Genomic DNA, 72,089 nt, shown 5'->3' with positions numbered 1-72,089 from the left:
GGGAGGCGAACTTTGCAAACCTACAGGTCAAATTTGCAGCCACAAAATAATTAATAGCTGTGCAAACATAGTCCCACCACATGGCCAATGACATAACACATGTATGAGGTGAATCTGGGATCGACAACTACAAGCATTCTTTTTTTATATGGGAAATTGTTGTGACAATTCAGGACTGTGGAGCACATGAAGGCAATGGAGGAGAGGGAAGGTCAGGGTAGGCAAAGAAGAGGGTGCAGGAGATGATCACCAGCAGCGTGACATACAGCAATGACACCTGCACCGTGATCGAGTCATCTGACACCAGCACCGTGATAGAGAGCACTGACATCAGCAGCGTGACATACAGCAATGACACCAGCACCGTGATATACAGCACTGACAGCAGCACCGTAATAGAGAGTACTGACATCAGCAGCGTGACATACAGCAATGACACCTGCACTGTGATAGAGTCATCTGACACCAGCACCGTGATAGAGAGCACTGACATCAGCAGCGTGACATAAAGCACTAACACCAGCACCGTGATATACAGCACTGACAGCAGCACCGTGATAGAAAGCACTGACATCAGCAGCGTCACATACAGCAATGACACCTGCACCGTGATAGAGTGATCTGACAACAGCACCGTGATAGAGAGCACTGACATCAGCAGCGTGACATAAAGCACTAACACCAGCACCGTGATATACAGCACTGATAGCAGCACCGTCATAGAGAGCACTGGCATCAGCAGCGTGACATACAGCAATGACACCTGCACCGTGATAGAGTGATCTGACAACAGCACCGTGATAGAGAGCACTGACATCAGCAGTGTGACATAAAGCACTAACACCAGCACCGTGATATACAGCACTGACAGCAGCAACGTAATAGAGAGCACTGACATCAGCAGCGTGACATACAGCAATGACACCTGCACCGTGATAGAGTGATCTGACACCAGCACCGTGATAGAGAGCACTGACATCAGCAGCGTGACATAAAGCACTAACACCAGCACCGTGATATACAGCACTGACAGCAGCACCATGATATACAGCACTGACAGCAGCACCGTGATAGAGAGCACTGACATCAGCAGCGTGACATACAGCAATGATACCAGCACCGTGATAGAGAGCACTGACATGAGCAGCATTACATAAAGCACTAACACCAGCACCGTGATATACAGCACTGACAGCAGCACCGTGATAGAGAGCACTGACATCAGTAGCGTGACATACAGCAATGACACCTGCACCGTGATAGAGTGATCTGACACCAGCACCGTGATAGAGAGCACTGACACCTGCACCGTGACATTAAGCACTGACACCAGCACCGTGATATACAGCACTGACAGCAGCACCGTGATAGAGAGCACTGACATCAGCAGCGTGACATACAGCAATGACACCAGCACTGTGATAGAGAGCACTGACACCTGCACCGTAAGCAGCCCCAGGAGGAAGTCAGCATAGCACAGGGATGGTGGGAGCCCCTCATAATGAGCATAGCACAGGGATGGTGGGAGCCCCTCATAATGAGCATAGCACAGGGATGGTGGGAGCCCCTCATAATATGCACAGCAGAGGTACAGCCCCAGGAGGAAGTCAGCACAGCACAGGGATGGTGGTAGCCCCTCATAATAAGCAGCACCAGGAGGAAGTCAGCACAGCACAGGGATGGTGGGAGCCCCTCATAATAAGCAGCCCGAGTAGAAATATGACACCGCTCAACCTCTTCAAACAGGAGGGTACGGGCATATAGTACGGTGTGCTTTTTTTGGACAAGGAAGTGAGCCAAATGAAGAAAGAAGGTCTGTGTGCTTGATTGTGTCGCCGCTGAATGTCAGCAAGGCGAGCCATGTCCGTGTAAGGTCTTCTGAAATAGGCCGAGATTTTCCTTGCCTGCCGCAAGATGTCCTGGACCCCAGGGTATTTGACAACGAATCGCTGCACGACCAAGTTTAAGACATGTGCCATGCATGGCACGTGCGTGATTTTGCCCTGTTTCAATGCGCTAAACAGATTGGCACCGTTGTCACACACCACTTTACCAACTGTCAAATTGAGCGGTGTTAGCCACTGATCTGCCTGTGAACGCAAAGCTGAAAGGAGTGCCGGGCCAGTGTGGCTCTTGGCTTCCAGGCACAACAGACGCAGAACGGCATGGCAACGTCTCACCTGGCATGTCGAATAGGTTCTGGGGAGCTTAGGTGGCGCAGCAGAAGAGACGCTAGCAGCGGAAAAGGAGGAGTCAGCAGAGGAGGAGAGGGAGGAGGATGGAGTAGAAGGAGAAGAAGAGTCAGGCCTGCATGCAATCCGTGGCGGTAAAACCAAATCTACACAGGTGCCACGGGTTACATGCTTGACGGCCGTCAGAAGGTTCGCCCAGTGGGCAGTAAAAGTGATATACCTTCCCTGCCCGTGTTTGCTAGACCACGTGTCTGTGGTCAGATGTATCTTGGCACCGACACTGTGTGCCAGAGATACATTCACTTGCCACTGAACATGGCCATATAGCTCTGGGATGCCCTTCTGTGAGAAATACTTCCTTCCTGGGACCTTCCATTGTGGTGTTCCAATGGCCACAAATTTGCGAAAGGCCTCCGAGTCCACCAGTTTATATGGCAGTAGTTGGCGGGCTATGAGTTCTGACAAGCCAGCCGTCAACCGTTGGGCAAGAGGGTTATCCGGCGTCATCATTTTTTTACGCTCGAACATTAGGCCCACAGAAGCCTGCCTTTTTGCAGAAAAACGTGAGCTTGGCGTGAGGGAAGGTGGAGTGGAGGACAATTGTGAGGAGAGAGGAGAAGGAGAAGTAGAAGACGAGGCTGGACGGTGAGAGCCTGGAGTGTGGCTTTTTGTGTTCCGTTGCTCCCACTGGGCTCGGTGATGGCTGCTCATGTGCCTTCTTAAGGCGGTCGTCCCTAGGTGAGTGTTGGGCTTACCGCGACTAATGCGTTGACTGCAAAGATTGCAGATGGCAACGCTATTGTCAGCAGCGGACACGTTAAAAAAAAGCCCACACTGCGGAGCCATGTGCCGGTGTCTTGGGAGCGCCAGATGTGACCGTACATGGTCGATGACTCGCTCCTGATACATTTGCAGTCTGCTTTGTCCCTCCTGTGCAATGTAAGTTATTCCTGCTTCTCCTCCCTATCTGCTGGTCCATATCTCCCTCTGAACTCCCCTCCTCTTCCTCTCTTGTGGGCACCCACGTGACATCACTAGACACGTCATAATCGACGTCACCTTCCCCACCGCTATAAGTAGAGATCTCGGAGTAGGCAGCAACACCAGGGACCAACCTCCACCTTGGGCTGATCTGGGTACTGTCGTCAGACTGCTGAGTAGCGGTTGTTGCTACCTCCTCTTCCTGATCCAATACCAAGAGTGGCTGCGCATCAGAAATGTCTTGATATGTATTGGAAAATAATTCCTGTGACTCAAGAGCAAGGTATATGGTGGTAGTGGTGTTGTTGTTGGTAGTGTCTTTGGGGGTGCACATAGCAGAGAGTGAAGAAGAGGGTGCAGATCAAGAGGATGAGGAGGGTGCAGAAGAGTAAGGCTGAGTGAGCCACTCAACCAAGTCTGGTGCGTCCTTTAAATTAATTGAACGCACCTTCTGCAACTTCCCACTTTTGCTCAAGCCTGTTGCTCCTGCCCTTCCCCTACCACCCCTGCCGAAGGGCCTGCCTCTTCCTCTGCCTGTCATTTTTTAAATGACCCTGTGACAAAACTCTCAGTCCCTATACTGATGAAGGACTGCTGCAGTATAGGGCAGTGGTCAGCAGTAGTGCACCTCAACCCTATGTATTGTGGACCTATACCAGTCCTTATAGAATGGCAGACTGTACCTCACTCAACCCTATGTACTGTAGCACCCTACACCAGGTTACCAGTCCTTATAAGGACCTTTGTGGAACAAGTAGGTTGTGTGTGACTGATTAGCAGACTGTACGTCAGTCCTTATAGAATAGCAGACTGTACCTCACTCAACCCTATGTACTGTAGCACCCTAGACAGACCAAGTTACCAGTCCTTATAAGGACCTTTGTGGAACAAGTAGGTTGTGACTGATTAGCAGACTGCAGCAGAAGGGCAGCAGTCAAGTATAATATTCTTTCTATATTTGGAAGAAAGAATATTATACGTGTACAAGCCTATTACCATACCACTGATACCAGTTCTGAAAAAAACCTTTGTGGACCTAATATAGTAACAGCTACTGATTAAACTAACCCTCACTGCCTCACACACAGCTTCCTGCCTGTCCCTATATAAACTGACAAAACAGAGGCTGCTGGAACAATAACTGGAATAGCACTTTTGTGGACCTGATAGTAACAGCTAATGATTAAACTGACTGTCCCTGCAGCACACACCGTCCTGTCCCTTTCTCTACACTGACAAAAGACACTCAGGCTGCTGCAACAATCACTAGCACAGCACTGCCTCAAACCTATATCCTGAACTACACCTAACACCTATACCAGTCCTGAAAAGTCACTGCAATCTCTCCCTGCTCCACACAGCAAATACACCGGATCGGGTGTATTTATAAGTTAGGGGAATGTCCAAGTGTCCATGTGCTGTAATGTCTCAATTGGCTGTCCTGTACCCCATGATGGATGTGTCATCATAGGTCAAAGTTCTTTTACACAGTAAACACGGAAGTCCGCCGGGCGAACGGCGGCAATAGTCCGCCGATCGGGCGGACCGCGAACAGCCGAAATTCGCTGCGAAAACGACCGCCGGGCGAACCGTTCGGCCATCACTAGTCTGGACAGCCTCAGATGACTGGTACTGATGAGTGCTGGAGAAAGGAAGGTGTTGTGCTATTGGAAAAGACAACAACACTGGCACAGGAGGGGGTCATGCCCAATGGATGCCAGGGTAGTGTCCCAACTGGTCCTAAACCAAGTTAAAAATAATCGAGACCTGAGACAAGGCTATTGGTGCTGGTATCGAACGTCCAGTGATGCCCTATATTTTGCATATGGGTTAAACTGTTCTCAGCATGGTACACTACCTAGGGGAGTCTATTGCACATCTTCCCCTGTCCTGGTAATATAGCAGGGACACAATGGCGGACCCCTATTACCCCAGAGAAACCTAACATCCCCTATTGAAACTTCCATTGGGATTCAGGAGGAGTTAAAGGTTGGGTAGTTGGGTAGTTTGGGCAACAGAATTTAGATTTAGTGCCAACAGTCTGTGCAGGGCATAAATAGAATGGCCCTGCTCAAGGGGTTTTTGATCTAAGGAGAGGAGGGTGGTACAAAAATAATAGCGGCTGGGAATATGGAGCTGGCTGAGGCAACATTTTAGGTGGAGGCAGGTAGGCTTCCCGGAATAAAAGTTTTTTTTAAGGATCATATAGTGGTTGTCAGGGCAGGAGCTGGCTGGACATATGGGGGTGGGGGAGTTCCAGAGGTTCTGGATCGATCCTGATGTTGAGCATGGGAGGAGGTAACAAGAGAGCTGGAAATCAGGATGTCTTAGGAGGAGTGAAGTGGACGCTTTGGGTGAGCTCACTGTCAGGTCACCTTGAGGCGAGGTGACAGATGCACACTGTAGGGATCAGGAGTGCACCGCAAGGTTGTGGACCCTACGGCTGACTGCTGCAGATGGGGGACAGATCCCACTGGGGTTAGAGCGTAAGATTCCCTGGGGCGCAGAGTCTAAGAGCCAGTAGGTGTTCACCAGCGCCTCTAGTGGTGAGGATGGACTTGGCTGCAACTGGCTCCAGGTCGCGACCCCCAGGGTCCCCCAGCTCACACCCACAGTAGGCAACAGGGGGATAGGCATGGTGAGGGACAAAGCCAAGGTCGGGGCTACAAGCAGACAGGAATAGTCAGGGACACGCCAAAGGGTCAGGATCACAGGCAAACAGGGATATTCAAGGACACGCCAAACTCGGTAACGGGAAACAACAGAATAGCACATGGCAGGTAACAGGAAGCTAACACACAAAGGTTGATCAGCAGCGTTGGCCTTCAGTGCACAGGTTAATATAGAGCTCCCTGATAGGAGCTGGGGTGGAGCCATGCCAGAGGATGGATTACAAAAGCAGACAGGTGAGGGTCAGCTGGTCTCTAGATGAACACATGGGAACAGGTAAGCAGACAAACTATTGTATAACCATGACAGTACCCTCCCTCTTACAAGGCCTCCCCCTCCCCCGCCTGGGTCCACGCTTAAAGGGAAACTCCAGATGGAACCTCCTCAACAGACTAGGAGCAAAGACCTCAGATGCAGTGATCCAAGACCTCTCCTCAGGGCCAAACCCTTTCAAATGTACGAGGTACTGAAGAATGCCTTTACGGAGCCAGGAATCCAAAACTTGACTAACCTCGTATTTTAGATTATCCTCAGAGACTGGAACCGAGGTAGGGAGAGGACGAGAGGACTTGAGGACTAAAGGCTTCTTAGAAATGGGTAAGGGCATGAGAAGATTAGGAGCCTGAGCAGGGTCCCCCAGACCCTTAAAGATGAGCTGGGCATCCATAATAGGACCACCAGACTGGGCAGAGGTCAGTGGATCCCTGAGGTCAGGTTGGTTAGAAGGTGACATGTCACAAGAGTCAAGCTGGATAGCTGAAAGACAAACAGAATGCAGAGAGCCCTCAGAAAATGATTGAAAATCCCTCCTGGCCGAATGAGGTATTCTATCCAAAGGATGGATTGAGCCTCTTAAACGAGTTTGAACGGACATAGTAGCAGTAGGGTGAGGCCAGGTCACAGAAGGTTCTGAACAAGAAGCAGGAAGCTCATTGGGCATGGGCTGGACTGGCATAACTGGTGCAGAGGCCGGCTGAATAGTATTGTCAGGTGTAGCAACCATCTCAATCGCATCACAGGGCATAGCGACTGTGGAACTTGCAGACAAGTTAGCCTGGCTATGCGTCCAAGGGAGATTAGGGACAGGCAAAGGTAAATGGTTATGCGAACTGGAGTGAATGATCGACTCAGGTTCATAGGTGGGCCCCTCATCCAGAGTACCACATGACCTAGAGAGTGCATCAGTCCAACTATTGCAGGACGCATCCCAGAGATCGCTATATACAGCGGGAAGAGCAGAAGATACTGGGATGGTGGTAACAGGAAGTTTCTCCTTTGGGGTACCCTTGAGTAGGCAGGAAGAGGAACAGGAGGAACCCCAAGTCAGGATCTGTCCAGCAGACCAGTCAATGTGTGGAGAATGGAGCCGTAACCAAGTAAGACCTAATATGATAGGAGATGAAGCCTTAGGTAAGACAAGGAAGGATATCCACTCCTGGTGGAGTTTCCCTACTGACATCTCAACAGGAAGAGTCTGGAAGCGGATAGGGCCCCCTGGGAGAACCGTGTCATCAATCGCCAAGACCACCAATGGAGTTGTAAGGGGCCAAAGGGTAAGTCTCATGGAGGATGCAGTTTCCCAATCCATGAAATTGGCAGCGGCTCTGGAATCCAGATGTGCTGAGACCGAACGAGAGGAAGCACCGACATGAAGCAACACAGAAAGGAGAAGACGAGAAGGTGAAGGTGATATTTCACGGTCTAATACTCCACCTTCCAGATGTATTAGCCCTGAGCATTTTTCTGGACGAAGAGAACAAGTGTCACGGAAATGACCTTTGGCCCCACAATAGAGGCATAGGCCCAGAGTTCTGCGCCTAGCGCGTTCTTCGGGAGATAACTTAGTCCAGCCCAACTGCATAGGTTCCTCGGTAGGCAGGGGGTGCTCCTCGGATCGAAGAGAAGGGACTGGGGTCTCAGGCTGCCTAAAGAACGGGGAGTGCTGGCATCTTTTTTCCAGGGCCCTCTCCTGAAAGCGAATATCGATCTGGTTACACAAGGTGATGACACTGTCCAGATCAGCATGAAGGGAACTTCCTGCTAATTCATCCTTCACTCTATCAGAGAGGCCATGTAAAAAAGGTTGCAACTAGGGCGTCATTATTCCAGCTCAATTCAGCTGTGAGAATACGGAACTGAAGAGCATACTGTGCCACAGACGCGGACTCTTGACAGAGACGTAAAAGAGCGCTAGCCGCTGAGGAGACACGACCTGGTTCCTCGAAGATATTCCGAAAAAATTTTAAGAAATCAGATAGGCTAAAAACCACTGGATCATTCAGTTCCCACAGAGGGGCAGCCCAAGCTAGCGCCTCGCCGGACAGGAGGGATATGATATATGCTACTTTTGCCCGATCGGACAGGAAGTTTTGGGGCTGAAGCTCAAAATGAATTGTGCACTGGCTAAGGAACCCCCTGCAAGCCTTGGAGTCCCCAAAGAAACGGGACGGAGCTGGCAGTAATAATGCATGCATGGATGCGACTGGTGCGATAGGTGCAGCTGCTGACCGTACTTGAGGCTGCAGTTTCGGGGTTCCCAAGGAAGCCTGTAGCTGCTCGAAGCGGGAAGCCAGATCTTGAAGGAATCGCATCACCTGGGTCTGATGCGATTCTTGGGTCTCAAGTCTGCGAACTAAGCCCTGCAACGGATCGACTGTAGGAAGCGGCACGTCAGCCGGGTCCATGGCTGATCAAACTGTCAAGTCACCTTGAGACGAGGTGACAGATGCACACCGTAGGGATCAGGAGTGCACCGCAAGGTTGTGGACCCTACGGCTGACTGCTGCAGACGGGGGACAGATCCCACTGGGGTTAGAGCGTAAGATTCCCTGGGGCGCGGAGTCTAAGAGCCAGTAGGTGTTCCCCAGTGCCTCTAGTGGTGAGGATGGACTTGGCTGCAACTGCCTCCAGGTCGCGACCCCCAGGGTCCCCCAGCTCACACCCACAATAGGCAACAAGAGGATAGGGATGGTGAGGGACAAAGCCAAGGTCGGGCCACAAGCAGACAAGAATAGTCGGGGACACGCCAAAGGGTCAGGATCACAGGCAAACAGGGATAGTTAAGGACACGCCAAAGTCGGTAATGGGAAACAACAGAATAGCACATGGCAGGTAACAGGAAGCTAACACACAAAGGTTGATCAGCAGCGTTGGCCTTCAGTGCACAGGTTAATATAGAGCTCCCTGATAGGAGCTGGGGTGGAGCCATGCCAGAGGATGCATTACAAAAGCAGACAGGTGAGGGTCGGCTGGTCTCTAGATGAACACATGGGAACAGATAAGCAGACAAACTATTGCATAACCATGACACTCACAATCATAAGAGGTTAATCTAAATATCTCCAACTGAGGTTTCTTAATAGGAAAAGTTTATTTAGGTACCGTCTTAGGGCCACAGCTTTTAGTAAACTCCACCCTGTTGCTGTCTTGATGTGGGTTGCTATTAAGAGACCGATGTAGAGTACCGTATATACTCGAGTATAGGCCGACCCGAATATAAGCCGAGGTCCCCAATTTACCCCCAAAAAACTGGAAAAAATTATTGACTCGTGTATAAGCCGAGGGTGAGACATGCCTGTCCATCCCTGTGTGTCCGTCCATCCCTGTGGGTCCATCCATCCCTGTGTGTGTCCATGCATCCGTGTGTGTGTGTGTGTGTCCATGCATCCGTGTGTGTGTGTGTGTGTCCATGCATCCGTGTGTGTGTGTGTCCATGCATCCGTGTGTGTGTGTGTGTGTGTGTGTCCATGCATCCGTGTGTGTGTGTGTGTGTGTGTGTGTCCATGCATCCGTGTGTGTGTGTGTGTGTGTGTGTCCATGCATCCGTGTGTGTGTGTGTGTCCATCCATCCCTGTGTGTGTGTGTGTGTGTGTGTGTGCATGCATCCGTGTGTGTGTGTGTGCTTTTTCCCACCTTAGTTTGATTGGTTCATTAATATATCAAAATTGCCCTAAGGAATTAGAAACAACTGTCAAATAGGCTACTAAGGAATAAACCAGTAACACCAGTAATAGAAAGGTTTTACATTGCTGTTGTTACAAAAGCACTATAATAAGCATATGTGTATGTATATTATTTGCTAAACATTGTTTGATCATCATAAACACCAGTCAGAGGAAGTAGCCATTGAAGTAATGGGTTCCATATGGTACAAACTGAAAGAAAAATGGAATAGGGCACATGCATTGATTTCTTCATTTCCAGGAGAGGCACAGTAAAGACACAGTAGAGCCTACCTGTGTCCGTCCAGCCTGTGTCCGTCCCGGCCTGCGTCCCGTCCCGGCCTGCGTCCCGTCCCGGCCTGCGTCCCGTCCCGGCCTGCGTCCCGTCCCGGCCTGCGTCCCGGCCCGTCCCGGCCCGTCCCGAGCCGAGCCTCCGTCCTTCAGCTCTTCGTCGGTGGCCATTCTAGGATTCAAAAGCCGCGCCTCCGTCGGTGATAGGCGGAACACTCAATTTCCCACTGACTGCTGGGAAATTGAGTGTTCCGCCTATCGGATGTCCGTGATAGGCGGAACACTCAATTTCCCAGCAGTCAGTGGTCCGCCTATCATGGACGTCCGCTCATCTTCATACTACGGACGAGGATGAGAGGATGTCCGTGATAGGCGGAACACAGACTGCTGGGAAATTCAGTGTTCCGCCTATCACAGGCGAAGGCGGAGAGGGAGGCGCGGCCTTTGAATCCTAGAATGGCCGCTGTCTGTCTGCTCGACACGCTGATCGGGCAGACAGACAGCGATGACTCGAGTATAAGCCGAGGGGGGCACTTTCAGCCTCAAAAAAGAGGCTGAAAATCTCGGCTTATACTCGAGTATATACGGTATTGTGCGCATTTAAAAGAGGACCCTAGAACTATATTTTTTTACTTTTTGTTATTTTGGGAAAAAGCCTCTAAGAAAATTTGAGCAACAAAGTGCAGTCGGGTTTGACTAAATTCTAAACGTTTTTTGGCAACCATTGTTCTATTCTCTCCTTTTTTAATATTTTTTTGTACCCGAGTTGTAAATTTTTAGTGACAGTGTTCCGATTCACCTGTTGATCACTAATATGGCAGAGGAGTTACCTATTTTTATTTTCCTCTTTATTTTTTTAGTTACTGCGGTAACAGCGGCAATGTATTATTTTTCAAGGCACATTGTAATAATACTCCAGGACAGTCATATATTGTTCGTTTGTTTTTAAGAATGCAGATTCAATGTTCTTTGACATCTGAGTTGAAGTAGCATTGAACCTGTATGTGGTTAATTTTTATTTTTTTTGCTTATTTCATTTTTTCCTCTTCTTTATTGTTCCTACTTTCTTTATTTCATATTCTTATCTTTAATGATGGTATCAGTCCATTAGCTGATAATGTTCTTCTATATCTTTAAAAGTAAAAAGTATTTGTCTTCTGGAAATTTTGTTTGAATAGCAGAAGTGAGCTCGGAATTGTAAGGCTTTACCTTTTCTGCCTGACTTAATGTAATTCTAGCTCCTGCTTCAACCTGAGCCCCATGAGCAGGTGTGGTGAACCCAGGGACCTGGCAATAGCAGGCAGTGTTGACTATCCTTACCATCAAGGGCCATGGATGATATTGGCTGTTGCTCGGACTCTGTTCCCTGTGGGGAGCCCACTTTACTCGTCCACATTGCACCACTTATAAGTATTAATGGCCAACCCACTGCTCCTGTCTGGCATTCCTCCACTATCTGTACACTGACATTCTCCCTTTTTTGTTGTTTTTTTGTATTCATGCACGACTGTCTGGAGGCCAACACAACCACCACCGGAAGACAACCAAGTCATCTCTTGAGACAAATGTGCAACAAATAAGACTCTCCTGAACTGTCCTTCACCATGCTGAAAAGTGCTGTCTCGCGGTCCGATCCAATTGGAGCAACCATTACACGGTCTTACCAAGTTACAGGACCAGATATGCCAGAATCCCACCATCAATGTTGGAGTTCCGCTCTTCTAAAGCAGAGGGGCAATGAAACATTGCAGTACAGACACTCATGGTTTGGATGTGAAGTCTCAAGGGCACCAGGATTTCTTTACAGCCTCAAGCCTACCTTGATGGGTTCCGGCGTGTTCAAAAAAGGAAGAAGAGGCCGTGGTGGTGGTGGGGAAGGGTTGGGACTTCTGGGCTGTTGTGGGTGGGTACAAAATCATTGAAGGAGGATATAAGTTCAAGAATGAACTTCAGGGGGAACTGTAGTGGAGATTTTGAAATATTTATATCAAGAATCTCCAAGGGAGCCATTGTGAGGACTTTCTAATTAACTTACCATGCCCCGTTTTGGGCACATATACATGTGTAACATGTATACTAGAATAGGGTTCCATTTACTGTTCTTGGTATCTCAAATAGTGATGGCCGAACGGTTCGCCCGGCGGTCGTTTTGCGGCGAATTTTCGGCTGTTCGCGGTCCGCCCGTTTGGCGGACTATTGGCGCCGTTCGCCCGGCGGACTTCCGCGTTTACTGTGTAAAAGAACTTTGACCTATGATGAAACATCCATCATGGGGTACAGGACAGCCAATTGAGACATTACAGCACATGGACACTTGGGCATTCCCCCTAACTTATAAATACACCCGATCCGGCGGCCATTTTACATTCTTTCTTCTGTAACTATAGGGAGAGGTTGCTGTGTGGAGCAGGGAGAGATTACAGTGACCCAAATCGCTAGCTATTTGATACACAAAAGTTCTTTTCAGGACTGGTATAGGTGTTAGGTGTATATAGGTTTGCTGTGCTACTGATTGTTGCAGCAGCCTGAGTGTCTTTTGTCAGTTTAGAGAAAGGGACAAGACGGTGTGTCTGCTGTAGGGACAGTCAGTTTAGTCATCATTATTAGCTGTTACTATCAGGTCCACAAAAGTGCTATTCCAGTTATTGTTCCAGTAGCCTCTGTTTTGTCAGTTTATATAGGGACAGGCAGGAAGCAGTGTGTGAGGCAGTGAGGGTCAGTTTAATCAGTAGCTGTTACTATCAGTTCCACAAAGGTTCTTTTCAGGACTGGTATCAGTGGTATGGTAATAGGCTTGTACACGTATAATATTCTTACTTCCAAATATAGAAAGAATATTATACTTGACTGCTGCCCTTCTGCTGCAGTCTGCTAATCATTCACAACCCACTTGTTCCACAAAGCTCCTTATAAGGACTGGTAACTTGGTCTGTCTAGGGTGCTACAGTACATAGGGTTGAGTGAGGTACAGTCTGTTATTCTATAAGGACTGGTATCGGTCCACAATACATAGGGTTGAGGTGCACTACTGCTGACTGCTGCCCTATACTGCAGCAGTCCTTCATCGGTATAGGGACTGACGTACAGTCTGCTAATCACTCACACACAACCTACTTGGTCCACAAAAGTCCTTATAAGGACTGGTAACTTGGTCTGTCTAGGGTGCTACAGTACATAGGGTTGAGTGAGGTACAGTCTGCTATTCTATAAGGACTGGTATCGGTCCACAATACATAGGGTTGAGGTGCACTACTGCTGACCGCTGCCGTATACTGCAGCAGTCCTTCATCGGTATAGGGACTGAGAGTTTTATCACAGGGTCATTTAAAAAATGACAGGCAGAGGAAGAGGCAGGCCCTTCCGCAGGGGTGGTAGGGGTAGGGCAGGAGCAACAGGCTTGAGCCAAAGTGGGAAGTTGCAGAAGGTGCGTTCAATTACTTTAAAGGATGCACCAGACTTGGTTGAGTGGCTCGCTCAGCCTTACTCTTCTGCACCCTCCTCATCCTCTCGATCTGCTCCCTCTTCTTCACTCTCTTCTATGTGCACCCCCAAAGACACTACCACCAACAACACCACCACCACCACCATCACATACCTTCCGCTTGAGTCACAGGAATTATTTTCCGATCCATATCAAGACATTTCTGATGCGCAGCCACTCTTGGTATTGGATCAGGAAGAGGAGGCAGCAACAACCGCTACTCAGCAGTCTGACGACAGTACCCAGATCAGCCCAAGGAGGAGGTTGGTCCCCGGTGTTGCTGCCTACTCCGAGATCTCTACTTATAGCGGTAAGGAAGGTGACGTTGATGATGACATGTCTAGTGATGTCACGTGGGTGCCCACAAGAGAGGAAGAGGAGGGGAGTTCAGAGGGAGATATGGACCAGCAGATAGGGAGGAGAAGCAGGAATAACTTACATTGCACAGGAGGGACAAAGCAGACTGCAAATGTATCAGGAGCGAGTCATCGGCCAATGTACGGTCACATCTGGCGCTCCCAGGACACCGGCACATGGCTCCGCAGTGTGGGCTTTTTTTAACGTGTCCGCTGCTGACAATAGCGTTGCCATCTGCAATCTTTGCAGTCAACGTATTAGTCGCGGTAAGCCCAACACTCACCTAGGGACGACCGCCTTAAGAAGGCACATGAGCAGCCATCACCGAGCCGAGTGGGAGCAACGGAACACACAAAGTCACACTGCAGGATCTCACCGTCCAGCCTCGTCTTCTACTTCTCCTTCTCCTCTCTCCTCACAATTGTCCTTCACTCCACCCTCCATCATGCCAAGCTCACATTTTTCTGCAAAAAGGCAGGCTTCCGTGGGCCTAATGTTCGAGCGTAAAAAAATGATGACGCCTGGCTTGTCAGAACTCATAGCCCGCCAACTACTGCCATATAAACTGGTGGACTCGGAGGCCTTTTGCAAATTTGTGGCCATTGGAACACCGCAATGGAAGGTCCCAGGAAGGAAGTATTTCTCACAGAAGGGCATCAAAGAGCTATATGGCCATGTTCAGCGGCAAGTGAATGTATCTCTGGCACACAGTGTCGGTGCCAAGATACATCTGACCACAGACACCTGGTCTAGCAAACACGGGCAGGGAAGGTATATCACTTTTACTGCCCACTGGCTGAACCTTCTGACGGCCTTCAAGCATGTAACCCGTGGCACCCATGTAGATTTGGTTTTACCGCCACGGATTGCATGCAGGCCTGACTCTTCTTCTTCTCCTCCTCCTACTCCATCCTCCTCCCTCTCCTCCTCAGCTGACTCCTCCTTTTCCGCTGCTAGCGTCTCTTCCGCTGCGCCGCCCAAGCTCCCCAGAACCTATTCGACATGCCAGGTGAGACGTTGCCATGCCGTGCTGCGTCTGTTGTGCCGTGAAGCCAAGAGCCACACTGGCCCGGCACTCCTTTCAGCTTTGCGTTCACAGGCAGATCAGTGGCTAACACCGCTCAATTTGACAGTTGGTAAAGTGGTGTGTGACAATGGTGCTAATCTGCTTAGCGCATTGAAACAGGGCAAAATCACGCACGTGCCATGCATGGCACACGTCTTGAACTTGGTCGTGCAGCGATTCCTTGTCAAATACCCTGGGGTCCAGGACATCTTGCGGCAGGCAAGGAAAATCTCGGCCAATTTCAGAAGATCTTACACGGCCATGGCTCGCCTTGCTGACATTCAACGGCGATACAATCTGCCGGTCAGACGTCTTATTTGCGATTGCCCGACGCGATGGAACTCAACCTTCTATATGCTTGATAGGCTGCTCCAGCAGAAACGTGCAGTTAATGTCTACCTGTATGAACTCTGCGGCAGAACCGGTTCTGGGGAGCTGGGTTTTTTTTCACCACGCCAGTGGCTGCTCATGCGCGACGCATGCAGACTTCTGCGGCCATTTGAGGAAATCACCAAACTGGTCAGTCGCAGCCATGGTGCCATCAGTGACATAGTACCTTATGCCTTCTTTATGGAGCGTGCATTGCGTCGTGTCATTGATCAAGCTGTGGAGGAGCAGGACCGGGAAGATGAGGAAGTCGCAATGCTGGATGAATTCCCAGGGGGGCTACTCTATCTGAGACAAGTCAACAACAGGAGTCTGAAGAGGAGTCAGAGGAGGATGGTGCCGGGGCGGATGAGGAGGAGCAAGAAGAGCATGCTTTAAACCTTTCTGGGATCCCTGTTGTGCGTGGATGGGGAGAGGAGAATGAAGAGGACGACATTATCCTGGATGATGAGCAGGAGCCAGGCCACCACACCTCTTCCACTTTAGTGCAAATGGGGACCTTCATGCTCCAGTGTTTTAATAGGGACCCCCGTATAAAAAGCATAGGGGTCAAGGACCAGTACTGGGTGGCAACGTACTTAGACCCCCGGTACAAACACAAAGTGGTGGAAATGCTACCGCTGTCACAGAGGGCTGTCAGAATGCAGCACTTCCAGGCCTTGCTTCGAGAAATGCTGCATTCTGCTTTTGCATGCACTGGCAGAGGAGCAATTCCCACTCCCAGAGAAGGAGTTGCGGGTACCAATCCAACAGCGCCTGCAAGAAGAGGCCGGTTTGAAGATGTGTTGGTGACTTCGGATGAGGTCATTCTTTCAGCCGACCCATCGACAGGTGTCATCCGGATCCAGCATCAGGGAATGCCTAGACCGTCAGGTGTCCGACTACATCGGGTTAACGGCCGATGTGGACGCTCTGAGGAATGATAAACCCCTGGACTACTGTGTGGGCAGGCTTGACCTCTGGCCAGAGCTTGCCCAATTTTCAATCGAACTGTTGGCTTGCCCCTCATCCAGTGTCCTGTCCAAAAGGACGTTCAGCGCAGCAGGGGGGATTGTGACCGATAAGCGTACTCGCCTAGCTCACGAAAGTGTTAACTACCTCACATTTCTAAAAATGAATGAGGCATGGATCTCGGAGGAATTCAACACATGTGACCAGTAGACCATGTATATGTCTATAAACAATTTTTTTAATCAAGCACAGAGACCTTCTTTCTTCATTTGGCTCACTTCCTTGTCCAAAAAAAGCACACCATACTATATGCCCATACCCTCCTCTTTGAAGAGGTTGAGCGGTGTCATATTTCTACTGGGGCTGCTTATTATGAGGGGCTCCCACCATCCCTGTGCTGTGCTGACATCCTCCTGGGGCTGTACCTCTGCTGTGCATATCATGAGGGGCTCCCACCATCCCTGTGCTGTGCTGACTTCCTCCTGGGGCTGTACCTCTGCTGTGCATATTTTGAGGTGCTCCCACCATCCCTGTGCTATGCTCATTATGAAGGGCTCCCACCATCCCTGTGCTGTGCTGACTTACTCCTGGGGCTGCTTATTATGAGGGGCTCCCACCATCCCTGTGCTGTGCTGACTTCTTACTCCTGGGGCTGCTTATTATGAGGGGCTCCCACCATCCCTGTGCTATGCTGACATCCTCCTGGGGCTGCTTATTATGAGGGGCTCCCACCATCCCTGTGCTATGCTCATTATGAGGGGCTTCCAACATCCCTGTGCTATGCTGACTTCCTCCTGGGGCTGCTTACGGTGCAGGTGTCAGTGCTGTATATCACGGTGATGATGTCAGTACTCTCTATCATGGTGCTGGTGTCAGTACTCTCTATCACGGTGCTGCTGTCAGTGCTGTATATCACGGTGCTGGTGTTAGTGCTTTATGTCACGCTGCTGATGTCAGTGCCCTCTATCACGGTGCTGTTGTCAGATGACTCTATCACGGTGCAGGTGTCATTGCTGTATGTCACGCTGCTGAAGTCAGTGCTCTCTATCATGGTGCTGCTGTCAGTGCTGTATATCACAGTGCTGGTGTGAGTGCTTTATGTCACGCTGCTGATGTCAGTGCTCTCTGTCACGGTGCTGCTGTCAGTGCTGTATATCACGGTGCTGGTGTGAGTGCTTTATGTCACACTGCTCATGTCAGTGCTCTCTATCACGGTGCTGCTGTCAGTGCTGTATATCACGGTGGTGGTGTGAGTGCTTTATGTCACGCTGCTGATGTCAGTGCTCTGTATCACGGTGCTGCTGTCAGTGCTGTATATCACGGTGCTGGTGTGAGTGCTTTATGTCACGCTGCTGATGTCAGTGCTCTCTATCACGGTGCTGCTGTCAGTGCTGTATATCACGGTGGTGGTGTGAGTGCTTTATGTCACGCTGCTGATGTCAGTGCTCTCTATCACGGTGCTGCTGTCAGTGCTGTATATCACGGTGCTGGTGTGAGTGCTTTATGTCACGCTGCTGATGTCAGTGCTCTCTAACACGGTGCTGCTGTCAGTGCTGTATATCACGGTGGTGTTGTGAGTGCTTTATGTCACGCTGCTGATGTCAGTGCTCTCTATCACGGTGCTGTTGTCAGATCACTCTATCACGGTGCAGGTGTCATTGCTGTATGTCACGCTGCTGATGTCAGTGCTTTCTATCACGGTGCTGCTGTCAGGTGACTCTATCACGGTGCAGGTGTCATTGCTGTATGTCACGCTGCTGGTAATCATCTCCTGTACCCTCTTCTTTGCCTACCCTGGTCCCTGACCTTCCCTCTCCTCCATTGCCTTCATGCGCTCCACAGTCCTGAATTGTCACAACAATTTCCCATATAAAAAAAGAATGCTTGTAGTTGTCGATCCCAGATTCACCTCATACATGTGTTATGTCATTGGCCATGTGGTGGGACTATGTTTGCACAGCTATTAATTATTTTGTGGCTGCAAATTTGACATGTAGGTTTGCAAAGTTCGCCTCCCATTGAAGTCAATGGGGCCCGCCGCGAACATTCCGGTTCGCAAACTATCGGCGTTCGCGGTCCGCGTTCGCGAAACGTCCCGTCGGAAGTTCGTCCATCACTAATCTCAAACACACCAACATGTTGGTCTGCTGTCTGCATAGTAACTAAGTTACCCTATTGTTCATAGAGATGGCCAATTCAGATATAGTGCCTCTTCCTGTGTCACAAGTCCTTGAAATGCTAATTTATGTTGTATCAAAGAGGGCTGACGGTGGTAAATCAAGAGATAATGAAACAGGTCTAACGTCAGAACTGGCAGGATTGGGGATAAAAGGAAGTTGCTCAACATATATAGACAGAAAGGCACCGGAAGTTTGATGCTTAACTGGGCTTGAAATTACGGTATAACCAATCAGAATTGGAGGCAACTTTGAACCAATGAGGTGACCCTGAGTTCTGATTGGTAGGCGTGATGTATTCTAACCACATAAAACCAATATCCCTAGAGATGCTAAATCTCTCTCTCTCTTAAGCTCTCATGGACTGGACACGTAAGATTCCTGTGTGCCCCCCCCCCCCCCTTTGCAAAAATTGTAACTTAGAAGTCTAGATAATTATTATGTCTCTTTTCTTCTGTAACCCTTTATACCATAGGACTTTGCCTTAAAGCGGGAGTTCCGCCATTTTTTTTTTAAGTCAGCAGCTACAAATACTGCATCTGCTGACTTTTAAAATAAGGACACTTACCCGCCCAGTGCGCCCGCGATGTCGGCACCCGAAACCAATCTCTCGATTGGCTCTTGGGTGCTGCCGCCGCCATCTTGGGTATGGGAATCAGGAAGTGGAGCCTTGCGGCTTAGTCGCGCTGCGCAATAAGGATGGTCCCCACTGTCTCTGGGATCTGTGTGTTTCCCAGCAGACAGCGGGGGACCCGCAGGAAGTGGCGTAAATATCCGCAGATTCTGCAGATATCTATGACGGAAGTGGATGCAAATACCTGTACTATACAGGTATCTGCACCCCCGCCACCCCCCCCCCCCCCCGAAAGGTGCCAATTGTGGCGCCGGGGGGAGGGTTCCGATGAGCGGAAGTTCCACTTTAGTGTGGAGCTCTGCTTTAATATAATATTAATCTCTTGAAAGGATGTGTATGACCATTATAGCAATATTTGGTAACATCGTTGTTTTTAAGGTTGTATCCTCCACATTATATGGGGTAATCTCTAGCGTTTCTTTTCTGTACTATAGTATGTTTAAATAAATTAGATTGTTATCCTTTTCACACATGTATCATTCGTTCTTAATTTGATGGTTTATATATATCAGGGGTGTCCAAACTTTTTTCAAAGAGGGCCAGATTTGATGAAGTGAACATGCACGAGGGCTGACCATTTTGCGTGACATTCTTTGGACCATGTGTCCATCTGAGCTCTAATACACGGCCTAACAAGAATTCTCTTACCTTTGTCGTGCTCATTCCCAACAAACAGACGAATGCTCTGCACTTTAGGGGGTACCGTTAATTCTTAATGATTACCCACACATTGGAAAATGTGGGGTGCTTTTGGTGCAGTGCAATTAAAAAAAAAAAAAAAAAACTTGGGGACTTCTTTCCCTGCATTTTTGTGAGTAGGGAAGTCCATTGAAATTAATGGGCTGCCCTACACGCAGTACGCAGCCACACAGATGTGAACCAAGGGCTTGTTCACATGTCAGGTTGGAGGGGAAGTAAAACCACATGGTTAAGCTATTTTTACCACCCCCAACTTCTCCCCCTTTAGCTGCAGAGGGAGCAGCTGGGGGTGTACACATGATGTGGCTGCAGCTGGAGGTATACCCAGGGTGAATGGGCCTGCACTTCAATTACACACAGTTGCGGTACAGTGATGCTGCATTTACAGGGCTTAAAAAAGGTTGTGAGGAGGCAACATAATGCCTCTTTACCGCCATTCAAATGCCTCTGAAAAGAGATTTGTGCATGGATTGCTTTTCAGAGGAGCAGCAGTACTGGCTAATATCACACACAAGCCCTACAAAAGCAGTTTTGATGGTACAAGAATGGGGGGGGGTCCGAATTAAAAGTAACATACACACAGACACATGCACACACATGCAGACACACATACAGACAAATGCACGACTCACACACATACAGACACATGCATACAGACATACATGCACACACATACAGACATACATACAGACACATGTGCACACACAGACATACATGCACACATGTGAACACATACATACAGACATACATACAGACACACGCATACACATACATGTACACACACACACACAAACATACATACAGACACATGTGCACACACACACATACAGCTACATGTGCACACATACACACGCATACAGCCACATGTGCACACACACACACACATACAGCCACATGTGCACACACACACACACACATACAGCCACATGTGCACACACACACACACATACAGACACATGTACACACACATACAGACATACATGCATACACACAGACACACACAAATAAAGCCCTTTTTAACACTAATTTAGCTTGTAGCATAGTACAGTACCTTTGCAGCTTCCTCATTCAGCTGGGTACTGCACTGTAGGGGAAAGCAGAGAGCACAGCACACTCCTCTGCGCTTTACTTTTACTTTTGAAGCTCACGGAGCTTCTCACAGTACTGGTGATCAGGCTCATCTGACAGCCCTGATCCCACAGCACACTAAACTGAGAAAGACCAGACGGGCCGTTCAAAACCGGACCGCGGCCCGCACTTTGGACATGCCTGATTATATATATATATATATATATATATATATATATATATATATATATATATATATATATATATATATATACACACACACATACTTATATACATGCACACATACACTGCAGAGGGTCAGTCTGAGGCGGGTTAGGAAAGGGTTAATTAAAGAGGGTAGGAACTTCTCCTTCAGCCCTGCTTAGGGTCAGCTGAGCTGAAGATGTAGGAGGAGAGTGTGTTTGGAGGGAGAGACACACACATGCTGTGTGAGGATCCATTACTGGATTGTGAACCTGCTGGGGTGAGCAAAAGCATATCAGAGACTGTATCTCTGGCTAGAGCCATGTACTTTGTCTATATATCAGCTGTTGGTTAAAGAGACTGAACTTTTCCTATCTCTGCACCTGTGTGACAAGACAAGCCTGTCGTTTTCTTCTGTTTGTTTTTCTGAATAAAGCCATTTTCATTTTACTGAACCCCTACAATACATACATGTATTTACATACACCCCCACACATACATTTTAAATGTGTATATACGTATACACACACCCATATCACATATACATACATACCTACACACACATACAACACCTGCAGAGGACAGCAAGGAATGGGAAAGATAATGAAAGACAAAAGAGGGAGACACAGGTAAAAGATACAGGCGACCCTGAGAGAGATAAACCATAGCTGGCCCCCCACATTCCACAAGCGCTGCAGATAATTTTAAAAGCAGATTTTGTTCCTAAAGAGGAAACACTGAAGGGGCCCCAATAAGACCCACACAAGGGGCTCAAAGACTATAGCACATGTTAGCAGCCTGAGCCCTGGGAGAGGCTGAACCCAGCCAGATGCTGCACAGAGGCGGGGGGGGGGGGGAGAGTTCTGCTTACTCTTCACTGGTGCCTTGAGGTATGAGGGGGGAAAAAAAAGAGAATAGGGTAGGGCCTAACTAGGCCTTTCATTTATGCTATTCACTGGTCCCAAGGGAGTGGTCAAGAGGCGGAGCTATATCACTAGTATGCTGCCATGTTGGCGTCAGGAAAATATGTTAAAGAGACAACGTTGTCATTCTAAAATATTGGACAACCAAGACATAGCTGTAAACATGTAAAAACCGCATGATACATGAATCACGTATATTTCCATGTATCAGAGCCACAATGGCCTATAGGTGGATTTTATCCTGAATACAGAGCCATACTTGTCCCTTTCGGGCTAGTTGTATGCTGCATGTGTCAAAGAGTTCCACAGATGACGACCAATTGAAGGACTAATTGTCCAGGACTTCCTGATACCTGAGGAAATAGTACACCGCTGATTTAAATCGGTAGCATGAGACTACAGCTGAATACCAATTCGTTAGATATAGGTTATTAACCACTTCCCTCCCGCGCTATAGCCGAAAGAGGGCTACAGCACGGACGTTTCCTGCCGGGGGGGCGTCCCTGGACATCCTCCTATTTACTTCCCCTCTGCACGCTCCTGAGAGCGCGTATCGGGGAAGTTCTGTGCTGGCCCTGTCCCCTGGACACAGCCAGTCACAAATTGCTGTAAATGGCCAATCGCAGTGGGCGTTTACAGCACGATCGGCATGTCCAATGGAAGATGATCTCATATGAGATCATCTATCAGCGCCGCTCTCCCTCCTCATACAGACAGCGTGTGAGGAGGGAGAGATGAACGGCTGCAGTGGCCATAAGTAAAAAAAAAAAAAAAAGTAAAATAAAGTACCATCTGTCCCCAGTGCCACCTGTCCCCAGTGCCATCTCTACCCAGTGCCACCTGTCAGTGCCATCTCTCCCCAGTGCCACCTGTCAGTGCCATCTCTCCCCAGTGCCATTTGTCCCTAGTGCCATCTGTCATCAGTGCCATGTATAAGTGCCATCTGTCATCAGGGCCATATCAGTGTCACTTGTCATCAGTGCCACAAATCAGTGCCATTTGTCATCAGTGCCACCTGCCAGTGTCGCATGCCATCTGTTATCAGTGTCACGTGTCATCAATGCCACATATCAGTGCCATCTGTTATCAGTGTCATGTGTCATCAGTGCCATGTATTAGTGCCACGTGTCATAAGTGCCACGTATAAGTGCCATCTGTCATCAGTGCCACATATTAGTGCCATCTGTCATCAGTGTCACATGTCATCAGTGCCCCTTATTAGTGGCATCTGTCATCAGTGCCACATCAGTGTAACGTGTCATCTGTCATCAGGGCCACATCAGTGCCACGTGTCATTGTCCTGGTGCTCCAGGGCCTTCAAAAGTGTAATAGGTAGTCAACAATTTAGATTTGTAGTCAGAGTCTTCAAGCGGGAAATGCGATACTTCTAAGAACCAAGGCCTGAGGTGTGCCTTGGCCTAGCTGGTCAGTATGCCTGAGAAGAGGGCATACCCTGAATGTAAGAATAAGAACAAAATACTATGAGAATGTATGAAACTGGGGAATGGGTGGGTGGGAAACCAGAAATCCTAACAACACTGGCCCTTACAAAGGAGGAGGTTTAAAGCGGGAGTCCACCGGGACTCCGCGTTTTTTTTTTTTTTTTTTAAAAGCCAGCAGCTACAAATACTGCAGCTGCTGACTTTTAAATAGTGACACTTACCTGTCCAGCGCGCCCGCGATGTCGGCACCCGAAGCCGATCGCTCGCTCGGCTGCCGGGTCCCGCCGCCATCTTGGGTATGGGAATCAGGAAATGGAGCCTTTCGGCTTCATTTCCCGGTTCCCTACTGCGCATGCGCGAGCCGCGCGGCGCAATCCGGACGGTCCCCGCTGCCTCTGGGAGCTGTGTGTTTCCCAGCAGGCAGCGGGGCACTTGCTGAAGGGGGCGGGGCATTGCGGAACGGGGGCGTAACCTACGCTCGTTCCGCAGACAGCTAGCCCGGAAGTGGGTGCAGTTACCTGGATTATCCAGGTAACTGCACCCCCCTCCCCCCTGAAAGGTGCCGATTGTGGCGCCGGAGGGGGGGAGGGATCAGATGAGCGGAGGTCCATTTTAGGGTGGACCTCCGCTTTAAATAGCCCTCTCAGGCTCCTCCTACAAATACAGGCTGGCCTGCGGCCAGCCTTACAACTTGTAGTCAGAGTCTTCAAGCGGGAAATGCGATACTTCTAAGAACCAAGGCCTGAGGTGTGCCTTGGCCTAGCTGGTCAGTATGCCTGAGAAGAGGGCAAAAAGACACAAAATTTAGGTTTAGAAGGGAAGGTAAAGAACCATCACGGATAAAGGTGTGCTCCCGGACGGCAGCGGTACGTATCCAGCAAGTAACCAGAAAGTGTTCACAATGGTAAAGAACACACCGACTCCTGACTTGACAATGAGACGGAACCCCCTATTGAACCTGTGACACTACCCTGAACCCAACTGAACATCCCCTGAAAGATTGAATTGAGCCGGATGCCCGCGACACCCAGACCCGAGAATGAACTACTTGTGAAATGAGAGGATACGAGAGGGGAAAGGAACAAGGCCTGACCCGAGGAAACCCCTGCAATAGATGGCAAAATACCCCAATGACACCAGTGAAATGCCCAGAGACATACCCCCCCAAGAGGGTGAGTGGCAAAAAAGACCACTAGCAGGAGTGTGAAAAGCTGGAAACCTGATGGATGTGACGGAGTAAGCGGATAAGGCCCATGTACCATGATAATAATACTGTCAACATGTAGAAACCATACCGGACACAGGACCCAGGTCCCACCGGATACGATCGGGTCATGCTACATCCTGAACCCAACAGCTGGGACAGAAACCTGAACCAAGGAGGGCAAAAACTCCCTCCCGGGGAAATAGTCCCCATGGCATGATACAGACATACCCAAGCCCCCCCTACTTGGAACAAGCTGGGGATCGGAAAAGGCGACTGGACTGATGTCCCTAAGTGGAACTCCAGGCAATAAATTCAAACAAGATCAGAGCCAAGAGTGGAATCCACAACCATTATGACATCTGCCCAACCTACCCCCCCAAGGACCGTCACAGGGACGTGGCTTAACAAACACCCTGAGAGAGACTACGCATCCCTGGGCAGTAACCAGGGCCTCAACACAACAGGACATCAACTGAAGGAAACATTTTTTGACTGCTTCTGACCCAAGGGTGAGCCCAGTGGTGAAAAGACATCAGCACCAATCAACTAGCCCCCAACAACGGCCGGGCTGAAGGAAGTGATAGCAAGCATGGATGATATCGGTATGGATGCCAAGACGGCCCAATCTGAAACACAAACTAGAGGAATGACAGACAACCAGACATGAGAACAAAAATACCACCCTGCCTAACTAAGAATGAAACATGAGCAGAAAAGTCAAGACCACTACGCGTAAAAGAACCTGACGGACGGACCCCCCCCTACCCATATGTAAATGGTAAGTGAGCCAGAGTAACCTGCAGTGCAGAGACAGGTAATTAACTGAAAACTCAGGGCTAGTGTACCCACAGGCAATGGTCGGTAGTCGTATAGATGTGGTGAATGAACATGCAACGTATGACGTATGGTATACGGGCGAGAAGATTGTGGACAACAATCAATTAATAAACGAAACCTCAGCCCGTATGGATCTATAGACGTGACAGATCCTGACGTGTGAGCCCTAGCTACCTAACCCAAGTACCAACATGACACAGACACGATGGAACATGACAATCAACAAGGACGAACGACTACCAGAGTACCCCATGAGTGAACAACGCCCCTCTGAGAAACTCCGAGACTGAACACCAAGTCTGAAAACCATGACAGGCATGCTGGCAGCAACACAAAGACAGAAAACGCTGAGACAGAAAACGCTGAGACAGAAAAACAACATGCTATGATGAAAAACTATGACAGAAAACGTTGAAACTTGAAGCTGATGCAGAAACGTAGTGACAGAACCAGAGGCAAAAGCGCAAATGACAGCAACAACCAAGACTGGAACGCTGAGGCATAAATGAAATGCCAGAAATCCTGGGCCAGAAATGCTATAACAGAAAAACTGAGACAGTGACGCAACAGCAGAGTCCTGGCCAGAAACGCAAAGCCCGAAAACACGCTGAGACTGAATGCTGAGACAGCATGCAAAAACAGAAATCCTGGCTCAGAACGCCATGACAGAAATCCTGGTACAGAACGCTACGGCAGACATGCCGGGGCAGAACGCTACGACAGGCATCCCGGGGCAGAAACGCTATGCCCGACATGCTGGACAGAACGCTATGACTGAAAAGCTGAACAGACCGCTATGACAGTAGTGCCTGCTATGACAGTAATGCTGGACAGACCGCTAAGTCAGTAATGGTGCACAGAACGCTGTGACGGAAATGCCGCACAGAACGCTGAGACGGAAATGCCGCACAGAACGCTGAGACGGAAATGCCGCACAGAACGCTGAGACGGAAATACCGCACAGAACGCTGAGATGGAAACGCTGCCACAGAAAAGCTAGACTGAGCGTTGTGACAGAAATGTCACGTGGAGCTCAGGCGAGTGGGGAGACCCGCCACGTGGAGCTCAGGCGGGTGGGGAGACCCGCCACGTGGAGCTCAGGCGGGTGGGGAGACCCGCCACGTGGAGCTCAGGCGGGTGGGGAGACCCGCCACGTGGAGCTCAGGCGGGTGAGGAGACCCGCCACGTGGAGCTCAGGCGGGTGTGGGGAGGAAAACCACCACATGGAGCACAGGCGGGGACCCACCACGTGGAGCTCAGGAGGCCCACCATGTGGAGCTCAGGAGGGGGAACCCTTGAAATAACTCTAGTTGCAGGGAACCCCTGCCAAATCACCGCATCCACAACCCACGACACACCAGCGCGATGGCCAGTAGTAAGGATGCTCCCTACACATGCGGCGACTGAGAAAAAACCCCCACCCCACAGACAGCCAAAAGGACCAACGGCACCAGCGGCAACCCATCCGAGAGGAAGACATCTCCCACCGCCCAAGAAACCCCTAGAGGAACCCCAGGGCTCCACGGAACCCCGGCTGAAAAACCCTGCTCTACTCTGCTAGGAATGCCTAATTACTCTCTGCGTTAGCCCAGCACATTACTTCTCTACACCACCTCTTATTTAGACGCAAAGGTGGAGCGAAGGAAAGTAGGGAGTCATTTAAGTGACCACTCTGGGTTTGCTGGTAGCTGCTGGCATACACAACCAAGAAGCAGGCACCCAGCAGCAATTCACAGTCAATAACAATCAATAAAAGTGATAGGAGGTCTCAGATTTTGCAGAGGCTACCAAGAGGCAATCGGAATGAGAACTCCCAGCTGGGGAAGTTTACTGGAAGGAGACTCAGCAGAAACAATTTTACCATATTCAGCATGGCCCTTCAATGCCTCCAGAAGTACGGCCCGAAACAAACATACCTCAGAACATTTCCAGGTGACATGATGATATTTCCTACTTATAAAAGGCAGTGCTGTACTTTTAAATCCTCTTTTACAGTTATTAAGCACAGCAGAAAATGTGTTCTAATCAATATTTAACAAGAGGGACCCATCGCTCTTCTCTTTGATCTGTATGCAATACAAGAATTAGAGCCGGACGAAAACGCCTATGTGAGGGGGGAGGGGGAGCCGGCGCGGCCGATAACCCCCCCCCCTTCAGGAGAAAACGGCAGGCACCCTGCGTATGTGAGGAGGGGGAGTCGGCGCGGCCGATTACCTCGCCCTCCCCCGCCAGGAGAACGGCGTGCACCCTGCGTATGTGAGGGGGGGAAGGGGGAGTCGGCGCGGCCGATTATCTCCCCCTCCCCCCCAGGAGGAGAAACGGCGGGCACCCTGCGTATGTGAGGGGGGAGGGGAGTCGGCGTGGCCGATTACCTCCCCCTCCCCCCCACGAGGAGAAACGGCGGGTGCTCCGTACCTGCGAGGGGAGAGGGGGAGCCGTCCGTGGCCGACTATCTCCACCTCCCCTCACCAGGAGAATCGGCGGGCGGAGCCAGCCGACCCCCCTCTCCCTACAACGGGATAAAACACTCCTCCAGTGCGGTATCACATGAAACATCCATCCCCCAGTGTATGTTGAGACCCACCAGGCGTGTGGCTCCCTTGTAGGAATGCTACATGGAGAGCGGAGCTGGCGGGCGATCCCCAGGTGGGTGGCTCCCTCGTGGAGCTAAATGCAAGGGGAGTAGGTGACTAAACCCTCCCCAAATGTGAGGCGGAACATCAAGGAAGGACGCCCCCCCCTCTCCCCCCGGCATGAGCACCAGGAGAAGGGGGGCGGGCGGCACGCCAGCCAGCTGGAGCCGTGGGTGGTGAAGGGAGGAAGAAGGACGGACGGATGGATGGACTGTCCCCCCCCCCCCCCCATGCCTGAACGCCGAGAGAAGCAACTGCCGACGGCTGCCACCCCCCTCCCCGCTGAAATACATGGTTGAAAAAGGGGGGTGACAGCAGGATGGCCTCCACAAGCCAGTGGACCCAGGAATGATGAGGGAGGGAGGAGGCCAACCGCTGCTATGAAAAGACATGCTTCCACCCAGAAATCCTAACAACACTGGCCCTTACAAAGGAGGAGGTTTAAATAGCCCTCTCAGGCTCCTCCTACAAATACAGGCTGGCCTGCGACCAGCCTTACAACGTGTATTTTATGCTCCTAGAACACGTGAAGGTGCTCCCTGCATTTTGGGCCTCTCTTAGTGGCTAGGCTGTGAAAAAGTCCCACACATGTGGTATCGTAATACTCAGGAGGAGTAGCAGAATTTATTTTGTGGTATACACATGCCATGTGAGAGAAATAACCTATTGCAATGACAATTTTGTGGAAAAAAATTAAAAAAAAATCAAAAATCTTCATTTTGCAAAGAATTGTGGGAAAAAATTACAACATCAAAAACCTCACCATGCCTCTTACTAAATACCTTGTAATGTCTACTTTCAAAAAAGGGGTTATTTGGGGGGTATTTGTACTTTCCTGGCTTGTTCAGGTCACAAGAAATGAGATGGCCACCAGTACATCACCAGTACATCAGATGTGATCAATTTTGTGTGATTTGCACCACAACTTGTAGACTCTCTAACTTTCACAAAGACCAAATAATATCCACCAATTTGGGTTGTTTTTACCAAAGATATGTAGCAGTATAAATTGTGACCAAAATTTATGAAGAAAAATTAATAATTTGCAAGATTTTATCACGGAAACAAAGAAAAATTCGTTTTTTTTCAAAATTTTCGGTCTTTTTTCATTTATAGCGCAAAAAAATAAAAAACCCAGAGGTGATCAAATACCATGAAAGCTCTATTTGTGGGGGGGAAAAAAATTCATTTGGGTACAGTGTTGCATGACTGAGTAATTGTCATTCAAAGCGTGAGAGCACCGAAATCGAAAAATTGGTCTGGACAGGAGGGGTGTTTAAGTACCCAGTAGGCAAGTGGTTAAAAGGAAGTCCTTAGGTATTACTGCAAATAGCTCAGTAACTGTATAGCATGAAATGGGGATCCCATTTAGAAACTTCCAGTTAAATGAAGTGTCATAGCTGTCAAATCAAATTGAGAAAAATGTCCTCCTAAAAATTGTGTTGAATTAGCCAATAGACACATACATGGATTAAACTAGTCCCAGTGACCCAGACTGAGTGTTGGTAAGAAAACAATGACACCCGCAGCAGATCGTATGGACACCACCCATGCTTAAAGTGCAATGTGATTCGGGAAAACGCAGCAAATCTTGTGCGATTACAGAATCACATTAGTGTGCACCGAGACTAAGAGGGCAGCAAAGCAAGGCATGTCCAATAAAGCCAAGATGGAAATATAGGTGCAGGACGTTGTGCATTTGCTGTCAGTTTGGCGTATCATCAACTCAATGGGCTAATGTACAAGATCCAAAGTGGGCCCTGGGCATAGGCGTGCACAGGGGTGCCTGGGCACACCCTAATCGCTCTGAACGGTCCCGATTCCCCCTATTGCTTGGGCCACACCCCCCTCCATGTTGCACCCCCTCTTCCCCACAGTGCTGCTGACTTCCCTCCTCTCCGCCTGGTTCCTGTGGGGGATATTTCAGAATGGAGAGTGGGGGAAGGAAATGGTAAATATGTCATTTATCCGCCCCTTCCTTTTCTAAATGACCACAGTGAACACACTCACTGTTTATTCATAACTAAAACATAGTAAACATTTTACTATGCCTCAGTTTATGAATGAACAGGAAGCCGCTCAGCACAGAGCACTTCTCATTCATTCACTGTCCAGTGTAGCATAAGCTGCAAAAAAGGCCTGTGTGTTTGGGCTTTGGGGTGCACACACCTATGGCCCTAGGTATGGATAAAATAAAATTTGGCATTCTTAGTATGCCACAGTGAAATGCGGGTGGTTTAAATTGCGCTAAATATTGGGCATGTCCTATAGGGGAGCACAGAAATGGGTGTATAAAGAAGTACAAAGTGCAATTAAAATGTGGCAGTAACCCATCGCCACCAAACAGCCGGTCTGTAGTCAAATGATAAAACAAGTCAAAATTGACACTAGGTTAAGAAAACAACATTGAGCTTTAAAAAAACAGGTTTTTCAAGCAGTACAAAGTGCAATTAGAATGTGTCAGCATCCATTGTCACCAAACAGGTCTGCTCTTTAATGTAGTCACACGAGAAAACACAGGAAAATTGTCAGTGTACTTTTATTTTGGCCACGCGTTAACCACTTCAATACCAGACACTTTCACCCCCTTCCTGCCCATGCCAATTTTCAGATTTCAGGACTGTCACACTTTGAATAACAATTACTCAGGCATGCAACACTATACCCAAATGAAAATTGGTTATCATTTTTTGAGACAAATAGTGCTTTCTTTTGGCGGTATTTATTTACCAATGGGTTTTTTATTTTTTGCTATGTAAACGAAAACATACCAAAAATTTTGAAAAAAATAAGAAAATAGACAGTCCAAGGTATTTAGTAAGAGACATGCCGAGTTTTTTTTAAGTTGTAATTTTTTGTCACAATTTGAGAAAATTACGAAATTAAATAAAAATATATTTTTTTTCACAATTATATTATATTTCACATATGACTCCTGGGGCGGTGGTCAGGAATACTGACTCGTGACAGTATGTAAAAGAATAGTACACAATGAATGGCTATGACTGAAAGCCATTCATTGTGTACAACTGTCATGTCATCGCTGTGGTTGGTCACAGTGATCACATGGTACCGGGGATTTTGAACATACACGCCAGACTCAAGCATGTATGTACATGGGGGCAGGAGGATTTCATTTGTCTTTTTTTCTATTGTGTATTTTTAAACTTTTTAAAGTTTATTGCTCTCATTGGGGGTCGGCAAGTCATGGATCATGTTTGACTGGTTCGACAGCGGAGGGTTGACAGGTGAACCGAGAACGCGGCTCTGCCTCCCCCCAGCCTCCAGGCTCTCCTGTTAACTGCAGAGCGGAGAACGGGAGGCGGGAACTGGATGGAAGGCAGGGGTGGGAGCTGCTCAATGATTGGTAGCTAGGCGGTCCTTGCACCCAATCACCAGCTTGCTATTATGAACTCTGGCAGTCCCTGCTCCCACCTTCCACCCAGCACCATGCTATCTCCTGATCTCCTCTCTGATGAACACATGCTGGCAGGTAAGTGCTATCTACACAGCATTGTGTGTATGGGGGGTACACTATTGGAGAGACGGAGGACACTACAGGGGACTTAATGTGAAGGGGATCAGTCAACACTTTTTTGGGGGGTACAGGACACCACTGGGGGAGGAAGGAGGCAGAGGACGCTATTGTTGGGGGGGGGGGGTGATGTGAAGGGGGCAGAGGGCACAGCAGTGGGAGGTACAGGACACTACTGTTGGGGGCAGATGACACCATGGGACGGGTGATGTGGAGGGGGCAGAGAATACTGCGCTGGGGAGTGGTTACAGAACACATCTGTGGGAAAAGGGGGGCAGAGGACAGTACAGTAGGGGGGCAATGTGAAGGGGGCAGATGACACAGCATTAAGGGGTACAGGACACTACTGTGGGAGAAGGGGGCCGAGGACAGTACAGTAGGGGAGGGTGATGTGAAGGGGGCAGATGGCACAGCATTAGGGGGTACAGGACACTACTGTGGGGGAGGGGGGCAGAGGACACTACAGTGTAAGGGAGTGATGTGAAGGGGTAGAGGACACAGCATTGGGGGGGTACAGAACACTACTGTTGCTGGGAGGGGGGCTGAGGACACTACAGTGAGGGGAGTGATGTGAAGGGGACAAAGTACACTGCGCTTGGGGGTACGGAACACTACTGTGGGGGGGAGGGGGGCATAGGACACTACAGTTGGAGGGTGATGTGAAGGGGACAAAGAACACTGCGTTGGGGGGGGGGGGGGGGGGTACAAAACACTACTGTGGGGAAGGGGGAGCAGAGGACACTATAGTGGGAGGGTGATGTGAAGGGGACAGAGGACACAACTAATGCTGTCCTTTTACTGGGAGCTTGGTCGTTTTTTTCTTTTTTTGAGGCTGGGAAAGGAGGGGTAATACATGTAATATTTCTAAATGTGGCAATTAGCCATGTTCTGTACAGATATCCCAGATGATATATAGTCACTGTATTGTCAGATTATGACTCATTCTAGATCTCATTAATTTCCTTCCTTGGCATAACAGTTGTGAAATTGTGGGCGAAATGCAAACACTCATCTGTGTGTACAGACGTTGTGCTCCAAGTATTTAAATCACAAATCTGTTCCTCCAACATTGCAACATGAAAATTGCAAGGTTGGGTCATTCGGTAGCTAAATTGAAGGAAAGGTGCCAGAATCCCAGAAGCTTGCAAAACATGCAAATCATCACTGCGAACATGAGCAAATTAATTGTGTCTGAATGGTGGTAGCAGGAAGAGTCGGTGACAAAAAGTCAACACAATGACAACATGGCTGCCAGGGCTGGAATCCAATGGCTGGGGGCATGTTTCTGTGTGTGTCGTTCAAAACCTCATCTTTAAATTAAACCTCAATAAATAAACCACATCTCGGCATTTCATAACCTTTGCTAGTTTGTCTGAAAGGGTAGTTCTAGGCTGTGGTGTGTTGGTTTTTAAATACAATGCCTTGAAAAAGTATTCATACCCCTTGAAATGTTCCACATTTTGTCTTGTTACAACCAAAAACGTAACGGTATTTTATGTGATAGACCAACACAAAGTGGCACATAATTGTGAAGTGGAAGGAAAATTAAAGTTTTCAAAAATTTTTACTGATAAATATGTGAAAAGTGTGTCGTGCATTTGTATTCGGCCCCCCTGAGTCAATACTTTGTAGAATCACCTTTAGCTGCAATTACAGCGGCAAGTCTTTTTGGGTATGTCTCTACCAGCTTTGCACATTTAGAGAGTGACATTTTTTCCCGTCCTTTGCAAAATAGCTCAAGCTTTGTCAGATTGGATGGAGAGCGTCTGTGAGCAGCAATTTTCAAGTCTTGCCACAGATTCTCAATTGGATTTAGGTCTGGACTTTAACTGGGCCATTCGAACACATGAATATGCTTTGGTCTAAACTATTCCATTTTAGCCCTGGCTGTATGTTGAGGGTTGTTGTCCTGCTGGAAGGTGAACTTTTGTCCCAGTCTAAAGTCTTTTGCAGACTGGAATAGGTTTTCTTCTAAGATTTTCCATTAACTCTGACCAGCTTTCCTGTCCCTGCTGAAGAAAAGCATCCCCACAACAAGATGCTTCCACCACTATGTTTTACGGTGTGGATGGTGTGTTCATGGTGATGTGCAGTGTTAATTTTCTGCCACATATAGCATTTTGCTTTCAGGTCAAAAAGTACAATTTTAGTCTCACCTGACCATAGCACCTTCTTCCACATGTTTGCTGTGTCCCCAAATGGCTTCTCGCAAACTGCAAACAGGACATCTTATGGTTCTTTTTTTGTCCTCGCTCCGGACGCCTTTTAAAGTTTATTTATTTATTTTTATTCTGTTTTTATTTTATTTTTTATTTTTTTCTCCATCCACCATCCATCCTGTTCGGGTTCAGCCTCTCCCGTATCAGAAGACCCCCCCCCCCCCCATAGAGGCAGTAAATCTCCTGAGGAGGTGGGTTCCCTTGGTGCTGGGATAAAAAGAATCCAGAAACGTCAGTGCAGCACTGGATGAAAGATGCAAGGGTCTGCCAGAAGTCCAGAAATTCATTGACCTTTTATACATATGCACTAATTGCAAGCAAACAGATCACAGGAGTGACTAGTGTATAACTGATGGGATATATCCGATGCCTTGTCGTATGTGAGAGCTGAAGATACGATCGGTCATCTGTTGATAAGAGATGTGCTTTTGAACCAGGTGCTTCTGGTAAGTGCATAACCTATAGGGATTTGCACAGGAGGTGTGGTGGTGGACTACTGAGATTCTGAATGATCTGCTAGCAACATTTGCCACATTTTTATTTTAATTTTTTTACTTGCAGTCATTTTTGCTGACTATGAATTATTATTGAAACATTGATGGACTTTTTTTGTTTCTGGCATATGTAATGGATTTTTTTTTGATTTCTTGCATTTGTATTGTGACCAAATATATGAATACATATGCCTATTGAATATGAGAAATATGTAGGTAGAGTGATCCATAGAGGAACAAATGGAGTTTAAATAACATACAGTATTTATGCTTTCTGTTTGAAAGTAATTATATATATTATAAAGTTTCTTACTGTGTGTAGGTTGATATTTACATATACTTAGTTTTGTATTACATTTTAAATTCAGACTTATAGTTTTATGTTTTTTTTTAAAAGCGCTGCTATTGCCTTTGTGTTGTTCACCGTTGGTGACTTGCTTTGGCACCATATTTGAGGACATCTTATGGCTTTCTTCTTGCCACTCTTCCATAAAGGCCAGATTTGTGGAGTGCACGACTAATGGTTGTCCTGTGGACAGATTCTTCCACCTGAGCTGGGGATCTCTGCAGCTTCTCCAGAGTTACCATGGGCCTCTTGGCTGCTTCTCTGATTAATGCTCTCCTTGCCTGGCCTGTCAGTTTGAGTGTATGTCTTGGCAGGTTTGAAGTTGTGCCATACTCTTTCCATTTTCGGATGATGGATTTACCAGTGCTCCGTGAGATGTTCAAAGCTTGAGATTTTTGTTATAACTTAACCCTGCTTTAAACTTCTCCACAACTGTATCCCTGACCTCTCTGGTGTGTTCATTGGCCTTCATGATGCTGTTTGTTCACTAAGGTTCTCAAAAAAACAAAACTCTGAGGGCCTAACAACAGAATAGCTCTATTTATACTGAGATTAAATTACAAACAGGAGGCCTTTATTTACTAATTAGGTGAGTTATGAAGGCAATTGGTTCCACTAGATTTTATTTAGGGGTATCAGAGTAAAGGGGGCTGAATACAAAAGCACATCACACTTTTCAGATATGTATTTGTAAAAAAATGTTGAAAACCATTTATCATTTTCTTTTCACTTCACAATTATTTACCACTTTGTGTTGGTCTATCACATAAAATCCAATAAAATATATTAAAATTTTTGGTTGTAACATGATAAAATCTGGAAAATTTTAAGTGGTATGAATAATTTTTCAAGGTACTATAAATACAAATAAACAGTGGCACTTTTTAGGTATACACACATAACAACTGTATCTATAGGTTAAAATATCCTTTTATTGGTACATAGGTATACATGTCACATTTTTAAAGGAAAAAAAAAAACATGGCTGATTACTTAAAGAAAAACCCAGAGCAACAATTGTATTTTACAATGCAGTGAGACTGTGCTCACTATGCATAACTGCTCATTTTTGTTTAGGGGAGATATACTTAATCCACCAGGCAATCTGCTAGGCAATATAGACAGCCAGCCACCTAGGACGCACTGCCACCTAGGGCGCAGCCACGATCACTGGTTTCCCAGGGCCAAGACGGAGGCACAGAGGGAAGTTGCCCTGGACGCAGCAGTTTCATAGGGAGAAGGAGGCCAGTGGCCATAGGGGGACCTACCACCGGAACTTCCCTGCCATGCTCTGCTACAAGTGGGCTGTGTTGCCACTGCAGCAAACATACAGCCTGTCAGATCACCGAAACCCCAGCACCCTGATAGACATCTGTCTTGCCCCATACTGTGTGATACGTGCCGGGGATTGGATGTGACATCACCCAGGGGATTATTAAAATATAAAATAAAAGATAGTGATGTGCTGTAATCAATGGAAAATTACAATTGTGCAGGTGTGCAAAAAATCTGAATAAAGTGACCAAGTGCAAAGGTAACAAATACTCATAGATAAAAGGGGATTCCTATAACAAATCAACAGGTGTCCCTAATTGCTGATAGAGACCTATTAGTATACAGTAAGGTAAGATATCGCATACTGTACTTTTTCTTCTCAGGTAAAAGAAATAATGGTCTCAAGCATCACAAAAAAAGTCCATATGAATACTGTATACATGCGGAATCTTCTTTACATAAATTGTGAACAAGTGGACTAAAGTGCTGACATATACGTCTTTGTATATATAAAGTGCAGGGTAAATAGTGACTTTTTTTTTTTTCCCTCAGTGCAAAATATATATAAAGTACTGATGACCACTCTCTTGAATGGACTGAAAGTGGCTGGTGACTTTGTCTTCAGTGCAACATGGTGTATGGGTGTCCCCTTACCTTACTGCTGTAGGGTAACAGCATATAATTATGTCTTTATGGGTGACCAATATGTTCCCTGTGGATCTTGATATCCGGCAACCTCCCAGTCTGGCGTTTTCCGGATCTGCTGATGTGTGTCTGTCTCTGCAATCAGAGCCCCCTTTTACCAAGTGTGGCTATACCAGTAAGCCTCATTAGTGGGTGCGGGGAGATGTAAAGGGAAGTACAGGAGGGTTGCTCAATGGTGTAGTCATTTCCAAAAAAATGTATTAAAGACAGCAAAACATAATCAAGGTACTCACATTTAAAATATGTGGAAAAGTAAAACAAAAATGAGCAGCGAGCTCACAGACTTCACTTCCGGTGCCTAACGTCCCAGGGACAGGCAGCACCCAACTCCCCCCCCCCCCCCCCCCCCTTGTGCGACTCCACACTCGCCCCCAGCTTGTTTCCACTTGCCTAATGCAAGCAGGAAAATGGGCATACCTGTACGTCCCCTTTAAGATGCGGCTTAGTGGGCGCGCGTGCCCCCCCGCCGCATACTCCGTGAGCATGCCTGTGGGTCCCATTGGCTCAATGTCCGCCAGGGGCCCACAATCGGGACATGTGAACAAGGCATTTCCCTGTTCTGCCTAGCAACATGACAGGAATCTACTGCTCCCTGTCATCGGGAGCAGTGATCTCTGTCATGTTGCAGTGAGCTCACCCCCCCACAGGGGGGTTAGAATCACTCCCTAGGACACACACCCTTGATCGCCCCCTAGTGTTTAATCTCTTCCCTGCCAGTGTTATTTACACAGTAATAAGTGCATTTTTATAGCACCGATCGCTGTATAAATGTCACTGGTCCCAAAATAGTGTCAAATGTGTACGAAGTGTCTGCCACAATGTCGCAGTCATGATAAAAATCTCAGATTGCCTCCATTACTAATAAAAAGAAAATTAATAATAAAAATACAGTTAAATGATCCCCTATTTTGTAGACGCTATAACTTTTGCTTTTTTGTTACTTAAAATATGTAGAAGAATACAAATCGACCTAAACTGAGAAAGGAATTTTTATATATATATATTTTGTTTGGGTGCAACGTTGCACAACTGCCCAATTGTCAGTTAAAGCGATACAGTGCCGAATCGCAAAATGTGCTGTGGTCAGGAAGGGGGTAAAATCTTCCAGGGCTGACATGGTTGATAAAGACACTAGTCCATCTAGTCCATCTAGTTCCACCAATAGGAAAAAAAAACAAATAGATACCTCCATGTAAACAATCCTATACCCATAGTTGATCCAGAAAAAAGCAGAAAAAAAAAACTATAAAGCATGGTCCAATTTGCTCCAGTGTGGGAAAAATACTTTCCTGATACCCCAGGAGGCAATCAGATATTCTCTAAAAATTAGTTCAGTTATATTTTGTGCATTTAGAAATGCACCCAGCTCCTTTTTAAAACAGCTCTACTAAGCTAGCCTGAACTAGTATTTGAGGAAGTCTATTCCACATTTTCACAGCTCTTTCTTTAAAGAAGCCTTTCCTTGTTCTTTGTAATGGCCTGAAAGTGAATATCTCATCACCAAGTTCACTATATGGACCACTTATGTATTTGTACACCTTGATCATCTCCCCCCCCCCCCCCCCTTAATCTCCTCTTCTCAAGAGATGGTAAATTCAGTTCCTCTAATCTTTCCTCATAGCTGAGCTCCTTTGTGCCTCTTATCAGTTTGGTTGCCCTTCTCTGCACTTTCTCCAGTTCTCCGATATCCTTTTTGAGAACTGGTGCCCAAAATTGAACTGCATATTTCAGATGAGGTCTTACTAATGGTTTGTACAGATGTTTCTCTTTCTGCATTCCATACCTTCTTTTTAAGAAAGTGTTTTTTTTTGTTGTTTGTTTTTTTTTTTTATTTCTTTTTATTTAAGAAATATAATAAAGAAAGTGTTTTTCTCCCTTTAGAAACCGTAGCTTTGCATTGCATGCCATTATTAAGCTTATGATCCACCAAAACCCTGAGATCTTTCTCCACCATCGACTCCCCTAGTTGTACTCCCCCTAGTATGTATGATGCATGCATATTTTTAGCTCCCAAGCATATAACTTTCTTTTTTTTCCACATTAAACCTCATTTGCTACATAGTTGCCTAATTAAATAATGCATTGAGGTCAGCTTGTAAATTGGAGACATCCAGTAAGGCCGTTATTCCACTACATAGTTTGGTGTTATCTGCAAAGACTGAAATCGTACTGGTACTTTTAATCCCAGACCCAATATCATTTATAAATATATTAAAAAGTAAGGGTCCCAGCACTGAACCTTGGGGTACACCACTGATAACCTGATATCATTCAGAGTAAGAATCATTAACCACTATTCTCTGAATTTGTCTTTTAGCCAGTTTTCTATCCATTTAACAGAATCTTTAAACCTGTAGAGCTTACCTTACACATTAGCTGTGGGTGAATAACTGTCATATGCTTTGGCAAAATCCAAATATACTGTGTCCATAGCCACTCCTTTGTCTAAGGTTTTTCTTGCCTCCTCATAAAAAGAGATCCGATTTGCCTGACAACTAGGGATAAGCCGAACACCCCCCGGTTCAGTTCGCACCAGAACTTTCGAACGGACCCCAAATTCGTACGAACGTTAGAACCCCATTGAAGTCTATGGGACTCGAACGTTCGAAATTAAAAGTGCTAATTGTTATATTCTTAATATCTAAATTTTAATTGGCTTTATTATACTTTATTCAGAATATAATATTTTCATACTGTGTGAAAGAAACCTTTGAATCAATTAATTCTATGTTATGACTTGCAATAATTGAAGAAGTAAATATTTAAAACCTGTCAGGATTGTGATGAATATTGTATATCTTATATATGCTTTTAAGGGTTATGTAAGTGATATATATTGTTTACGTTAACTGCTCCAGTTCATTATATATATGTTTTTAGAAGGTCTTTCCTATGTAATAGAGCTTTTAAGGGCTATGTAAGTGATATATATTGTTTATGTTAACTGCTCCAGTTCATTATATATATATATATATATGTTTTTAGAAGGTCTTTCCTATGTAATAGAGACGATATTTTTTTAGAGACAGAAATCCACTCTCAAATCCATTTCCTGCCATTTCGTTAGAATTGTGTTTTAAGTGGTAACACATGTTAGCAATCACTCAGTCTACACTTTTGTAAGGAGGAGTTATCTTTCGGCCGGAACTCAGGAATGTAGGTTAATATATAATGGTAATACTGGCAGGGAGGTTTCCTGTTGAATCCTGCTCACACAACGAGGCAGATGTGCTTTTGAAAGACCTAACAAGCTAGAAGAAAGACACATGTCTTGCACACAGCCTTCCAGCATACAAAGGGTTATTCCGCCATTTTAGATCTGGAAATAACCTTATATCTTCTATAAGAACCATTTTTTAAGATACAAATGATTATCATTGTACTATTTTTGTAAGCATCCTTTTGTATTTAAATGTGTACAAATAAATACACATTTTTTGAATTACGCTGACTCAGATCTAATTAAGGAAATTCGTCGCACAAGATTGATCGATCTCAACATATACTTAAGACTTTGAAATATTTCACATTATTTCATTTATTTCACTAATTTTAACGGCTAATATGCAAGATTGCAAGATACTGTCCTAAAAAGGGTTTGGGGACCTGGCTCCTGCCCCAGGGGACATGGGTCAATGCAAATTTTTTTTTAAAAATGGCCGTTTTGGCGGGAGCACTGATTTTAATGACGATTAAAGTGAAAAAAAAGGGAAATATTCCTTTAAATATCGTGCCTGGGGGGTGTCTGTAGTATGCCTGTGAAGTGCCACGTGTTTCCCGTGTTTACAGTCCCTGCACAAAATGACATTTAACGGAAATAACGTCATTTAAAACTGCTTGCGGTTTTAATGTTATATCTGGTTCCTGCAATATGGTTGAAAATCATTGAGAAAAATGGCATGAGTAGCCCTCCCTGCCCATTACCAGCCCCTTTGGGTCTTGTACGCATATTAAGGGGAACCCCATACCCATATTAAAAAAAAGGAAATACGTGTGGCCCCCAGGCCCTATATACTCAGAACAGCGGTATACAGGCGGTGCAAACAAGACAGGGACTGTGTAGGTTTGTTGTGTCATGTTGAATTTGTTTGGAATTTTCAACTGGTACATTTTTAAAGTGTAGCTCCAGTCAAAAAAACTATTTTTAAGCTTTTTGGAAAACATAGGGAATGGTTATCACCCCTGTATAATTTGTTTTGCCGTCCATCTTTTTCAGAGCACGCAGACAGCACGCACAATCTCCTACCGCTGACTGCAAGCTCTATTTAAAACGAGCAAGATAGTTAGCTATATAGGTTGATATAGCGGTGTATACTGCGTTCAGAGCACGCAGACTGCACGCACAAGCTCCTACCGCTGACTGAAAGCTCTATTTAAAATGAGCAAGATAGTTAGCTATATAGGTGGAAATTTTTATTAAAATAAAACTGCTACTGATTTACATAATCAAGAACTTAAGAAAGACTCATACTTGAGTAAAAAAAGAACAAGAGAACAACACGTACAAATGTTTTTAGACAGACAGAATCTATTCAAACTGGCCCCTCATAGTGAAGGTAGAGTCCATCTCAAAAAAAAAAAAAGGGAAAAAAAGAGGGCCCATATCGGACGACCCCTAGCCCCATGATCATCTGGACTACGTATAAGAAAAACAGAAGCCTATCCAAACAATTCCCAATCATTATTCTAACTATGTACATTTATATTACATACCCCCTATAGGCAGGAACGTAACGAAACTGACAGTGCATACCATGTTTTTAAAATTAAGTTGCCCAAAAGCTAAAAAAGGGGGGTGAAAGGACAGGCAGACCCCCCACCTAAGGAAAAGAAGGGGGAGATCATCAAGGTGGCCGGAAAGAGAACCCTCTCCACAACCTAGCACACCTTTCCCTACCCATTCTTTCCCCCTCAAGAAACCTCACCTTACCCAATTCCCGAACTATATCACCTGCCACCTCATGCATGAGCAGGAACTTGCCCCTAGTGGACACTAAACACCGAGCGTGCCAAGTGTAGTAGAGGCATATGACACTAACTAAATACAGTGATGATAACACAAAACCCCTCCAGGCTCTGAAGTCACCGTACACCCTCTCAGGATAGGCAAGGGCCTGGAGATGGGGATAGCCGATGGCATCTCCAACCTCCCCCAGAACCCCCAAGTTGAAGGGGCACTCGACCAAAAAGTGGTCCATGGTCTCTAGCACCCCACTACACTCAGAGCGAGGACAGCCTCTGTCCTCTGGGCTCCGGTACTTCAATTTCGATCTCACATAGAGTCGTCTGTGGAACGCCCTCCATGCGAGATCCCAGAACTTGGCAGGATTTCTCTTGGAACTCAGGAGGGCTAGTCCCTCCCTGAGAACCCTGTCTGGACAGTCCCTTAAGGCCAGTGGTCTCAAAACATCCGAGGCCATGACCCTCTGGTACAGCTCTCGCCGGCCCAGGGAGCTTACCTCTAAGGCCGTTATCCTCCACCGCCTTAGTACCTTCAGGGTGGTTGGGACATAGGCGGGGAGGTACCCATGGGACCACCGAAGGTCACCCAGGCGACCGCCCCCCTCCCACCTACTCAGGAACACCAGGAACCAATTCTTACATGAACGTTCCCACAGAGAGGGTTCGTCCACAAAAATGGATTGCAGATTGAACTTCAGGAACACCACAGTAAAGAAAACCGTGGGGTTGATCATGTCCAAACCGCCTTCCCCTCTCCGTCGATACGTGACCTCCCTTTTTATCAGGTTCAGTCTGTTTCCCCACAGAAGCAGAAAAAACAGACCGCAGACCCGCGCATAGAGTGACTCCGGCAACAGACATGCGTAGCTGACATAGAGGAACTCGGGAAGCAAGTAGGTTTTAACCAGGCTCACCCTTTCCCTCAACGACAGCTTCCAGCCTTTCCAGGCATTAACTTTCTGGGTGGCACTTACCAGCCTGCGCTCCCAATTTAGCTTGGGATAATCACCCTGGCCGAAATAAATGCCTAAGATCTTAACTTCTGGTCGGGGCGGGGGAAAAACGTCCGGGAGGGCGAACTGCTCACCCTCCCTTCCCAACCAGAGAGCTTCACTCTTGTCCCAGTTGACCAACAAACCAGACGCCTCAGAGTAGCCTCCAATCTGCGTTTCCACAAACTGGGCCTCCTCTCGGCTAGCCACTACCACCGAGACGTCGTCCGCGTAGGCCACCACTTTCACCGCCTTATCCGGGCCACTGCTGGGCTCCGTCAGGACCCCCCTCAACTGCCCACAGTCTAGCCTTCTTACGAAGGGGTCGACTGCGAAGACATAGAGCAGGGGACTCAGCGGACAGCCCTGCCTAACACCAGAGTCCACCGGAAAGGTAGGACCCACCCAACCATTAACCAGAGGGAAGCTCTTGGCCCCTCTGTACAAAGTCCTGAGCCAATCAATAAATTGATCAGGCAGGCCGTATCTACCCAGGAGAAGCCAGAGGTACTCGTGGTCTACCCGATCAAAAGCTTTCGCCTGATCTAACGCCAGCAGATACCGCCCATCACCCGTTGCCCTGCACCTCTCCACAGCCTCCCGGACGTTAAGGACTGCACTAAAAGTGCTACGGCCGGGAACTGTGCAGTGCTGGGAGGCAGACCGTAGCTCGCCTGCAACAGCAGACATACGCGTAAACAAAATCTTTGCCAGAATCTTTCTATCCGTGGAGAGGAGGGCGATAGGGCGCCAATTCTCTACCACGGACGGATCCCTCCCCTTGGACAGAAGGATCAAATCCGACCTTCTCATCGAGGGAGGGAGCAGGCCAGATGCCAAACACTCACTGAACACCTGCCTCAGACGAGGAGCCAAAAGGCTCTTAAAGGCTTTATAAAATTCTGCCGTGAAACCATCAGGCCCCGGCGATTTTTTTTTTTTAGAGACAACGAGTCAATAGCCTGCTCAATTTCGGCTACTGAGATCTCTTCCACCAAGGAGTCCAGGGGGTCAGACCCCACCTCAAGTGGAGTCCCGTCAAGAAATTCCTTGGCTCTCCTTAGATCCAACGGCTTCTTCTGAAGGATGTCTGAAAAATGGGCTCTGATGATCCCCAGGATGCCCGGCTTGGACCTTACCAGGGAACCCGAGGGATCTCTCAGTCCATGTATGACCTTCCCACTCACCGCGTCCCCACAGCTTTTGTAGATCTGGTCCTGAGGGCCACCATCAGAAACCAAGCGATCTAGCTGCCTGCGTAACTTCTGGTAGGCCTGATACCGGGATGCTGCCCGACGGCCCGAAACTTCCCGGAAGAAGCCCTCCGATCTCTTCTTCACCACTTCCCACCATTCCTGGCGGGAGCAGCCGCTCTCAAGGAGCGAGGCTTGTTCCAAAAAAAAGTCCTCATAGGCCGATCTGATTTCAGGGTCAGCGACCCGTTTAGTCCCCACAGGCCCCTTCCTTTCTGAGGGGTGTCCGCCACATTCAGAGTGACCGACACCATACAGTGATCAGAGAACTCAACCGCATGCAGCGCAGGAGCTGCAAAGGACGAGTCCTCCTTCAAGAAAAACCTAACATAAAATCTAACCTACTCCTACAACTACCTCTGGAATATGTGAAACCAGTGAGGTTGGGGAAGTGGCGAACGTGCACATCCACCAACCCAGCTTCCCTCACTATTCTATTCAAAAAGATACTATCATATCCCAGAGGGCCTGAGGTGCCTGCCCGGTCCTTTGACCTGGTGACCATGTTAAAGTCACCACCAAAGACCACCTGCTGGGATGTAAACAGGTATGGTTTCAGCAGCGCGAGAAGGTCCTTCCTCCCCCTCTGGGACTGAGGTCCATAAAAATTGATGAGGCGGAGGGGTTCCCCCCTCACGACTGCGTCCACAATCAAACACCTACCGATTTCTAATTCAATCACTCGTCGACAAGCCACCGAACCAGTCTTAAAAAGGACCGCAACACCACTGCAGGGCTCAGCCGCAAGAGACCAGAGGGAGGGCCCATGTCTCCACTCCCTCTTTGCTAGGTGCATCTCTGCCACAGATGCCAGCCAGGTCTCTTGCAAAAACAAAATGTCGGCTTCAACTCGGCCGAGAAAATCAAAGGCTGAAAATCTAGCCGCCGCAGAACGCACACTTGCGACATTAATGGTCGCAAGGCGTATTGGAGCGGGTACCGCCATCCTTAGTGATTGAAGTTTACGTTCCTCTCTATATTACATTTCTAAAAGAATCAATCCTCCTTGGAGTCCGAGGAGGAAAGGATCCCAAATCTGTTCCATAGGGCCAGTGAGGAAACCCCCCCTGCCCCTGAACTAGTACTGGGCTGGGGGTCCTCACCACCCTCCTTCCCCGAACTCTTCCTCTTTTTTTTTGTTTGTTTCTCCCATCCCACTTTGGGAGGTTCCCTCCCACTCTCCTCATCGGACCTCCCACTGGAGATCTCCTTAAGTCTCTTATTAACCCCCTTACCCGCCCCTGAGATGTCCATCGGGGCCACCTCCCCTGCACCAGCTTGCCGACCACTCACGACTACCGAAGAGGCCGGAGGGGGCATCAGTAGAGCCGCCTGATCCAGGGGTGGGGTACAGCTTACCCGTAGATTTAATTACTGAAGGGGGGGAGGGGGCAAAGGAGAAGGGGAAACTGGGAGGGGGGAGACCAGGGGGGGAGAGGGGAAGGGGGGCGGGGGAAAGGGAGGAGGACGGGGGGAAACGGGGGGAGGGGAGGGTGATTTTTGGGCGAGGGCTTTTTCGCCTTGGCCGGCTTCCCAGGTGGTTTTGTTGCCGTTGCCCCATCTGACACAGGATCAGACGGGGTCGGAGAACTCGCCGGCTCCCTCACTATGCCAGTTCCTGCCCTTGATCCGCGCCTGGGGGGTCTGACCCTTTGAGGGAGGGGGGAACCCTCCCTCTGTGACCCTGAGGGGTTGGGATCCCCACTCCGTCTAGGGACCCCCTCACCCTCCGGGCCTGGGGCACCCCCCTCAGCCTGGCACCCCCTGAACGCCTTGGGGCACCGACTAAAGGGGTATCCCATTTCCCCACAGAGGTTGCAGACAATAAGCCTGCAACCCTCAGGTGAATGGCCGAAGCCATTGCACCTCACCACAGCGGGGCATTGTGCAGTCCGCGCTGAGGTGCGCGGGACTGCCGCATTTGAAACAGCGACGGAGCTGTCCAGGGTAGAAGACCAGGATCCGGTCTCTACCTATAAAGGCGCTGCCAGGTACATGCGCCACGGTATTATTGTGGCGCTTGAGCCGGATCCTGACCAACCACGCACCTGTCCAGATCCCGCGCTCATCCAAACTTTTCCTCAGCCCTGTCTGGAGCTGCCCGTACCGCGCCAGCCAGGTCGCGATGTCGTCAGGTGGGAGGGACTCATTCCTGACCAGTACAGTCACATTCTTTACCTCCTCCTGCCTCGAAAGAGGTATCACCCGGAAACTTTTCCACGGATCTGACTTCCTGACGAGCTCGTACAGTGTCAGGAAAAGCTCCATGGAGACCAAGGAGACTTACATCAAACTCCTTCGAGTTTGTGGGATGTATGACTGCAAATAAGTCCGAAACTTTAAAGCGCAGCCCCAGCATATAGTCGATGACCTGACCCCTACTGGGACATGCAGATGTCCCTTCCCATCTGAGCTGCACCACATTCCGTCTGCGCCTGTCAGGGCCCCCCGTACCCCTCGTCCAGGCCTGTGCACCCTGGGGCTGATCCCCAGGGGGAGCCCGGAAATTCTGGGCGCCAAACTGGCCGTACAGGGAACCCAGGGGGACAGAGGAACCTGCCACCTGTGAAAACGAGCGTCCAGCCTTCAGGGCGCCTAAGAGGTTTGCCGCCTCCTGTGTGCCCAAGATGGAAACTGGGCCTGTGGGGGAAGGGCCAGACCCCTGACGGACCGGACTCTCTGGCTCAACACCTCTACCCACCGCATCCCCACCAACCGGCATCTTACTCCTTACCGCGGGGGAAGGAGTAGTATCCCTACAGCTACATGATCCTGAGGGGGAGTCGCCTCCATTTCCTCAGGACCCCGCTCCTGTGACCCCTCCAACTCCCATATAAATTCCAGGGCCGAGCATTCGTTCCTCAATTCCCCCATCGGGGACTCACCCCAGCATACCTGTCCCGCTGGAAGAGATCCCCCGGAGGACGCTAGAGCTGTTACCTCCAGGGAGGCCTCCGACACCACCGCCTCCCCTCCCCCAACGAGCGACACCAAAGGCCCCTACAGCTGAACCTCAGGTGTCCCCACTTAAGTTTTGGGCCCTCCCGGGACCTCCGGGGACCTCCAGACGTACTGATGTTGTTAAACGTTTGAGATACAGTAGTGTCAATCACTTCTTTCAAAGACAGGAGTTCCTTCTCCGCAACCTGTTGAAAAATGTCTACTGCATTCCCTCTGGAATGTGCAGGATAGAAAAGTTTGTCACCAGTATAGGTAGTATCATTAGATATGCCGTACATGCCCCCAGAGGATTCAGACTGCAGGTTCTCTAGTATAGCTTTAGCCTTGAGACTTTGAAAATCAAAGTTGGCCAGGGAGTCTATGCTGTCATGAACCTCAAGGGGGGTAGGCACAGGTGTATAAGTAGTGGTGGAAAAGTGTTTTTTTTTTAACAAAATATTGCGGACAAACCTGTTAACGTCTAAAATGGTAGAAAATACATCAAAATGAAAAGTGGGGGCAAAACAAAGTCCTTTAGAAGGCAGAGAGAACTCAGAGGGGGTGAGTGGACTGTCCGATAGATTAAGAACATTACAGATTGTCTTATTATCTACCTGAAAAAAAGGAGAACCGCGCAAACCCTAAAGTGAATATAGAGTATCTAATCCCTCCAATCGAGAGACTAAAATCAAAAATTACACTGGTGAATGCATACAATGTCCCTTAATAGGACCATTGTGTGATTAAAAAACCACTAGGTGTAAATAGTGAACTTAATAAATAACAAAATAATCTATTATATATATATAAACCATACATTTACATACACAAAAGTTACCAAGATCATATGTGCAAACACGTGACCTGAGTGTCACTCTATAATAAAATACGAAGCGTGATACAAAATTAATTATATCCAAAATTAGTCATTGATTAAAGTCCTTAAATGAAACTGAACAGGAAACACCACGTGTAGAAAAAGACTTCAGTTTTCTAGTTGCCGCTCCAACTTATGGGAAGTACTATGGTGCACCACCACCGGAGAAATAAGATGGCTTCTTACCAGATATCCTGGTAGATCACGCTCTAAGCGAATTACACTGGACCATGTGGGTATCTGATTCCCCAGCTTGGTACCCCAAGACGACGTGATATATCACGAAACGCGTAGGGCGGTGTGACACGCTACAATTTGCCTCTTGATCAACACAAGGATACAACTGTGGAACATTGTGTTCGGCCGACGCATCCCTTTTGTTATGCCTTCTTTTACATCAACACTGTAAGTGTATTTCTTCCTTTTTTTTATATTTTTAATAAACGGTATTTCACTATTTGGAGCATTTTTCCGTTTTATGGTCATCCTTTTCTCAAATTCATTGGAATGATTTCAGAGTGGGACCTGACCTATGAGCGGCAATAAAGCTGGGGAATCAGATACCCACATGGTCCAGTGTAATTCGCTTAGAGCGTGATCTACCAGGATATCTGGTAAGAAGCCATCTTATTTCTCCGGTGGTGGTGCACCATAGTACTTCCCATAAGTTGGAGCGGCAACTAGAAAACTGAAGTCTTTTTCTACACGTGGTGTTTCCTGTTCAGTTTCATTTAAGGACTTTAATCAATGACTAATTTTGGATATAATTAATTTTGTATCACGCTTTGTATTTTATTATAGAGTGACACTCAGGTCACGTGTTTGCACATATGATCTTGGTAACTTTTGTGTATGTAAATGTATGGTTTATATATATAATAGATTATTTTGTTATTTATTAAGTTCACTATTTACACCTAGTGGTTTTTTAATCACACAATGGTCCTATTAAGGGACATTGTATGCATTCACCAGTGTAATTTTTGATTTTAGTCTCTCGATTGGAGGGATTAGATACTCTATATTCACTTTAGGGTTTGTGCGGTTCTCCTTTTTTTCCTTTTATTCACATATATATTTTTGGTATATATTAGAACTGCAGCAGTATTGACTTTTATACACTATTCTGTAGCGCGATCCTTTTCTCTTTTTTCTGTTTATTATCTACCTGCCCTTGTATTACTTGTCCCGTGCTTTCCGTGGATAACCTTGTTCTGTTTGTCTTTTGAACCACGGGTCCCCCTCCTTGTTTTCCTTTTCTGTCTCTGGAGTCCTGGGTCACAGAGGAGTTTTTTGAAGGAGCGATGCTAGAATCCTCTTTAGAAACAAAGATGACATGGAGGCGCATAGTGAGAGTGGAGAGCCAGCATCGGCTACATCTGACAGTTCTAATAATGAATCGGAGTGATCCAGGGAGCTGAAGCTCACATGTCTCTGAGTGTTGCATCTGCGTCTCCCTTTGTTTTTCAAAATGGAGTGCGGCCGCTCGGCTTTTTTGTATGTGTAGTCCCCTGCTCGCAATCTTGTAAATCACGGAGATATTTGTGTCTCTTGGTATCCATGATATCTGCTTCCAATTTATCTGTGTGAGCTGTGAGGTCTTCTAACAAAGTAGCATAAGAGCTCAACAGTTTTTTTTTCATGTATTTTATATGATGTTCTAATGTGATTTTTCTGTTGTAGAAAGTCCTTTCCTTTCTATAATGTGCATGCACTCCAAAGTAGTACGGTTCTCAAAGTAATTGTTCTCTATTGGTTTCAAGTACAGTATCAAGAACCTGTTTCCCATAATTTTTAAGATGTATTTTAATGTTGTACACAATTTGTAATAAAGATTTGTTAACTTTATACTACCTATAAATACTGTTCATTCATTTGACATTATAATTAATGATGGACGAACTTCCGACGGGACGTTACGCGGACCGCCAATGCGGTCGATAGTTTGCAAACCGGAACATTCGCGGCGGGCCCCATTGACTTCAATGGGAGGCGAACTTCGCAAACCTACAGGTCAAATTGGCAGCCACAAAATAATTAATAGCTGTGAAAACATAGTCCCACCACATGGCCAATGACATAACACATGTATGAGGTGAATCTGGGATCGACAACTACAAGCATTCTTTTTTTATATGGGAAATTGTTGTGACAATTCAGGACTGTGGAGCACATGAAGGCAATGGAGGAGAGGGAACGTCAGGGTAGGCAAAGAAGAGGGTGCAGCAGATGATCACCAGCAGCGTGACATACAGCAATGACACCTGCACCATGATAGAGTCATCTGACAACAGCACTGCGATAGAGAGCACTGTTATCAGCAGCGTGACATAAAGCATTAACACCAGCACCGTGATATACAGCACTGACAGCAGGACCGTGATAGAGAGTACTGACATCAACACCATGATATACAGCACTGCCACCTGCACCGTAAGCAGCCCCAGGAGGAAGTCAGCATAGCACAGGGATGGTAGGAGCCCCTCATAATGAGCATAGCACAGGGATGGTGGGAGCCCCTCAAAATGAGCATAGCACAAGGATTGTGGGAGCCCCTCATAATAAGCAGCCCCAGGAGGATGTCAGCATAGCACAGGGATGGTGGGAGCCCCTCATAATAAGCAGCCCCAGGAGGAAGTCAGCACAGCACAGGGATGGTGGGAGCCCCTCATAATGAGCATAGCACAGGGATGGTGGGAGCACCTCAAAATATACACAGCAGAGGTACAGCCCCAGGAGGAAGTCAGCACAGCACAGGGATGGTGGTAGCCCCTCATAATAAGCAGCCCCAGTAGAAATGACACCACTCAACCTCTTCAAAGGGGAGGGTAGGGGCATATAGTACGGTGTGCTTTTTTTGGACAAGGAAGTGAGCCAAATGAAGAAAGAAGGTCTCTGTGCTCGATTAAAAAAATTGTTTACAGACATATACATGGTCTACTGGTCACATGTGTTGAATTCCTCTGAGATCCATGCCTCATTCATTTTTCGAAATGTGAGGTAGTTAACACTGTCGTGAGCTAGGCGAGTACGCTTATCGGTCACAATCCCCCCTGCTGCGCTGAACGTCCATTCAGACAGGACACTGGATGAGGGGCAAGCCAATAGTTGGATTGCAAATTTGGCAAGCTCTGGCCAGAGGTCAAGCCTGCCCACCCAGTAGTCCAGGGGTTCATCACTCCTCAGAGCGTCCACATCGGCCGTTAACCCGATGTTGTCGGACACCTGACGGTCTAGGAGTTCCCTGATGCTGGATCCGGGTGACACCTGTCGATGGGTCCGCTGAAAGAATGACCTCATATCCGAAGTCACCAACACATCTTCAAACCGGCCTCTTCTTGCAGGCGCTGTTGGATTGGTACCCGCAACTCCTTCTCTGGGAGTGGGAATTGCTCCTCTGCCAGCGCACGCAAGGGCAGAATGCAGCATTTCTCAAAGCAAGGCCTGGAAGTGCTCCATTCTGCCAGGCCTCTGTGACGGCGGTAACATTTCCGCCATTTTGTGTTTGTACCGGGTGTCTAAGTACGTTGCCACCCAGTACTGGTCCTTGACCCTTATGCTTTTTATACGGGGGTCCCTATTAAAACACTGGAGCATGAAGGCCTCCATTTGCACTAAACTGGAAGCGGTGTGGTGGCCTGGCTCCTGCTCATCATCCAGGATAATGTCATCCTCTTCATTCTCCTCTCCCCATCCACGCACAACAGGGATCCCAGAAAGGTTGTTTTTTTTTTTGTTTTTTTTATGTATATTTATTGAAGATTTTTTAAACAGTACAAAAGAGTTGTAAATACGGTACAGTAGTCAGTAACATTGGTTAAACATAGTAAGAGCACCATATTGCAGGTTTCAAAAAAGTTAAGAGGAAAAAAAACAATCGTAAGTACCCTACGAGACAAGAAGGAGGATACACCATGAATCTGTATATGATAATAATTGCATAACTGAAAAGGGGAAAAAAAAAACACTGAAAACCAAATGTGTGGGTAGGGGTGGGAGGCATTGGTCTGATACGCTAAGGCTACTCTAGAAAGGGCTGGCAGAAGGGACAACAGAGGGTTCTGGGTTGAATAGGGAAATATCCCAGGGATCCCATATCTTGGAAAATTTAGGCATGGAATCATGAACTACTGCCGTCAAATGTTCCATCCTACGCATTTGAGCAATGGATGAGACCACATGTGCTTGTGTGGGAGGTATAGGAGAGAGCCAATGAGCCGGTATTACTCTCTTGGCAGCTAGGAGTATAAAAGCCATCAGTTTTTTAGCATATTTAGGGAGACCCAGGATCGGAAGGCCTAAAAGGTAATGTGTTGGATTCAGTGGGATAGCCCTTTTCAATACTGATTGGAGAATGGATTGGACCATAGACCAAAAAGGTGTGATACGTGGACAGTCCCAGAAGATATGATAATGTGTGCCTATATCCTGTAGACACCTCCAGCATAGATGGGACAGCGAGGGATCATATTTATGCAGAACTTCAGGAGTCCTATACCAAAACATCAGTACTTTATAAGCAGTCTCTTTCTTCTCTACACATCTCGAAACTTTGGAGATGGAAGTCCAGATCTCCTGCCACTGAGGGAGAGAAATAGTAGTGGGTAGAATCTTGGCCCATTTCCGCATATAGAGGTGAGAGTCTAGAGTTGGGGGTAATGAGTCATGGAGAGACCTTTCTGATGTGGGCCCTGGGTACACAGAACTTCAAAGGCATTAGGTTCTCTAGGCTCATGGCAGGAGATATGGAGCAAAAGTAGTGTTTAAATTGGAGGTAGGTAAAAATGGACTGTTGTGAAATTTCGAATATGTTTTGAAGGTCTAGGAAGGGTAAAAGTTTGCGGGTCACTGGGTGGACTAGGTGGCGAAATTGGAAAATGCCCACTCGAGTCCACGGAGTCATATCCACCTTGGATAGACTGTTAGGTATGTCCGGGTTGTGAGTAACATTTAAAAGGGGTGGGCAGGAGGAAGAGAGAGAGAATTTCTTGTGGCATTTTTTCCAAATATCTAAAGTAAATAGCATAGGTGCTAGGCAGATACGTTTGAGTTGTGACATAGAAGAGGCTAGGTCAGACCATAGCATAGAGCAGGCATGTCCAAAGTCCGGCCCGCGGGCCAATCGCGGCCCGCGGTCCGGTTTTGAACGGCCCGCCTGGTGTGCTGCGGGATCAGGGCTGTCAAATGAGCCGATCCCCGTCACTGTGAGAAGCTCCGTCGGCTTCAAAAGTGAAAGTAAAGTGCAGAGGAGTGTGCTGTGCTCTCTGCTTCCCCCTACAGTGCAGTACCCGGCTGAATAAGGAAATGGAATGGAAAGGTACTGTACTACAAGCTAGATTCGTTTTAAAAAGGCTTTATTTATGTGTATGTGTGTGTGTGTGCATGTGTGTCTGTATGTATGTATGTGTGTGCATGTGTGTCTGTATGTGTGCATGTGTGTCTGTATGTATATGTGTGCATGTCTGTCTGTATGTATGTGCATGTGTGTGTGTCTGTATGTATGTGCATGTGTGTCTGTATGTGTATGTGTGCATGTGTGTCTGTATGTGTGTGTGTGCATGTGTGTCTGTATGTGTGTGTGTGCATGTCTGTCTGTATGTGTGTGTGTGCATGTCTGTATGTATGTATGTGTGTGCATGTCTGTCTGTATGCATATGTGTGTCTGTATGTATGTATGTGTGCATGTGTGTATGTGTGTGTGTGCATGTGTGTCTGTATGTATGTGTGTCTGTATGTATGTGTGTCTGTGCATGTGTGTGCATGTCTGTATGTATGTGTGTGCATGTGTGTCTATATGTGTGTGTGTGTGCATGTCTGTCTGTATGTATGTGTGTGTGTGTGTATGTGTGTCTGTATGTGCATGTGTGTCTGTGTGTGTGTGTGTATGTGTGTGTGTGTCTGTGCATGTATGATTGCATGTGTGTGTGTGTCCATGTATGTCTGTATGTATGCGTATGTGCATGTGTGTCTGTATGTATGTGCGTGTATGTCTGTCTGTATGTGTGTGCATGTATGTGTGTCTGTATGTGTGTGCAGCATGTGTGTCTGTATGTATCTGTGTGCATGTATGTGTGTGTGTGTGTGTGTGTGTGTATGTATGTCTGTATGTGCGTGTATGTATGTGCGTGTATGTATGTATGTATGTGCCTGTATGTATGTATGTATGTATGTGTGTGCATGTGTCTGTGTCTGTATGTGTGTGTGTGCATGTGTCTGTATGTATGTAAGTATATGCATGTGTCTGTATGTGTATGCATGTGTCTGTATGTGTGTATGTCTGTGTGTATGTGTATGCATGTGTGTTACTTTTAATCCAGACCTCCCCCCCCCATTCTTGTACCATCAGAACTGCTTTTGTGGTGCTTGTGTGTGTGATAGCAGCCAGGATTGCTGCTCCTCTGAAAAGCAATCCATATACAGATCGCTTTTCAGAGGCATTTGAAAGGTGGTAAAGAGGCATTATGTTGCCTCCTCACCACCTGTTTTAAGCCCGTAAATGTAGCATCACTATACCGCAACTGTGCAGTCTACACAGTTGCGGGGCAGTTGCAGTGCAGGCCCATTCACCCTGAGCATACCTCCAGCTGCAGCCACAGCATGTGTACACCCCCAGCTGCTCCCTCTGCAGCTAGAGGGGGAGAAGTTGGGGGTGGTAAAAACAGCTTAACCATGTAGTTTTACTGCCCCTCCAATAAGCCCTTGGTTCACATCTGCATGGCTGCATGCTGTGTGTAGGGCAGCCCATGCATTTCAATGGGCTTCCATACCCACAAAAATGCAGGGAAAGAAGTCCCAGAGCTTTTTTTTTTTTTTTTATTGCGCTGCACCAAAAGCACCCCATGTTTCCAATGTGTGGGGTACCATTAAGACTTAACGGTACCCCTAAAGAACAGAGCATTCGTCTGTGTGTCGGGCAAACGAGCGCAACAAAGGCACGAGAATTTTTGTTGGGCCAGGTATGAGTGCTCGAATGACCGAATTTTAATGGTTCAAAGAATGTCAGGCAAAATGGTCGGCCCTCACACATGTTCACTTCATCGAATCTGGCCCTCTTTGAAAAAAGTTTGGACACCCCTGGCATAGAGCAAGGATGAACGGGGTCAGTGATACTTATCTCTATCTCTGCCCAACAACTCGTTGCAGAATAAGAGGACCAGGAGACCGTCGCAGATAAATGGGCCGTGTAATAATACCGTACAATATCGGGAGCTCCCAGACCTCCGTGGGAGCACGGAGCAAAGACAACTGTGTGGGCAATTCTATGTGCTTTGTCTCCCCATATAAATTTAGTAAAGGCCCGCTGGATACTTCAAAGCTGAGGCATGGGAAGGGCAATAGGTAAAGTTTCGAAAAGATACAAAAATTTGGGGAGTATAGCCATTTTGAGAACATTTATCCTACCTAAAAGGGATAGAGGACATTCCATCCATTTACGGAGTAGACTGTGTGTTTCTGAGATTAAAGAGAGGAAGTTGGCCTGGTATAGTGTGCGGTAGGACGCCGTTAAATGAATCCCTAAATATTTGAGTGAGTCTGAGCGCCACTGATAGGGGAAGGTGTTGCGTAAAGCGACGAGGAGTGGGGGAGGGATGTGAATGGGGAGTGCTTCGGTTTTGGCTGTATTAACTTTATATCCTGATATACTACCGAACGTATCTAATAGGGCGTGGAGGTTGGGGAGTGAGGTGTGAGGTTTTGATAAAGTAAGCAGTATGTCGTCTGCAAATAAAGACAGTTTATATTCTTTCCCTCATAAAGAGACCCCCCTTATGTCCGAGTTTTCCCGGATGCGTGCTGCCAAGGGTTCGAGGCACAATATAAAAAACAAGGGGGAGAGGGGGAAACCCTGTCTAGTACCATTACCATGTGTAAATGTTGGGGATTTGAAGGATGCCAATTGAACTTGTGAGGTGGGGCGGGAGTAGAGGGCTTGGAGAGCCGATATAAAGGAGCCCGAAAAACCGTAGTGCGCAAGTGTGGCAAACATGTAGGGCCATCCAAGCCTATCAAAAGCTTTTTGGGCATCTAGGCTGAGAATAAGGGCAGAGCGAGAGGTTTTATCAAGCATATCAATTAAATCAATGGTACGTCTAGTGTTATCGCCTGCTCCTCTACCTAAAACAAAACCCACCTGATCGTTATGAACAAGGGTGGGGATTATAGAGCAGAGTCTGTTGGCTAAGATTTTAGTAAAGATTTTATAATCCGAGTTGAGTAGGGCTATGGGCCTGTAATTATCTGGCAGGGATGGTGGCTTGCCTGGTTTCGGAAGGACTGTAATATGAGCGTGTAGAAATTGTGAATGTGGAACGACCCCTTTTTGTAGGGAGGAGTAGAGCTTTAATAAGTGGGCGTTGAGGATGGGAAGGAAAGTCTTGTAATATTGATATGGTAAACCATCAGGCCCAGGAGATTTATGTAAGGGCAGTTCCTTCACTACTGCTGCTAACTCTTCTGGCGAGATACCCGCATTGAGGGTGGCTACCTGTGACAGTGATAGTTTAGGCCACTTTAAAGGGGAGCAAAAATAATCAAATGCCTCTTGAGTGAATAGGTGTTTAGGGTCGGAGGCCAAACAGTTGTACAATTTATCGTAAAACGAGCCAAAAACTTTGGACATCGTCAATGGACAATGGGTCGGGGAACCATCAGCCTGAAGGAGGAGTTCAGGATAACATTGAAAAGGACGGGGTTTAAGCTTGTTCACTAGCATCCTATGGGGCTTATTAGCGAACTCGTAAAACTTCTGCTTTGCCCAAATCAGGGCCCTAGAGCATTTTTGCATATCTAGTGATCTCAAACGCTCACAAAGGGATATGACTGTGCGTAGGCGTGTCACCGTAGGGGAAGCCAGAAGTAGATTCTCAGGAGCTGCAAGAGAGTGTCCTGTCTCTGGGCTGCCGAGTCCTGCTTTAAGCGGGATCCGGCAGAGATGCACGCACCTCTAAAAAAACGCCTTGTGGGCTTCCCATAGGGTAGACACCTCCGCCACTGAGCCCTCATTTAGTTGAAAGAATTCTGATAAATTTTGGGATAGTTGAGCCTCAAAAATAGGGTTGCGGAGGAGAAAGTCATTGAGTCTCCAATGACAGGTTCTCGGCGTGGAGTAGGCAAGTGCCAAGTCAAGCTGAACGGAGGCATGGTCCGACCACGTTATGGGGTTTAGCTCCGACGCGACCGCCGATGTCAGTAAAGGTGCTGTTGTTATAAAAAGGTGGTCAAGTCTGGAGTACATCTTATTTGGGGGGGAAAAAAAAGAAAATTGTCTGCTAGTGGGGTGCTTAATTCTCCAAATGTCCAACAGGTTATGGGCCCTGATTAGTTTGTGAAATGCGGTGGACTGGCGTTCCACTCTAGATGAGGGATTGGATGGAAAAAGTGTCTGTCTGTCTCTCCTAGGAGACATGATCATGTTAAAATCACCCCCCATAATCATGAAGGGTTGAGTGTATTTGCCTAAGCTGTCCAATAAGTCAGAGAGAAATTGGATTTGGCCCGAGTTAGGAGCGTATACATTAATCACAGTAAGAGAGCGCGAGAGATATTCGCAGTCCAGGAGAATATATTTACCACGGGGATCTATAAACGAAGATTTTGCCCTCAGCGGGCAAGATTTCTTAATCAGGATTGCAACCCCCGCTTTGCCAGAGGGGTCATAAGCCATAAAAGAATTTGGAAAGTGCTTAGCAGCAAATTTAAGAGAACCCCCGGGACAAAAATGAGTCTCCTGGACCAAGACTATGTCTGCAGCAGAAGATTTGAACTCTTTCAGAGCCAACCAGCGCTTGTGAATAGAGTTCAAGCCTTTAACATTATAAGTAAGAACCCTTAAAGCCATCTTTATGGATTGGCATTAGTGCAATGTAAGCATAACAAATACGTATTGACCAAAAATACCCGTATGAATTAACTAGGCAACATATACCATGGTGTATCCTGCGGAAGAAAAGCAGACGTATGCATATAACATCAACCATAAGGAAAAAGGCTACAGAAAATCATGAGTAGCGTAAGTCAAAAATAGCAAATAGGCCAAAAAAAGGGCCTATAACAAGAAAAAAAAAGAAAAAAACTGGAGAAAAAGAGCCTGGGGGGTAAAAACCACCCAGGAGTCCACGGCCAAGGCCGTGGAACAAATGGAGGCACACAAGGGGTTCCATCTCATCTGGAGTGGTCCCCCTTGCCGCCTTCCATCAGCGTCTAAAGATAGCAAAAAAAAATTAACTTAACCCTAGTCCATAGGAGTGATGAAAACCCATAATTACGGGTAAGGATGACCCCAGAACAGGGGAAACACGGTGAAACAGGGGCCGAAGCCAATCCCAACCAGGTTGTGGGGATGAGTTCTCCTCAGGGAGGACGTCTGGCAAACGGGGAGCGTTGAGGGGTAGAAAAGTTCTTCTGTGACTTTTGACGAGCGGGAGTCCAGAGCCGTCCTGGGATGGATGTGAGTTTAGGCGTCATGGGAAGAGGAGTGGGATCTTCATCTGGAATCGGTGGAAGACCAAGGTTGTGGATAAATGCTTCGCTTTCCTGTAAGTCTCTCATGGAGTATTGAATTCCATCTTTTGTGGCTGACAGGCGGAAGGGGAACCCCCATCGGTACGGGAATTGATGATTCTGTAGATGTGTGGTCACAGGTCGGAAGCTTCGACGTTTAGCAAGGGTAATTGGAGACAGGTCGCTGAAAATCGGTATCTTCGCCCCCTTAAACTCTAGGCGGGATTTGTTGTGAGTGGCCACAGTTAAAGCTTCTTTACTCTCATAGTAATGAAAGCGTACTATGATGTCTCTGGGATTAGCACGTGCTGGAGGCTTAGGGGCCAGGGATCTGTATGCCCTATCCAGTCTCCAGTCAATGTCCGGAATCCGGGGGGCCACCACATTGAACAAACTGAGAAGGTAAGGTCTGATCTCCCCCTCGCTAACGGTCTCAGGCACACCTCTGATACGTAAATTTTGACGGCGTTCCCTAATCTCCAAGTCCTCTTGCTGGGATTGAAGCTGGGAAATTGATTGTTTCAAGCCAGCAATGTCCTCTTCCAAAACGTGAACGTATTGTATCAGATCATCAAACTTCGTTTCCAAGACATCAGTGCGTTCACCGATTTGAGCCAGCTCTCCCCGCAGTTCGTGTGCAAGTTTTCCCATTTCCTTAGAGACGTTACTGGTCAGATCTTGCAGGAGGGCCTTTAGTTTGTCATCAAGGACTTCTACTGTGACAGGGGCGGCCATTGTTTCTGGGGTGGTGTCCGAGGAGAGCTTAGAGGTGTTTGGCGCCACAGCTTGAGAAGATGCTTGTGTGGACGAGGTGGCTGCCAAGGGTGGGGGAGGGGATGCAGGTCTGCTCAGAAAGCGATCAAGTGTCTGTGAGGGTCGCAGGTCTGGAGATTGAGACTGAATGGGATGTTTTGGCCCGTATTTCACCATGAGGCGTTTGGACTAGGTAGCAGGCAATTGCGCTGTCCCCCGTTGTAAAGGTGCTTGTTATGCGTTGTAGGGGGAATAGGAAGGCGGCTTAGGTTGACATAGAATGGTTACATGGCTCTCATCCTATGGGGCCAGATGTGCGGCCCCCACAGTAGAGAATGTGACACATGAAATAAAAGGACCACACGGAGGTGGGGTTGACGTGAAGTCCCTAGATAAAGTAGGGGATTCCGGGGAGAACAGGAACGCTGCCAGGGAAAAGGGGGGGGGATGAGACAAAATTCAGAGCCAGGCCAGCGGGAACATCTGTGGCATTAAACTCCCAGGGCGTCTTCCCACCTTAGGCCCTGGGTGTAGCAAGATGGCCGCCGGAGCTCACCTGAAGTCTGAAGAGCTGCCTCTCCTCGACGGTGCCCGACAGCCCACTACAGGCTTCCCGCTGTACGTGTGCCCAGCCTCCGGGATGTGCGGTGGTCGTGGGGTGGATAGATGCGTCTGCCTGCTTGATGGAGCCCGGAGCCAGCAGGGCCTGACGGAGGAGGTAGGCCGCAAGATGGCGGCGACGGGGCTCCCGCTGTGGCGCCAGCCGCGCACTAGGCCGCGGATGTTAGGAGCGCCGTGGAGTGAAAAATTCCGCCCGCAGGCCGAGCCGGGCGGTTCCCCCACTCAGGATGAGCCTTTTCAGGGCATCAGAGGACGTTCCTGAGCGTGGATGGAGGTGGATAGAGAAGGGGATACACGGAGCTCTTCTCCAGTGCGTCCGTCCACCTCGGCTTCCGGCCACGCCCCAGATCCAGAAAGGTTTAAAGCATGCTCTTCTTGCTCCTCCTCATCCGCCCCGGCACCATCCTCCTCTGACTCCTCTTCAGACTCACACTCCATGGCCGTGTAAGATCTTCTGAAATGGGCCGAGATTTTCCTTGCCTGCCGCAAGATGTCCTGGACCCCAGGGTATTTGACAAGGAATCGCTGCACGACCAAGTTTAAGACGTGTGCCATGCATGGCACGTGCGTGATTTTGCCCTGTTTCAATGCGCTAAGCAGATTGGCACCGTTGTCACACACCACTTTACCAACTGTCAAATTGACCGGTGTTAGCCACTGATCTGCCTGTGAACGCAAAGCTGAAAGGAGTGCCGGGCCAGTGTGGCTCTTGGCTTCCAGGCACAACAGACGCAGCACGGCATGGCAACGTCTCACCTGGCATGTCGAATAGGTTCTGGGGAGCTTGGGCCGCGCAGCGGAAGAGACGCTACCAGCGGAAAAGGAGGAGTCAGCCGAGGAGGAGAGGGAGGAGGATGGAGAAGAAGGGTCAGGCCTGCATGCAATCCGTGGCGGTAAAACTAAATCTACACGGGTGCCACGAGTTACATGCTTGACGGCCGTCAGAAGGTTCACCCAGTGGGCAGTAAAAGTGATATACCTTCCCTGCCCGTGTTTGCTAGACCACGTGTCTGTGGTCAGATGTATCTTGGCACCGACACTGTGTGCCAGAGATACATTCACTTGCCGCTGAACATAGCCATATAGCTCTAGGATGCCCTTCTCTGAGAAATACTTCCTTCCTGGGACCTTCCATTGTGGTGTTCCAATGGCCACAAATTTTCGAAAGGCCTCCGAGTCCACCAGTTTATATGGCAGTAGTTGGCGGGCTATGAGTTCTGACAAGCCAGCCGTCAACCGTTGGGCAAGAGCGTTATCCGGCGTCATCATATTTTTACGCTCGAACATTAGGCCCACGGAAGCCTGCCTTTTTTCAGAAAAACGTGAGCTTGGCGTGATGGAAGGTGGAGTGGAGGACAATTGTGAGGAGAGAGGAGAAGGAGAAGTAGAAGACGAGGCTGGACAGTGAGAGCCTGGAGTGTGGCTTTGTGTGTTCCGTTGCTCCCACTCGGCTCGGTGATGGCTGCTCATGTGCCTTCTTAAGGCGGTCGTCCCTAGGTGAGTGTTGGGCTTACCGCGACTAATACGTTGACTGCAAAGATTGCAGATGGCAACGCTATTGTCAGCAGCGGACACGTTAAAAAAAGCCCACACTGCGGAGCCATGTGCCGGTGTCCTGGGAGTGCCAGATGTGACCGTACATGGTCGATGACTCGCTCCTGATACATTTGCAGTCTGCTTTGTCCCTCCTGTGCAATGTAAGTTATTCCTGCTTCTCCTCCCTATCTGCTGGTCCATATCTCCCTCTGAACTCCCCTCCTCTTCCTCTCTTGTGGGCACCCACGTGACAGCAAGCCTTTGGCTCAAGCCTGTTGCTCCTGCCCTACCCCTACCACCCCTGCGGAAGGGCCTGCCTCTTCCTCTGCCTGTCATTTTTTAAATGACCCTGTGACAAAACTCTCAGTCCTTATACCGATTGAAGGACTGCTGCAGTATAGGGCAGCGGTCAGCAGTAGTGCACCTCAACCCCTATGTATTGTGGACCTATACCAGTCCTTATAGAATGGCAGACTGTACCTCACTCAACCCAATGTACTGTAGCACCCTAGACAGACCAAGTTACCAGTCCTTATAAGGACCTTTGTGGAACAAGTAGGTTGTGTGTGACTGATTAGCAGACTGTACGTCAGTCACTATACCGATGAAGGACTGCTGCAGTATAGGGCAGCGGTCAGCAGTAGTGCACCTCAATCCTATGTATTGTGGACCTATACCAGTCCTTATAGAATAGCATATTCTATATTTGGAAGAAAGAATATTATACGTGTACAAGCCTATTACCATACCACTGATACCAGTCCTGAAAAGAACCTTTTGTGGACCTAATATAGTAACAGCTACTGATTAAACTGACCCTCACTGCCTCACACACTGCTTCCTGCCTGTCCCTATATAAACTGACAAAACAGAGGCTACTGGAACAATAACTGGAATAGCACTTTTGTGGACCTGATAGTAACAGCTAATGACTAAACTGACTGTCCCTACAGCAGACACACCGTCCTGTCCCTTTCTCTAAACTGACAAAAGACACTCAGGCTGCTGCAACAATCAGTAGCACAGCAAACCTATATACACCTAACACCTATACCAGTCCTGAAAAGAACTTTTGTGTACCAAATAGCTAGCTATTTGGGTCACTGCAATCTCTCCCTGCTCCACACAGCAACCTCTCCCTATAGTGACAGAAGAAAGAACGTAAAATGGCCGCCAGATCGGGTGTATTTATAAGTTAGGGGGAATGTCCAAGTGTCCATGTGCTGTAATGTCTCAATTGGCTATCCTGTACCCCATGATGGATGTGTCATCATAGGTCAAAGTTCTTTTACACAGTAAACATGGAAGTCCGCCGGGCAAACGGCGCCAATAGTCCGCCGAACGGGCGGACCGCGAACAGCCGAAATTCGCCGCGAACCGTTCGGCCATCACTAATTATAATGACCCAGTACTGTTAAAGTCCCATTTTGAGGGCTTTTCTTCATACATGGCACTCATTAAGGAGTCTCTAAAAGTTTGAAAAAATGGCTTAGAGCTCAGCTCTTTGAAGACCCTTGGGTGTAAGCCAACTGTTGCAGGTGATTTATTCACCTTTATTTTGTATAAAGGTTTCTGGACCATGTCAACATTAAAAGCAGTAGGCATAATAACGCTTCACCTAAGCACTAGAAATGAAAATATAAGGAAGACTTTAATAAAATGTTAATGGGAGCACCTAAAAAACACTTTAGAAATGCATGTTTCCACATCTATTTTAGGCACTTCTATTTAAATGATAGGTTCACCTTTTCAGAAAAAATATAAATGTGCATATTTTTACAGAAAAAAATGTGCATTTATTGCTTTTTCCTGTAGGAGCCCAGAAAGCATTGCACCCATGATCAGTGCATAAGAGGTTCAATGTCAGGCTTCTGCAGACAAGCCCTGAAGCTTTCAGCCCATACCTAGATAAATGCTGTCAGCTTCAAAGCTGCAGGGCTTGTAAATGAACTACAGGAGCTCAGCAGTCAGCAGCACACTCAATTCATTCAGAACTGTAAGCTGTCTGCCTCGGTGGCTGATGGAACTTTTAGTTCATTCATTCACTGGAAAATGTAAATGAATGATACAGATGTGTGGGTGGAGCCCCACACAGCTGCACTCTTTTAGAATTGTGACAGAGGATGCAAGGTCACACTGCAAGGTGGATCGCAGGGAGAGGCAGCAGGAGCTGGACCATGTTACCTGTTCAACCCTAAATACAGATGGAACATGTAACATGCTCCAAAAGTTTAACCTATCCTTTAAAAATCATTGCGGCCCAAATACACATGATTCTGATTCTATAATTCAATAAATAGTACATTTATTAGTAAATTTAGCTTTCCTGGGTAGTGATTTGGCTGGGACAAGTTAAAGTTTTTATCATTTGGTTTCTCCCCTGTGCTTATGTAGCCCCCTGGTCTTAGGTAGCGTTTCTAACAAAATTGTTTGCTAGGTGGTAACCAGCCTGGCTAATTATTATGAAGATCCACTGACCTTTTCCTAAATATGGGTTTGATGCACCTCTCTCTTCTGCCACTAGGTTGCATTGTTACCTGTGGCATTAGATTGACAAGGGCTTAAATCCAGACTAGGAGTGAATGGGTTGTCTCAGCCAATTGGCAGGGGTTTCTTTGCCCTTGGCATGCTGGGAGAGCCTATATATTCGGGAGGGGTCAGGTGATCGGGGTTCTGTGCCACCTGGGTGGCTGTCTGGGTTGACGTGTGTCCTCTGAGATGTACCTCTTAGCTTAAGTGCACAACCCTCATAGGTTTAAGGGCAGCTATTTAGTTCCACTGTAATTAGTGGAAGCGTGGGTTAAATGGTTAGGATTGCTCAGGCTTTCACAGGCTGCTGCTCTGCTACTCCCCCCCCCCCCCCCCCCGTATTCCAGACATTTCTGGAACATAGTGGGAGGAAGAACAGAGGCTGCAGTCTGACTATTTATAGGACTTTCCCCAATCCCTAGGTAAGTGTGCCCAGAAGGTGGGGAAGAGCCCATCAATGGCCTGAGTGGCTGGGGCAATTGCAGCATGCACATGTAAGGCAGCAGTACAGGGTCCAGCTTCAGGGCAACCCCTGTTGAGGGGCCTAGCAGAAACTAGTCAGAACACTCTGGGGCTCTCTCAGAAAGCAAAGATATCATGAAACCTACTTTGCTTCTGTCCTTGGGAAACGCCTGGGGTAGCATTTCGAAGTATATCTCAACCTGCTTGAGAAACCCTCTGCATTGAACTTGATCACCCCCAAATCGCTGGGGAAGCAGAGTAGAACCAGACATACCTCTTAATGAGGTAATACTCAAGGCGGGTGCCTGCACAGAGACTGGCACAGCAGCAGGGACGGCCTGCGACTCAGTTTGTAACAGAGCAGCCACCGTAGGGGATTCCAGGTGAGCCGTGTGATTCAGGAGCATTTGAAACGCCAAGGCAAACTGATCCATGCGATGATCTTGCTCATCCAATCTGGAAAAAATATTACCAACAAGTGGATTGACTGTATCTCCTGAATTCATGGCCTTCGTGTACTGTCAGAAACCATGAATCAGACTGAGACAGAAGTACAATCAAATCACACTGTTGTTTATTAATAAAAATAAAAGGTAAATAGAAAAAAGCGTAGCCAAGCATAGCCAGAGTCCTGTAGCCAGATTGGGTAGTCAGCCAGCCCAAAGTTCATTAACCAGATCAAGTAAACAGCCAGGCCGGAAGTCGGGGATCCAAGGAGAGCAACCGCAAACAGGATAAGAAGCCAGGTGGGATGTCAGCAAGCCAGTCTTGAAACAAACAGCAGGATATGGTTCCCTGTGATGTGACCAACGTGAAGGCAAATAAAAAAAGTGAGCAGGAAGGCTTTAAATAGGCAGGTCAGACGAGCATCATCGGGAACAGCTGGTAACTGTGGAAAGAGAAGAGAGCTGGCAATTAGCCGACAGCTGAGCGGCCAGCCCAGAGGAGGCAGGGCTAAGCCAACCCTGACACTCCTGCAGATGCCTGTATTAGAGAACAACAGCAATAAAGAGTAGATACAGGTGTATACTGTGCTGGAGGCACACAACACCCACTAACCCCTGCAGATGTCTGAGAAAAGAACACAATGTCCCTGCCTATTTTGCTCTTTCCCTACACGCCGGAACATACTACACAAGGCCACCGCGCTGGCGGCCTTATATAGTGTGGGGCGTGTACTAAAGCCTCTGAGCTATAATTGGCCACAGGCATCCTACCTGTGGCCAATTATGGCTCTCTTCGCTGCCGGCGCTGTGATTGGCCAAGCATGCGGGGTCACAGTGCATGCTTGGCCAATCATGAGCCAGCAATGCACTGTAATGGCGCAGTGCATTGTGGGCCGTGAGCGTCACACGAATTTGGCGCGAATGGCCCATAACGTTTGGTATTCGCCGAACAACTTGAACACCAAGCTCATCCCTATTGGTGATCCAGTCTGTGGACAGTGTGAACTCTGTAATCGGTTACAAAGCTTCCAGCAGCACTGAATGTACATTCAGATAGAATGCTGGATACAGGACAGTCCAGTAGCTCAATTGCATACTGTGCAAGCTCTGGCCAGTGATCCATCCTCAAGACCCCGTAACCGAGTAGATTTTTGTTTGGAACGGTCTCCAAGTCTGATCTTGCTCCAAGGTCTGACTGCACCATGTAAATCAGATGCTGGCGATGGTTGCTGGAACCGATAAGACCTTGGGGCTAAAGAATTGTCTGAACGTATCGGTCAGATGGCCACCTTTTCCACTGCTCCTTCTGTGACTGACCAAAGCCTCAGCAACACGTTGTCCAGGAGGACCAGGAAATTGTAACCTCCCAGGCTCTGGAAATGCATTGCACAAACCTTTCTGCAAAGCGTCACAAAGATGTTTCATCTTCTGCTTCCTCTGCGAAGGCTGAATAAGTTCCTCAACCTTACCCTTGTAACATGGAGCAAGAAAGGCTGCCAGACAGTACTGATCCCTCTACTTGATACCAAAAATTTGCGGGTCCTTTTGCAGGATCAGGGAGGCCATACAGTGTAGGTTTGCAAAGGCATTCGTTCCGGAAACCTCTGGGTCACTAAAGATTACATGATCTGCAGCCACCTCCTCCCGGACATGTACAAGTCCATGGGTTTCTGAGGACTGAAAACGATCTCTTGAAGACTGCTACTGATGCTGAAAAAAAAACAAGCTCCCCCGACCCTGTCCTGGTGTCAAACTCGCACAGGTAATTGATGGCTCTCTTCAGCTGCTGAAGCTGCTGCAGCATTGTCACGGTCAGTTCCACCTGGTGGGCATGTCATAGATGAAGTGGTTCTTGGGCAGGTTGCATTCCTTTTGAAGGTCAGCCACCCGAGCACTGGCATTAATGCCAACAGACTTTCCTGGCCTGCCTCAGGGATCGTGTAAAAACCAGGTAACTGTACAATAACCGCTGCATCACCAAATTAAGGATGTGAGCCAAACAAAGAACATGGGTCAAGTGTCCCTGTCTGAGGGCAGAGAGGAGGTTGGAGCAATTGTTGCAAACCACCATTCCTTGCTGTAGTTGACGTGGCATCGGCTGCCTCTGAACCTGCCCCTGCAGAGCTGCCAGAATCTATGCCCCAGTGTGGTGCCTATCCCCTAAGCATACCACTCAAGCACCACATGGAATCTTTTTGCCTGAGTGCTTGCATAGAAACTAGAACACCTACGGAGAACCGCTGATTCAGAGGACAAATCTGCACAGGAAGAGGCCATAGAGGAAGAAGAAGAGAAGGGAGTGGAGGAGAGAGGTGTGGAAGAATCACCACTAACAGCATTTTGGAGGCTTGGTGGCGGAACAAGCTCCACCATTACTGCACCCTGTGCTGCATCCTTCCCAGCTGCCAGCAGGGTTACCCAGTGCACCGTGAAAGTAAGGTAATGTCCCTGTCCATGCCTGCTGGACCATGAGTCAGCGGTAATATGCTGTCCTAGAAACAAACCCTACTTTGGGACCAGCCATGGCAGAGTTAAGAAAAAATATTGAACACTTTTCCCAAATTACTCACCGTGACAGCTTAAAATATAGTGACAACAAAACAAGATCAAGGTCTCATTGTAGGAGAAACAGAATAGCCAAGGCTCCACAAAGTCTTTAGACACAACCAAGTTAGGTGCTACATGTAACAGTAGGCTTGGTGCGGTCATTCTTAGGCCTGTTGTGCTGAGATTCTGAAGAATCCCCAGTGACTTTGCCGCTGGCCTACAGTAGCAAATATTCTTTACAGGGCTGATTTGCTTGTCCCAGCACCCAACCCTACACTTATCGCAGCATGGACTTAGGACCGGCCATGGCAGAGTTAAAAAAAATTCAATACCACTGGTAAGCAGCCTTCTCGAGTTCCCTTCCCTTCCAAAGGAACCCTCTTCCATACTAAGCACAGACATGGGACCAGCCACGGTGGAGTTACCAACAACATGGTATAGTGAACGTGGTAACCTCTCCTTCCCCTTCCCTCCAAAGGGACCCTCCTCCTCTCCTTTCCTGTCTCTCAAAAGGGACCCTCCTCCTTTCTCAGCACAGACTTGCGACTGGCCACGGTGGAGATACCAACAACATGGTATAGTGAAAACTATAAAACTGTGTTCCCTCATGTGTAGGTTTTCTAACTGTTGGTCTCCAGACAATTCACCCTACTCTGGGCTAACAGGTCCTGCTGTCTATCCTCTGTAAAGGAGTATACCCTCTTTCCACACTTTACAGTCAAGACTACGCACACCAGACGGGACAGCAGAGAAGAGATGTACAGCAAACACTGTACTCTCCTGTAATGTAGTCCCAGAGTGGACTGTCTACAATCTCTTTTTAGCCCTTTGTACAGAAGAGAACTGCCTAAAGCTCTTTCTATGAACATGGGTCTTCAGTTATCGACCCTCCTCCTTTCTCAGCGCAGACTTGGGACCGGCCATGGTGGAGTTACCAACAACGTGGTATAGTGAAAACTATAAAACTGTGTTCCCTCATGTGTATGTTTTCTAACTGTTTGTCTCCAGACAATTCACCGTACTCTGGGCGAACAGGTCCTGCTGTCTATCCTCCGTAAAGGGGTACACCCTCTTCCCACACTTTACAGTCGAGACTACACACACCAGACGTGACAGCAGAGAAGAGATGTACAGCAAACACTGTACTCTCCTGTAATGTAGTCCCAGAGTGGACTGTCTACAATCTCTTTTTAGCCCTTTGTACAGAAGAGAACTGCCTAAAGCTCTTTCTATGAACATGGGTCTTCAGTTATCGACCCTCCTCCTTTCTCAGCGCGGACTTGGGACCGGCCATGGTGGAGTTACCAACAACGTGGTATAGTGAAAACTATAAAACTGTGTTCCCTCATGTGTATGTTTTCTAACTGTTTGTCTCCAGACAATTCACCGTACTCTGGGCGAACAGGTCCTGCTGTCTATCCTCCGTAAAGGGGTACACCCTCTTCCCAAACTTTACAGTCGAGACTACGCACACCAGACGGGACAGCAGAGAAGAGATGTACAGCAAACACTGTACTCTCCTGTATTGTAGTCCCAGAGTGGACTGTCTACAATCTCTTTTTAGCCCTTTGTACAGAAGAGAACTGCCTAAAGCTCTTTCTATGAACATGGGTCTTCAGTTATCGACCCTCCTCCTTTCTCAGCGCGGACTTGGGACCGGCCATGGTGGAGTTACCAACAATGTGGTATAGTGAAAACTATAAAACTGTGTTCCCTCATGTGTATGTTTTCTAACTGTTTGTCTCCAGACAATTCACCGTACTCTGGGCGAACAGGTCCTGCTGTCTATCCTCCGTAAAGGGGTACACCCTCTTCCCACACTTTACAGTCGAGACTACGCACACCAGATGGGACAGCAGAGAAGAGATGTACAGCAAACACTGTACTCTCCTGTAATGTAGTCCCAGAGTGGACTGTCGACAATCTCTTTTTAGCCCTTTGTACAGAAGAGAACTGCCTAAAGCTCTTTCTATGAACATGGGTCTTCAGTTATCGACCCTCCTCCTTTCTCAGCGCGGACTTGGGACCGGCCATGGTGGAGTTACCAACAACGTGGTATAGTGAAAACTATAAAACTGTGTTCCCTCATGTGTATGTTTTCTAACTGTTTGTCTCCAGACAATTCACCGTACTCTGGGCGAACAGGTCCTGCTGTCTATCCTCTGTAAAGGGGTACACCCTCTTCCCACACTTTACAGTCGAGACTACGCACACCAGACAGGACAGCAGAGAAGAGATGTACAGCAAACACTGTACTCTCCTGTATTGTAGTCCCAGAGTGGACTGTCTACAATCTCTTTTTAGCCCTTTGTACAGAAGAGAACTGCCTAAAGCTCTTTCTATGAACATGGGTCTTCAGTTATCGACCCTCCTCCTTTCTCAGCGCGGACTTGGGACCGGCCATGGTGGAGTTACCAACAACGTGGTATAGTGAAAACTATAAAACTGTGTTCCCTCATGTGTATGTTTTCTAACTGTTTGTCTCCAGACAATTCACCATACTCTGGGCGAACAGGTCCTGCTGTCTATCCTCGGTAAAGGGGTACACCCTCTTCCCACACTTTACAGTCGAGACTACGCACACCAGACGGGACAGCAGAGAAGAGATGTACAGCAAACACAGTACTCTCCTGTAATGTAGTCCCAGAGTGGACTGTCGACAATCTCTTTTTAGCCCTTTGTACAGAAGAGAACTGCCTAAAGCTCATTCTATGAACATGGGTCTTCAGTTATCGACCCTCCTCCTTTCTCAGCGCGGACTTGGGACCGGCCATGGTGGAGTTACCAACAACGTGGTATAGTGAAAACTATAAAACTGTGTTCCCTCATGTGTATGTTTTCTAACTGTTTGTCTCCAGACAATTCACCGTACTCTGGGCGAACAGGTCCTGCTGTCTATCCTCCGTAAAGGGGTACACCCTCATCCCACACTTTACAGTCGAGACTACGCACACCAGACGGGACAGCAGAGAAGAGATGTACAGCAAACACTGTACTCTCCTGTATTGTAGTCCCAGAGTGGACTGTCTACAATCTCTTTTTAGCCCTTTGTACAGAAGAGAACTGCCTAAAGCTCTTTCTATGAACATGGGTCTTCAGTTATCGACCCTCCTCCTTTCTCAGCGCAGACTTGGGACCGGCCATGGTGGAGTTACCAACAACGTGGTATAGTGAAAACTATAAAACTGTGTTCCCTCATGTGTATGTTTTCTAACTGTTTGTCTCCAGACAATTCACCGTACTCTGGGCGAACAGGTCCTGCTGTCTATCCTCCGTAAAGCGGTACACCCTCTTCCCACACTTTACAGTCGAGACTACACACACCAGACGTGACAGCAGAGAAGAGATGTACAGCAAACACTGTACTCTCCTGTAATGTAGTCCCAGAGTGGACTGTCTACAATCTCTTTTTAGCCCTTTGTACAGAAGAGAACTGCCTAAAGCTCTTTCTATGAACATGGGTCTTCAGTTATCGACCCTCCTCCTTTCTCAGCGCGGACTTGGGACCGGCCATGGTGGAGTTACCAACAACGTGGTATAGTGAAAACTATAAAACTGTGTTCCCTCATGTGTATGTTTTCTAACTGTTTGTCTCCAGACAATTCACCGTACTCTGGGTGAACAGGTCCTGCTGTCTATCCTCCGTAAAGGGGTACACCCTCTTCCCACACTTTACAGTCGAGACTACGCACACCAGATGGGACAGCAGAGAAGAGATGTACAGCAAACACTGTACTCTCCTGTAATGTAGTCCCAGAGTGGACTGTCGACAATCTCTTTTTAGCCCTTTGTACAGAAGAGAACTGCCTAAAGCTCATTCTATGAACATGGGTCTTCAGTTATCGACCCTCCTCCTTTCTCAGCGCGGACTTGGGACCGGCCATGGTGGAGTTACCAACAACGTGGTATAGTGAAAACTATAAAACTGTGTTCCCTCATGTGTATGTTTTCTAACTGTTTGTCTCCAGACAATTCACCGTACTCTGGGCGAACAGGTCCTGCTGTCTATCCTCCGTAAAGGGGTACACCCTCTTCCCACACTTTACAGTCGAGACTACGCACACCAGACGGGACAGCAGAGAAGAGATGTACAGCAAACACTGTACTCTCCTGTATTGTAGTCCCAGAGTGGACTGTCTACAATCTCTTTTTAGCCCTTTGTACAGAAGAGAACTCCCTAAAGCTCTTTCTATGAACATGGGTCTTCAGTTATCGACCCTCCTCCTTTCTCAGCGCAGACTTGGGACCGGCCATGGTGGAGTTACCAACAACGTGGTATAGTGAAAACTATAAAACTGTGTTCCCTCATGTGTATGTTTTCTAACTGTTTGTCTCCAGACAATTCACCGTACTCTGGGCGAACAGGTCCTGCTGTCTATCCTCCGTAAAGGGGTACACCCTCTTCCCACACTTTACAGTCGAGACTACACACACCAGACGTGACAGCAGAGAAGAGATGCACAGCAAACACTGTACTCTCCTGTAATGTAGTCCCAGAGTGGACTGTCTACAATCTCTTTTTAGCCCTTTGTACAGAAGAGAACTGCCTAAAGCTCTTTCTATGAACATGGGTCTTCAGTTATCGACCCTCCTCCTTTCTCAGCGCGGACTTGGGACCGGCCATGGTGGAGTTACCAACAACGTGGTATAGTGAAAACTATAAAACTGTGTTCCCTCATGTGTATGTTTTCTAACTGTTTGTCTCCAGACAATTCACCGTACTCTGGGCGAACAGGTCCTGCTGTCTATCCTCCGTAAAGGGGTACACCCTCTTCCCACACTTTACAGTCGAGACTACGCACACCAGATGGGACAGGAGAGAAGAGATGTACAGCAAACACTGTACTCTCCTGTAATGTAGTCCCAGAGTGGACTGTCGACAATCTCTTTTTAGCCCTTTGTACAGAAGAGAACTGCCTAAAGCTCTTTCTATGAACATGGGTCTTCAGTTATCGA

Source organism: Lithobates pipiens, unplaced genomic scaffold (assembly GCF_037356315.1).
Source record: "Lithobates pipiens isolate NorthernLeopardFrog02 unplaced genomic scaffold, aLitPip1_a1.2 Scaffold_25, whole genome shotgun sequence".
Classification (NCBI taxonomy): domain Eukaryota; kingdom Metazoa; phylum Chordata; class Amphibia; order Anura; family Ranidae; genus Lithobates; species Lithobates pipiens.
This window is presented reverse-complemented; position numbering follows the sequence as displayed.